Source organism: Chiloscyllium plagiosum, unplaced genomic scaffold, assembly GCF_037043375.1.
Source record: "Chiloscyllium plagiosum isolate Xiang-an unplaced genomic scaffold, Cpla_swu_hap1 HiC_scaffold_26, whole genome shotgun sequence".
In the NCBI taxonomy this organism is placed as follows: Eukaryota; Metazoa; Chordata; class Chondrichthyes; order Orectolobiformes; family Hemiscylliidae; genus Chiloscyllium; species Chiloscyllium plagiosum.
The window spans coordinates 51,902,933-51,967,677 of NW_028270164.1; the positions used below are offsets into that span (position 1 = coordinate 51,902,933).

At 43.8% G+C, this 64,745-nt stretch overlaps 1 protein-coding gene across 3 annotated transcripts; it reads left to right on the forward strand.

Annotated features, from left to right (window-relative positions):
* The first annotated feature begins 10,107 nt into the window (after positions 1-10,107).
* LOC122562949 (methyltransferase-like protein 27) lies at positions 10,108-54,963 on the forward strand. 3 transcript variants are annotated; one of them, XM_087973724.1, is made up of 6 exons: positions 10,108-10,258; positions 35,494-35,614; positions 41,820-41,948; positions 47,914-48,052; positions 50,959-51,051; positions 54,653-54,963. In XM_087973724.1, the coding sequence occupies exons 2-6, from the start codon at positions 35,495-35,497 to the stop codon at positions 54,859-54,861; spliced, it is 690 nt and encodes a 229-aa protein (XP_087829850.1). In that variant the 5' UTR covers positions 10,108-10,258; position 35,494; the 3' UTR covers positions 54,862-54,963. The 3 variants fall into 3 exon arrangements, with proteins under 3 accessions (XP_087829850.1, XP_087829848.1, XP_087829849.1); XM_087973722.1 differs by lacking the exon at positions 10,108-10,258 and adding an exon at positions 35,098-35,212; XM_087973723.1 differs by lacking the exon at positions 10,108-10,258 and adding an exon at positions 35,128-35,236.
* The last annotated feature ends 9,782 nt before the right edge of the window (positions 54,964-64,745 follow it).

The following is a 64,745-nucleotide window of genomic DNA, read 5'->3' on the forward strand; positions in this document are numbered from 1 at the left end:
TCCCTGGAAAAAAACCTGGTCTTTTGCTTTTAACAAACTTTGACCTTAGCTTTAGCTTGCTCATCTTTCTGTCATCAAATCAACTATATGGAATCCTGTAAAATGATTACCTATCCATCCTTCTTCCTTCTCCTTTGTACAGCTGAGTCATCCATTATGCCATGGGCTTGGGCCTGGCTGCATTCCCTTAATGAAACATTACCTTCACCTGTTTCCAGAAAGTAACACCAATAACCAGTCATCATAGACGTAGACACCTCTTGCCACCTGCCTGGTTTTGTTAGACTGTCTGGTAGTCACCTATTCTCTCTCTGTCTGTGCACTCTTAACTTGTGGTATGACCACCTCCCTATGTGTACTATCCATGTAGTCCTCTGCCTTGTAATTGCATGACAATGGGTCTAGCTGTCTAGATCTGAAGCTTGTGCAGCTGGTGACATGCGCTGCTGATGTGTTTGGTTACAATGTGAGGTATGTCCAAGACTTCACAAATACTCCACTTGGCCCCTCTGACCTGCCATCCCATGACTCTAAAATCTCTTAGAGTAACTATGACCTGACTATGAAAACGTTATCAATTTATTTCTCTCTTGCTCATGTCCTGCTTAAGAGACTTGCAGTAAACCTTAATTAGTTGGCAGAGAGAAGATGGTGGCACTTATGGTGGTGGATTGGAGAAGAATGTCTTCATGCAATGTTTGGATTCCTCCAGACAGCTGTGACTACGCTGCCCAGCAGGCAACCTCAGACCAGCCTAGTCATATGGCCTCCACTGCAAGTCCTGGGGAAAGAAGATGTCCTGCCTGTGCACCACCCCATCCAGCAGAATTTGAGGGCCCTGCCCACAAAGTGGGGCACCACATTTCCTCTTGACGAAACTGGCTCATAACCAAAAGAAATTAAGCTTCAGTCAGAGGTATTGTTTCCAATCTAGTCACTTTACTTCAGAACTAGAGGGAGTGCTATTTCTCAGGCTTGCATTGCTCTTTGTTAGAATACTACAACAGGCCCAGGATGGAAGTTAGCATCAGAGAAAATGGTTATTTAAATGACAAGCAACTGGAAGGTTGGGGTCCTTTCTCTAAACAGAGTGGAGGTGTTTCACACAGTGATCACCCAGTCTGTGTTTGGTCTCACCAATGTAAAGGAGACCATAATGTGAGCACCATGTCTCTCTGGGCTCCTCAGTTCAAAATGACTTGCAAAGTTCCTATGCCACCCAGAAGTCAGACCTCCAGTCATCTGTGGACTGGCTGAGCAGACATCCCAAGGTGGTGACATGGGAATCATGATTTCTCTCCTGAGGGCGCCGTTGTCAAATCCTGCCTCCCACCAGCACTGACCTTGCAATTACCTGTTAGCCATGCTTCCCAAACTGCTGAACTGTGCAGCCTGAAGCAAAGCCATTATAAACCATGGTGTCACAGGAGAAGCGCTGTGCTTTGTGGGAACACCATTGCTCTTCATGGGGAAAGATTTGAAGCGATTGAGTGAAATCTTCTTGGTGGATCTTCTATTCTGGAAGGGAGATGTGAGACAACAGTACTATAATGCTTGATAGCACAGAATACGCCTCCAAAGCAGTTTGGAGTTAAATGACAACGTGACACTCCCAGGTTCTTATTTCCTTTCTTCTTGTGGGGCATGTGGATGTCACTGACAAGACCAATGTTTGTTGTCCATCACTCATTGTCCATGAACTGAATGGCTTGCCAGGCCATTTCAGAGAGTACTTAAGAGCCAAGCATATTACTGTGAGTTATATTTAATTGTGAGTTACATTTAGGCCAGACTAAGAAGCAGATTTCTTTCCTTAAAGGATATTAGTGAACGGGATAAGTTTTTACAACAATCAATGGTGGTTTAATGATCACCATCCCTGAGACTAGCTTTATGTTTCAGACTCATTAATTGAATGGAAGTTCTGTCAGCTGCCATGATGTCATTTGAACCTATGTCCCCACTGCATTATCTGCAGTCTCTGGATTACCAGCCCAGTGACATTAGCACGGCGCTCCCATCTCCTCATCTCTCCAGGTGGGAGCGATCTATCTAGATACTTCAGTGCTTCCAGTGCCCCCCTTTCACTTTTCTCCTGCTTCTCCTCCACTTGTGCCCCTTGGAGTTAAACCTCATTATTCAAGAAGAAAGCAGAAGATAAACCAGGAAATTACAGGCCGATTACTTTAACCTCAGTGGTAGGGCAACTATTCAAAGCAACTCTGAGGGACAGAATTAATCTGCATTTGGAGAGGCAGGGATTCAGTCAGCATGGTTTTGTTAAGGGGAGGTCATGTCTGACCAACTTGATTGAATTTTTTAAAAGAGGTGACCAGGTGTGTAGATCAGGGGTATATTTTTGATCAACAAGGCTTTTGATAAACTCTGCATGACAGTCTAGAATCTATGAGATCCGAGGGAATGTTGCAAATTGGATCCACATTGGGCTGAGTGTCAGGAAGTAGAGGGTGATGGTTGAAGAGTGATTTTCCAACTTGAACAGTGACCAATGGGGTCTCATGTGGTCAGTATTGAGGTCCTTGCAGTTTGTGGTTTGTATAAATAATTGTGACTTGAATGTTTTAAAGTTGATCACTAAATTCACAGATGATACAAAAACTGGTGGTGGGTGGGTGGATAGAGTGGTTGGTGGTAAACAGTGAGGAGGATAGCCTTAGACTTGTCGTTATTAGCTGGGTCATAGAGTTTAAGAGCAGGGAGGCTGTGCTGGAACAATGCAAAACATTGGTTAGGCTACAGTAAGACTATTTTATGCAGTTCTGCAATTCTCATTATAGGAGATATGTGATAGCACTGGAGTGGGTGCAAAGGAGATTTACCAGGATGCTGCCTGGATTGGAAAGTTTCAGTGATGAAGTGAAATTGGACAGAGTGGAAAAGCAGAGGTGATTAAGAAGTGCATTTTTGAGATATACAAAATTATGAGGGGCATGGATAGGGAAGACAAGAAGAAAATTTTCCCCTTGGTGGAAGAAATCAATGACCAGGGTTTAAGGAAAGGGGCAGGAGGTTTAGAGGAGATGTGAGGAAAATCATTTTCACCCAGAGGGCGGTGGGAATCAGGAAATCACTGTCTGTAAGGCTGTAGAGGCAGAAACCCTTTGAACACGGAAGAATAGGATTCTGGGTAATCCAAAATGGAGGACAGGAAAAATTTCTTGCTGTAACAGGCTGCTCCTTTTTTGAGATATTTTAGATGTTTGGGCTGATTTCCTTGAATTTCAGGAGCAGCAATTACTGTTTTATATGCTGTTGCATTGTTTTCAAACTTCATAGAAAAAAAAGTTTAAGCTATGGCACTTTTAAAGGGTGGGGAACAGACAAAGGCAGCACATGGTCTGTGCAGGAGAGAGAGAGAGATAAAGAAACCCACACTGCTAACTGACACAGCAGTGAACCTGCGCAGTTACTGCCTTTGCTGGTGAATTCATGTATTGCTGGGCATTGGAATACGTCTGAGAAAATGAACAAACAGTGAAATTCACAACTGATCTCAGAGGTACTTGTTTGGGAGAGGTCACAGCACAGAAATAGATAAGTGAATAGTATTAAGTGTGGTCTTGCTGTAAGTCTGCAGTAGTGAGTAGAGTGTGTTCTTCCTTGATTATCTGTTTTATTAAAATATGTCGCTTGATTAGACTTAAAATATAAGCCATAACTATTAAGTTAGCTTGGAGCAATGTTTTGTAGAGGAATAAGACCGTGCTATTTTCTGGGTCTGCAGATTAGAAGAAGCAAAAATGCCCTTAGTAGAGTAACATGCTCTTCTTGTTGGATGTGGGAGTTTGGGGAGAGTTTACGAGTAACTGAGGATTATATCTGCAATAAATGTCGTTGGTTGTGAGTCTTGTCAGATTGAATGGATTGGTTGGAGTGACAGTTAGAGGCAATAAGGAATTTACAAGAGCAAGGAGGTGTGATGGATAGCGTTATAGGAAGGGAGAAAAGCCGCAGATACAGTCACATTGATGGGTTAACTCCAGGAAAGGTAGGAGAGACAGGCAGGTAGTGCAGAAGTCTTCTAAGAATATCCCCATTTCAAACAAGTATGCTGTTGTGGAAAATATAGAGAGTGATGGATTCTCAGGGGAATGTAACCCCGAACAGCCAAGTTTCTGGTAATGAGACTGGCTCTAATACAATGAGAGGTATGTCAGGTTCCAAGCAATTGATTGTGTTAGGGGATTCTCTAGTCTGAGGCACAGACAGACATTTCTGTGGCCAACAGCGAAAAGTCAGAATGGTGTGTTGTCTCCCTGATGCCAGGATCAAGGATGTCTCAGAGAGGATACAGAATGTTCTCAAAAGGGAGAGGGCCCAGCAGGAGGTCATTGTACACATTGGAACCAAAAACATAGGAAGGGAAAAGGATGAGATTCTAAAGGGAGATTACAGAGAGTTAGGCAGGAATTTAAAAAGGAGATCCTCGAGAGTAGTAATATCTGGATTACTCCCAGTGCTACAAGCTAGTGAGGGCAGGAATAGGAGGGTAGAGCAGATGAATGCATGGCTGAGGAGCTGGTGAATGGGAGAAAGATTCACATTTTTGGATCATTGGAATCTCTTCTGGAGTAGAAGTGACCTGTACAAGAAGGACGGATTGCACCTAAATTGGAAGGGGACTAATATACTTGCAGGGAGATTTGCTAGAGCTGCTCAGGCAGATTTAAACTAGTAAGGTGGGGGGAGGTGGGACCCAGGGAGATAGTGAGGAAAGAGATCAATTTGAGACTGATACTGTTGATAAGAGAGTCAAATAGTCAGGGCAGGCAGGGACAAAGCAGAGAACAAGGTGGAACTGATAAATTAAACTGTATTTATTTCAGTGCAGGAGGTCTAACAGAGAAGGCAGATGAACTCAGGGCATGGTTAGGAACATGGGACTGGGATATCAGAGCAATTACAGAATGGTGGCTCGGGAATGGATAGAACTGGCAACTTAATCTTCCAGGATACAAATGCTACAGGAAGGACAGAAAGGAGAGGCAAGAGAGGAGGGGGAGTAGTGTTTTTGACTAGGGACAGCATTACAGCTGTACAGAGGGAGGATATTCCCAGAAATACATTCAGGGAAGTTATTTGGGTGGAACTGATGAATAAGAAAGGGATGTGGTGCTGGAAAAAACACAGCAGGCCAGGCAGCATCCGAGGAGCAGGAGAATCGACATTTCGGGCATAAACCCTTCTTCAGGAATTTTTCAACTCTGGTCTCCAGCATCTGCAGTCCTCACTTTCTCCCAATAAGAAAGGGATGATCACCTTATTGGGATTGTATTATAGACCCCCTAGTAGTAGGTGGAAAATTGGGAAACAAATTTGTAAGGAGATTTCAGTTGTCTGTAAGCATAAAAGGGTGGTTATGGTATGGGATTTTAACTTTCTAAACATAAACTGGGACTGCCATAGTGTTTAGACAGAGAGGAATGTGTCAAGTATGTACAAGAAAATTTTCTGATTCAGTATGTGGATGTACCTACTACAGAAGGTGCAAAACTTGACCTACTCTTGGGAAGTAAGGCAAGGCAGGTGACTGAGGTGTCAGTGGGGGAGCACTTTGGCAACCAATAATTCTATTATTTTTTAAATAGTGATGGAAAAGGATAGACCAGATCTAAAAGTTGAAGTTCTAAATTGGAGGAAGGCCAATTTTGACGGTATTAGGCAAGAACTTTCAAAAGCTGAGTGAGGGCAGATGTTCGCAGGCAAAGGGACGACTAGAAAATGGGAAGCCTTCAGAAATGAGATAATGAGAATCCAGAGAAAGTATATTCCAGTTAGGGTGAAAGGGAAGGCTGGTAGGTGCAGGGAATGCTGGATGACTAAAGAAATCGAGGGTTTGGTTAAGAAAAAGAAAGAAGCACATGTTAGGTATAGACAGGAGAGATTGAGTGAATCCATAGAAGAGTATAAAGGCAGTAGGAGTATACTTAAGAGGGAAATCAGGAGGGCAAAAAGGGAACATGAGATAGCTTTGGCAAATAGAGTTAAGGAGAATCCAAAGGGTTTTTATAAATACATTAAGGACAAAAGGGTAACTAGGGAGAGAATAGGGCCCCTCAAAGATCACCAAAGTGGCCTTTGTGTGGCGCTGCATGAGATGGGGGAGATACTAAACGAGTATTTTGCATCCATGTTTACTGTGGAAAAGGATATGGAAGATATAGAATGTAGGGAAATAGATGGTGACATCTTGAAAAATGTCTGTATTACAGAGAAGGAAGTGCTGGATGTCTTGAAACGCATAAAAGTGGATAAATCTCCAGGACCTAATCAGATGTTCCCTAGAACTCTGTGGGAAGCTAGGGAAGTGATTGCTGAGATATGTGTAGCATCGATAGTCACATGTGAGGTGCCGGAAGACTGGAGGTTGGCTAACGTGCTGCCACTGTTTAAGAAAGATGGTAAGGACAAGCCAGGGAACTATAGACCAGTGAGCCTGACCTCGGTGGTGGACAAGTTGTTGGAGGGAATCCTGAGGGACAGGATGTACATGTACTTGGAAAGGCAAGGACTAATTAGGGATGGTCAACAGGGTTTTGTGTGTGGGAAATCATGTCTCACAAACTTGATTGAGTTTTTTGAAGAAGTAACAAAGAGAATTGATGAGGACAGAGCGGTGGGCATGATCTAAATGGACTTCAGGGAGAACTAGCCATTTGGATACGGAACTAGCTCGAAGGTAGAAGACACCAAGTGGTGGTAGAGGGTTGCTTTTCAGATTGGAGGCCTGTGACCAGTGGTGTGCCACAAGGATCAGTGCTGGGTCCACTGCTTTTCATAACTTATATAAATGATTTGGATGTGAGCATAAGTGGTATTGTTACTAAGTTTGCAGATGACACCAAAATTGGAGGTGTAGTGGACAGCAAAGAAGGTTACCTCAGATTTGTGGGCGGCACGGTGGCACAGCAGTTAGCACTGCTGCCTCACAGCGCCAGAGAGCCGGGTTCAATTCCCGCCTCAGGCGACTGACTGTGTGGAGTTTGCACGTTCTCCCTGTGTCTGCGTGGGTTTCCTCCGGGTGCTCCGGTTTCCTCCCACAGTCTAAAAATATGCAGGTTAGGTGAATTGGTCATGCTAAATTGCCGGTAGTGTTAGGGGAAGGGGTAAATGTAGGGGAATGGGGCTGGATGAGTTGCGCTTCTGCGGGTCAGTGTGGACTTGTTGGGCAGAAGGGCCTGTTTCCACACTGTAAGTAATCTAATCTAATCTAAAATTACAAGAGGATCTTTACCAGATGGGCCAATGGGCCGAGGAGTCACAGATGGAGTTTAATTTAGATAAATGTGAGGCGCTGCATTTTGGGAAAGCAAATCTTAGCAAATGGTAAGGTCTTGGGGAGTGTTGCTGAACAAAGAGACCTTGGAGTGCAGGTTCATGGTTTCTTGAAAGTAGATTTGCAGGTAGATAGGATAGTGGAGAAGGCATTTGGTATGCTTTCCTTTATTGGTCAGAGTATTGAGTACAGGAATTGGGAGGTCATGTTGCGGCTGTAAGGGACATTGGTTAGGCCACTTTTTGAATATCGCATGCAATTCTGGTCTCCCTCCTATCGGAAGGATGTTGTGAAACTTGAAAGGGTTCAGAAAAGATTTACAAGGATGTTGCCAGGGCTGGATGATTTGAGCTACAGGGAGAGGCTGAACAGGCTGGGACTGTTTTCCCTGGAGCGTTGGAAGCTGAGGGGTGACCTTATAGAAGTTTATAAAATCATGAGGGGCATGCATAGACAAGGTCTTTTCCCTGGAGTGGGAGAGTCCAGAACTAGAGGGCATAGGTTTAGGGTGAGAGGGAAAAGATATAAAAAAGACCTAAGGGGCAACTTTTTCACTCAGAGGATGGTGCATGTGTGGAAGTGGTGGAGGCTAGTAGAACTGCAACATTTAAAAGGCATCTGGATGGGTATATGAATAGGAAGGGTTTGGAGGGATATGGGCCGGGTGCTGGCAGGTGGGACTAGATTGGGTTGGGATATCTGGTTGGCATGTACGAGTTGAATCAAAGGGTCTGTTTCCATGCTGTACATCTCTATGACTCTTTGACTCTAAGTATTTAGATTATGCACTTGTGATGCCAAAGCATACAACCTGGACTACACCTCCTCCCACCCCTCCCTCCTGTAAAAACACTGTCCCTTGTTCGCAATTCCTCTGCCTTCACTGCATCTGCTCCAAGGAGGACCAATTCCACCATAGAACATCCCAGGTGGCCTCCTTCTCTAAAGACCGCAATTTCCTCTCCCATGTGGTCGACAATGCCCTCCAGCACATCTCCCCCACTTCCCGCACCTCTGTCCTCGAACCCCACTCCTCCCAATGCAACAAGGACAGAAACCCCTTCACCTGCCAACCCACCAACCTCCGCATACATCGCATCATCCTCCATCATTTCCGCCACCTACAAACAGACCCCACCACCAGAGATGTATTTCCCTCCCCACCTCTATCTGCATTTCGGAGAAACCATTCCCTCTGCGGCTCCCTTGTCAGGTCCACACCCCCCGCCAATCCACCATCCCCTCCTGGCACCTTCCCCTGCCACTGCAAAACCTGCGCCCACACCTCCCCTCTCACCTCCGTCCAAGGCTTCAAAGGGCCTTTCACATCTAACATAAGATTACCTGTACTTCCACACACGTCATTCACTGTAACCATTGCACCTGATGTGGCCTCCTCTACATTGGGAAGACAGATCGTTTCAGAGAACATCTCTGGGACACCCGCACTAACCAATTCCACCACCCTGTGGCTGAACACTTTAACGTCCCCTCCCTCTCTGCCAAGGACATGCAGATCCTGGGCCTTCTCCATCGCCAAACCTTTACCACACGATACCTGGAGGAAGAATGCCTTATCTTCCGCTTTGGGATCATCCAACCACATGGGATCAATGTGGATTTCACCGGTTTCCCCATTTACCCTCCCCCCATCTTATCCCTGTCCCAAACTTCCAACTTGGTACTGCCCTCTTGAATGGTCCTACCTGTCCATCTTCCTGCCCATCTATCCACCCCACCCTCCTCTCCAACCTGTCACCTTCTCCCCCACCTTCATCTACCTATCACATTCCCAGCTACCTTCCTCCCAGCCCCACTCCCCTCCCATTTATCTCTCAGCCCCCTTGGCCCATAAGCCTCATTCCTGATGAAGGGCTTATGCCCGAAATGTCGACTCTCCTGCTCCTCAGATGTTGCCTGACCAGCTGTGTTTTTTCCAGCACCACACTCTTCAACTCTCATCTCCAGCATCTGCAGTCCTCACCTTCTCCAAGCATACAAGGTATTGGGTCAAATGGGATAACTCCTCCTCAGCTAGTCACGTGTTAGGAGGCATTCATACTTGTTGACTAACCCAATAAGATGTTGTGCACCCTCTTTGATATGTGTCGAACAAATTGATTTTGTGTTCAGAGTTTTATATTTCCTCAGTAAGGGCATACTTAACTCTTGCTTAAACTTCTTCATCACTTTGGCCCTATGCTTAAGGTGCTGCAGTCCAGAATCCTATGTTGTCCAGCTTGGAGTGTTTTGCACCTAAACCAGCCATATTTCCGTGCGGAAGTCTGCTCCTGACATACCTCCCCAGGAAAGCCCTCATTCCAGGCAGTATGCCATGGTTCACAGGCTGGACATTAATTCACAGGTACCATTTGAGGAACACTCACTTCCTGTCACCACCTCCAGCTCTTCCATTGTCTTGTTTCACTAGTTCGCTAATCAGTCACATTGATCAATGTCTACTGTGCAATCCATCGAACCAGGTTACTTTCCTGGAGTGCTGACAGTAATTATCTTCCACTGAGATCTCTGTGAACTTTGTGTTGCAATTTAACCTATCAAAATGTGCACGTATTTGATTTTTATTTTTGCTAAGATTTATTGCCTTAAGTTCAATGTTGGCCACTTTCATTTGTCTCTGAGCTTAAAACATAAAACCCATTTCTTAAATTTTTGTGAAATATACACTTCAAGCATACCAGTTTAAACAAGTTGACCATTCTTTGCTTGAGCTAATTAGTTTGCAGTAACTGACGTCTGTGCTCCAGTTTCTTCACTGGACTCACAAAAGAAAAGCTCAGGCTAGTGGAATCTTGCCATCATTCCAAACATGTGTCATCAATACTAACACTAAAGTCCGCTTTCAGACACCAGCCCTAACCCCTTCAGAACTAAAATCTACAGCTTGTGGTGTATGGACAACTGAACAGCTTGTCTGACTGCATCAAGCAGCATAGCAAGGTAGGCCAATAAACCCCGCTAGGACAGCAGGTTTCCCTCTCTGGATGAATGGAATATATTGATCTTTGTGGCAACTTAGTAAATTAAAAAATTGAGAGAGGTCATCAGTAAATTATAATATTGGAGATGACAGTTCAACAATATGTTGTAATGAATTTAATCCGTGTTCCTCTTTGGGTTAATTAATGACTATCTTCCATTTGGGGCTCTCTGTTCTGGCTTGGCCACAAATGAAAATATTCTCAACAATGTCCTGAGAAATATTTTCATCATCTCAAGATCTGTAATCGGCCTCTGTGGTAACATGTTCCACATTTGTTCACCAACGACCTTAAACTGCTGTCTTTTTTGCTATTGGGATCAATTTCTCTCTTTCTACTCTGTTCAAAGCCCTCCTGATTCAGACATCTCTCTCAAATCTCCTCTCAATCTTCTCCCCATGAAGGAGAATAGTTGCAGCTGTTTCTCATTCCCAGAAACATTCCTGGACATTTTTGTATCCTTCAGCGATGTGGTGGCCCCAGATGAATACTCCAGTCATGGTAAAAGCCAAATTTAATAGCAATTTATCTTAACTTCCTGTCTTTTAGATTCTTTGCCTCTATTATAAAGGCCAGGACGCCACACGCTGATAGTATTCAGATTATATTTACTTTTGTGCAGAACAGGCAGTAATTTTGAATTCAAATGTCCCTCTACTGAAATGTCAGATGGGAGGGAAGTCAGGTGATGCATGTAATAATGAGTATGTCTGTAAACAAAGGCTGATGGAAGTGTGCAATTAGAATCCACCTTAGTGATATCGATTTTGTGTAGTTGGTAAATTATACTGTATACAAGTTTACCGTGTTGAAAATCTTAAACAGCAAGCTTCCTTTTTGTTTGTTGTAACATGACTTTAAAAGGAAAAGTAAAGTCATGGTTAGGTAGAAGCCAGGTGTTCCAGAACTTTCTTTCTTAGATGCAAACCACCAAAGCATTCAGAATGGAACAAAATGATTGGCTTTGGGGAACTGGTCCAATTATCAAATTGTTGTAGAAAACTAGTGCCACCTTTCCTAATAATCAGAAATGGTAAATATTCCATTAAACTCTGTTCCCAGTATTCAGTCCTGTCACCTTCACAGGGGTCCAGCAATCTGGAATTATTGACCGATATACTTTGAAAGGGCAGGGCTCTAACCTTCCAAAAAATCTGAATTCAGGATTTAAAAAATGCAAGAGATATACTCTGGAGTAAAAGTAGAATAGAACAGAGTCGCTACAGCATGGAAATAGGACTTTTGGCCCAACAAGTCCACACCAACCTTCCAAAGAGCATCTCACCCAGACCAACCAATTCTCACCTTTTACGTGGCCCTGACTGTAACTGTTCTGACATTGGTAGCCAGGTCTTCGATGTGCAGTGCTCGTGGTTTGTTAATTGTTTAATTTGTCAAAAGGGTGATCTGGTGGTGGGTAGCAAAATAAAAGAGCTAGGTCCGTCCAACACTATTTGATTTGACCCTTGCCTGGTTATCCCACCTTTTTGATGTGTGTTATTGTTACACTGTGTTTGTAATTTAATTATTTGGGTGACTTGGTGGCAGGTGGTTACATGAAGCCCATGGTGTCTGGGGGCACTATTGAGGATCTTCAGGACCATTCGGCAGCATAGGGATTGACGTACATCCATTTCCCCTCCAATGATATTTTGACTGAATAAGATTTTCTTAGTTTTAAAATGAGCATGTTTCAGTGTCCCCCACCAAAAGTGCTGTATTGCTTCATTTGATTATTTTGTTATGATTTAGTTATTTGGTTTTACTTAAAATGTTTAAAAAAAAGAGCTGGGACCTTCCACAGTTGGGTGTGTGTTTCTGGACAGAGAAAGGACCCAAAAGGGAGAGGTGGAAACTGGCATTTGTGCTCAACTATAGATATACAAGAAATCCCTTATAAATCTCTGCAAGTTTTTTTTGCAACATATTATTCATAGATCATTGAATCCCTACAGTGTGGAAACAGGCCATTTGGCCTGACAAGTCCACATCGACCCTCCAAAGAGTAACCCACCATAACCCATTTCCCCACCCTATTGCTTTATATAATGCACCTAGCCTACATATCCCTGAACACTATGGGCAATTTAGCATGGTCAAGTCACCTAATCTGCACATCTTTGGATTGTGGGAGGAAACGGAGCACCCAGAGGAAACCAAGCAGACACGGGGAGAATGTGCAAACTCCACACAGACAGTCGCCTAAGGCTGGAATCAAACTCGAGTCCCTGGCTCTGTGGAGCAGCAGTGCTAACCATGCATGTCCACCTGTTAAATAGATGGGGTGTCAATGAGGTGGATAGCTTTGTAAAGTTTCTTATGTATTACTAGAACTGCACTTATCCAGACAATTAGGGAATATTACATCACACTCCCAACCTGTGTGGACAGGTTTTGGGGAGTCAGGAGATGAGTTAATTTGTTGCAGAACTCCCAGACTGACTTGCTCTTGAAGCCACAGCATTAATGTTGCTGATCCTATTTTTCTTTTGAAAGCTGCGTAATTCAGTGGTAGTACTGTGATTGAATGTCAAAAGGAGATTATTAGATTCTTTCTTATTAGAATTGGTCATTGGCTGGCACTTGTATGGCAAAATGCTATTGGTCACTCGTCAGCACAAGTCTGCATGTGTTTTGCACTCAGGTACAGATTGCTTCATGATCTGAGGAACTTTGAATGTGTTGAATATCGCACAGTCATTGGTGATCTTCCTCAGCTGTATCCTTATGATGGAGACAAGTTATTGATAAGGCAGCTGAAGATGGTTGGGCTGAGGACACTACGCTCAGGAACACCATTGTCCTGGGTTGAAGTGCCCCAACCACAGCCATCTTCCAACCAGTCAAAGGGTTTTCTACCTTTTATAATGATTCTACTAACTATACTCTTCTGGCAAGTTATTCAGTCAAACTTACTGTTAGTTTTAATCCTTGACTAGGAGTGATCTTAAATCATTGTTATAGCTTAATCAATATTGCTGGTAGAATCTCGAATTAGGAATAGAAGTAGCCTTTATTGTTACATATACTCAATGAGTAGGGTAAAATGTTTATATCACAAGTTAAACACCATCGTAGGAACAAATGTACCCAGGTACAGCTTCTTTAGTTACAATATTTGAGACAATAGAGAAATAAAATGCCCAGTATTGCAGAAATAAAAGTTCAAAACAACAGACCACTCCGGCAACTTGCATCGGGCACTGGCTGAAGACCCTGCCAGGCTTCACCTTGAGGTTATGAGGTCGGGAGATCGCTTCAGGCCGTCATGCCAGGCTGAGGATGGTACACCAGGAGGCCACTACAATAGCTGTGCCCTACAATAGCTGGGTCCTACAATAGCTGGGTCCTACAGTGGGCGGGTCCTACAATAGGCGGGTCCTACAATGGCGGGTCCTACAATAGCTGTGCCCTACAATAACTGTGCCCTACAATAACTGTGCCCTACAATAGCTGTGCCCTACAATAGCTGTGCCCTACAATAGCTGGGTCCTACAATAGCTGGGTCCTACAGTAGGCGGGTCCTACAGTAGGCGGGTCCTACAATAGCTGTGCCCTACAATAGCTGTGCCCTACAATAGCTGTGCCCTACAATAGCTGTGCCCTACAATAGGCAGGTCCTACAATAGCTGGGTCCTACAATAGCTGGGTCCTACATAGCTGTGCCCTACAATAGCTGTGCCCTACAATAGCTGTGCCCTACAGTAGGCGGGTCCTACAGTAGGCGGGTCCTACAGTAGGCGGGTCCTACAGTAGGCAGGTCCTACAATAGCTGTGCCCTACAATAGATGGGTCCTACAGTAGATGGGTCCTACAATAGCTGTGCCCTACAATAGATGGGTCCTACAGTAGATGGGTCCTACAATAGCTGTGCCCTACAATAGATGGGTCCTACAATAGATGGGTCCTACAATAGGCGGGCCCTACAATAGGCGGGCCCTACAATAGGCGGGCCCTACAATAGGCGGGCCCTACAATAGGCGGGCCCTACAATAGATGGTTCCTACAATAGCTGGATCCTACAATAGGCGGGTCCTACAATAGGCGGGTCCTACAATAGGCGGGTCCTACAATAGGCGGGTCCTACAATAGGCGGGTCCTACAATATCTGGGTCCTACAATATCTGGGTCCTACAATATCTGGGTCCTACAATAGCTGGGTCCTACAATAGCTGGGTCCTACAATAGCTGGGTCCTACAATAGCTGGGTCCTCCAATGGGTGGTCTTACAATAGCTGGGTCCTCCAATAGCTGGGTCCTCCAATAGCTGGGTCCTCCAATAGGCGGGTCCTACATTATCTGGGTCCTACAATAGCTGTGTCCTACATAAGGCAGGCCCTCCAATAGCTGGGCCCTCCAATAGCTGGGCCCTCCAATAGCTGGGCCCTCCAATAGCTGGGCCCTCCAATAGCTGGGCCCTCCAATAGCTGGGTCCTCCAATAGCTGGGTCCTCCAATAGCTGAGTCCTACAATAGCTGGATCCTCCAATAATTGGGCCCTACAAAATCTGGGCCCTCCAGTAGCTGGATACTACGTAAGGCAGGCCCTCCAATAGCTGGGCCCTCCAATAGCTAGGTCCTACGTAAGGCAGGCCCTCCAATAGCTGGGTCCTACGTAAGGCAGGCCCTCCAATAGCTGGGTCCTACATAAGGTGGGCCCTCCAATAGCTGGGTCCTCCAGTAGCTGGGTCCTATGTAAGGCAGGCCCTCCAATAGCTGGGTCCTCCAATAGGCGGGTCCTACATTATCTGGGTCCTACAATAGCTGTGTCCTACATAAGGCAGGCCCTCCAATAGCTGGGCCCTCCAATAGCTGGGCCCTCCAATAGCTGGGCCCTCCAATAGCTGGGTCCTCCAATAGCTGGGTCCTCCAATAATTGGGCCCTACAAAATCTGGGCCCTCCAGTAGCTCGGTACTACGTAAGGCAGGCCCTCCAATAGCTGGGCCCTCCAATAGCTAGGTCCTACGTAAGGCAGGCCCTCCAAAAGCTGGGTCCTACGTAAGGCAGGCCCTCCAATAGCTGGGTCCTACATAAGGCGGGCCCTCCAATAGCTGGGTCCTCCAGTAGCTGGGTCCTATGTAAGGCGGGCCCTCCAATAGCTGGGTCCTCCAATAGGCGGGTCCTACATTATCTGGGTCCTACAATAGCTGTGTCCTACATAAGGCAGGCCCTCCAATAGCTGGGCCCTCCAATAGCTGGGCCCTCCAATAGCTGGGCCCTCCAATAGCTGGGCCCTCCAATAGCTGAGTCCTACAATAGCTGGATCCTCCAATAATTGGGCCCTACAAAATCTGGGCCCTCCAGTAGCTGGGTACTACGTAAGGCAGGCCCTCCAATAGCTGGGCCCTCCAATAGCTAGGTCCTACGTAAGGCAGGCCCTCCAATAGCTGGGCCCTCCAATAGCTAGGTCCTACGTAAGGCAGGCCCTCCAATAGCTGGGTCCTACGTAAGGCAGGCCCTCCAATAGCTGGGTCCTACATAAGGTGGGCCCTCCAATAGCTGGGTCCTCCAGTACCGGGGTCCTATGTAAGGCGGGCCCTCCAATAGCTGGGCCCTCCAAAAGGCGGGCCCTCCAATAGCTGGACCTTCCAGTAGCTCGGTCCTATGTAAGACAGGCCCTCCAATAGCTGGGCCCTCCAATAGCTGAGTCCTATGTAAGGCAGGCCCTCCAATAGCTGGGCCCTCCAGTAGCTGGGTCCTACAATTGGCGGGTCCTTCAATAGCTGGGCCCTAAAGTAAATTGTCTTCCCTCCCGGAATTATTCAAGCCAAGCAAAGATAACTCAAACTAAAAGAACCTTGTTAGGTATTAGCAGAATAAACTCTGAGTTTGCCCTATACAGTACATAGGACTCCCTGCTTAAGAGTTCTAGTGAAAATAGGGTTCTGTGTACCAGTGACTCAATTTTCTCTCCTGTACACAATTATGAAGAGACATCATGAGGGTCAACAGGATTTATTCCTGGCCTTCCTTGATCTGGAAAAGGAAGCAGAGTTCACAGTCAGCACCCTCTGCCACCACCCTGACCATTGGATGTGCCTAGCACTGTTCTACAGCCCAAGAAAGTAGTTTTGATGTGGCAGAGAAACAAACTTTGAGGTGGGTTTGCTATGTCTACAGGAGTGTCCAGACCAGTCAATGACAGCATCTAAGAGAACATTAGACTGGGTAAAGTGTCCAAAAAGGCCCAGAAGATGAATGTGGGATAGGGTATGGGCAAGTCATACAAAGTCCAGAAACCTCATTGTATGAGGTTTTTTTTAAACTTAAAAGCTTCCTTAAGTAGATCAACCCCAGACATTTCAGAGCCTGTGTCTTTATGGCCTCATGAAAAAAAGACAACCTAATTTTGTTAAAGGAGTAGCATAATCATAATAGCTAGTAACGATTTGAGACTGTTAATTTAAGAATCCTGTGAAAAGTAGGATTTGATAGAGTTTAATTAAAATCAAATAGTACAGTCTGGTAAATAGTCCCTTTCCTTGATAAGATGTGCAGTACAGTTGTGTTGGATCTTCCCCAGACTCTTGGTCCTTTATCCATCTTTGTTGAAACTTTATTGCTGGAACAGCACAGCAGGTCAGGCAGCATCCAGGGAACAGGAGATTCGACGTTTCGGGCACAGGCCCTTCTTCAGATTCCTGAAGAAGGGCCTGTGCCCGAAACGTCGAATCTCCTGTTCCCTGGATGCTGCCTGACCTGCTGTGCTGTTCCAGCAATAAAGTTTCAACTTTGATCTCCAGCATCTGCAGACCTCACTTTCTCCTCCTTTATCCATCTCACTACATAATGTGCCTGAGTGAAAAAGGGTCACTGCTGACTTGTCAAGGTTAGTCAGGGTGCACGTACCAACCTTTCACTTTACAGCATGGGCACTTCTGGTCTGGGACTGTCTGGTTAGGTTGATGGAGGGGGTGGACCTCAGACTGTCCATCAGATCTTTCCAAAACTAAGGTGGGGGGGAAGGAAATTCAGGAACCTATTGAAGGGCTGCAGGCTTGGGGGAAGTGGGGAATGGGGGAATTGGAAGAAGGTAAAGCATGCAAAGTCCAGGATTTTCAGCTCATAAAGGCTGATGAGCTTAATGTCAGTAAGCTTTTTGCAACTTGTCTCTTTCCACCTGCTATGGCTTGTTATTGGAGAGAGTGAATGAGGTGAAAGTGTGTGGCATTTGGTGTTCGTGCATTTGAGTGGAAGGTGGTGAAGTCTCCTGGCAGCTAACAGTTACATTTGACTAATCACTGTGAGACTGAAATAACCAATGATTATTGCTATACCTTTCTTGTAAGTCTATTCTTAATTAGAGTAATAGAGATGTACAGCATGGAAACAGACCCTTCGGTCCAATCCGTCCATGCCGACTAGATATCCCAGTCCAATCTAGTCCCTCCTGCCAGCACCCGGCCCATATCCCTCCAAACCCTTCCTATTCATCTACCCCTCCAGATGCCTCTTAAATGTTGCAATTGTACCAGCCTCCACCACTTCCTCTGGCAGCTCATTCCATACATGTACCACTCTCTGTGTGAAAAAGTTGCCCCTTAGGTCTCTTTTATATCTTTCCCCTCTCACCCTAAACCTATGCCCTCTAGTTCTGGACTCCCCGACCCCGAGGAAAAGATTTTGTCCATTTACCCTATCCATGCCCCTCATAATTTTGTAAACCTCTATAAGGTCACCCCTCAGCCTCTGACGCTCCAGGGAAAACAGCCCCAGCCTGTTCAGCCTCTCCCTGTAGCTCAAATCCTCCAACCCTTGCAACATCCTTGTAAATCTTTTCTGAACCCTTTCAAGTTTCACAACATCTTTCCAATGGAAAGGAGACCAGAATTGCACACAATATTCCAACAGTGGCCTAACCAATGTCGCAACATGACCTCCCAACTCCTATACTCAATACTTTGACCAATAATGGAAAGCATACCAAACGCCTTCTTCGCTGCAAGGTTTGTGAAGGTTTGTAGCTCAGGTTGAGGTTTAGGGTGTAGGTTTGCTCGCTGAGCTGTAGGTTTGATATCCAGACGTTTCATTACCTGGCTCGGTAACATCATCAGTGGCGACTTCCAAGTGAAGCGAAGCTGTTGTCTCCTGCTTTCTATTTATATGTTTGTCCTGGATGGGGTTCCTGGGGTTTGTGGTGATGTCATTTCCTGTTCGTTGTCTGAGGGGTTGATAGATGGTATCTAGATCTATGTGTTTGTTCCCAACACACACAAACGAAGCTGCATCAAAACACTATTCCAAGGAGCCACCACACACTGCAGCACAGACCAACTTTGGAAAACAGAGGAGAACCACCTATACAATGTATTCAAGAAGAACGGATACTCAAAAAATACAGTCCGCAGATTCCTCAAGAACAAACCACGACAAGCAGACCAAACACAGCCAGAAACCCTAACCACCTTACCATACATCAAAGAAGTTTCAGAAATGACAGCCAGACTACTAAGACCCCTCGGAATCCTAGTGGCACACAAACCCACCAACACACTCAAACAAAAGCTAACAAACTTAAAAGACTCAGTACAACCCATGGACAAAACCAACGTCATCTACAAAATTCCATGCAAGGACTGCCACAAACACTACGTAGGACAAACAGGAAGAAAGTTAGCCACCAGGATACACGAACACCAGCTAGCCACAAAAAGACACGACCCTCTCTCCCTCATAGCCCTACACATGGAAGAAAAAAACCACCATTTCGACTGGGACAACACATCTATCCTGGGACTGGCTAAGCAAAGACATGCCAGAGAATTCCTAGGGGCCTGGCACTCCAACCACAACGCCATAAAAAAACACATAGATCTAGATACCATCTATCAATCCCTCAGAAAACAAACAGGAAATGACATCACCACAAACCCCAGGAACCCCATCCAAGCAAACATATAAATAGAAAGCAAGAGACAACAGCTTCGCTTCACTTGGAGGTCGCCACTGATGATGTTACCGAGCCAGGTAATGTAACGTCTGGATATCAAACCTACAGCTCAGCAAGCAAACCTACACCCTAAGCCTTCTTCACTATCCTATCTACCTGCGACTCCACTTTCAAGGAGCTATGAACCTGCACTCCAAGGTCAGCAACACTCCCTAGGACCTTACCATTAAGTGTATAAGTCCTGCTAAGATTTGCTTTCCCAAAATGCAGCACCTCGCATTTATCTGAATTAAACTCCATCTGCCACTTCTCAGCCCATTGGCCCATCTGGTCAAGATCCTGTTGTAATCTGAGGTAATCCTCTTCGCTGTCCACTACACCACCAATTTTTGTGTCAGCTACAAACTTACTAACTGCACCTGTTATGCTAGCATCCAAATTATTTATGTAAATGACAAAAAGTAGAGGACCCAGCACCGATCCTTGTGGCACTCCACTGGTCACAGGCCTCCAGTCTGAAAAACAACCCTCCACCACCATCTTCTACCTTTGAGCCAGTTCTGTATCCAAATGGCTAGTTCTCCCTGTATTCCATGAGATCTAACCTTGCTAATCAGTCTCCCATGGGGAACCTTGTTGAACGCCTTACTGAAGTCCATATAGATCACGTCCACCACTCTGCCCTCATCAGTCCTCTTTGTTACTTTGTTACTTCTTCAAAAAACTCAATCAAGTTTGTGAGACATGATTTCCCACGGACAAAGCCATGTTGACTGTCCCTAATCAGTCCTTGCCTTTCCAAATACATCCTGTCCCCCAGGATTCCCTCCAACAACTTGCCCACCACCAACATCAGGCTCACCAGTCTATAGCTCCCTGGCTTGTCCTTACCACCCTTCTTAAACAGTGGCACCACGTTTGCCAACCTCCAGTCTTTCGGCACCTCACCTGTGACTATCAATGATACAGATACCTCAGCAAGTGGTCCAGCAATCACTTCTCTAGCTTCCCACAGAGTTCTCGGGTACTCCTGATCAGGTATACTTGACTTATACTCTTCTCCTATGGTTACTCTAAACAGCTCACCACAATCACTTCTTTCCTTATCTCCTTCCCTTATTTCTTATCTCTGCCCACGCTGCTTGTATGAGCCGGATCTTATTTATTTTCAGTGACTGTGCTGCCAAGTTTCATGGAGAGTTTCTCTGAATGTAGCCTGGCAAGATCTCTTACCTCACCTTACCAAACTCTCCTCATTAAATACTATCCCTCTCACCCAGTTCAAGCCCTATCCTATTACCTGTTGTTCCTGGAAGAATTCGCTACTCAGTGGATATTCCCCAAAACACCAGCATCCCTGCTGCCCAGGCCAGCTTTAAGGCTGCTGTGCTATTACAAGGATGTGAAGACACATCTAGCTAAAGTGGTTGGATAAATCAGTTAAAAAGGAAGATACCATAGAGACTGCAGCAGAAACTCATGGACATATTTCAATAAAATGTATTATGAACAAATTTATGAGCAGAAGTTGGCCATTCAACCCATCGAGCCTGCTCTACCATTCAAACAGATCATGGTTGATCTAGTTGTGGCCTTCATTGTTTTATTGTCTATTTTCCTTGACTCCCTTGTTAGTCTAATTCAAACTTCCACAGTACTCAATGATCCTATCTCCACTGCTCTTTCGCGAAGAGAATTTCAAAGACCAACAACCCTCAGAAACACAAAGATATTTTTCATTTCTATCTTAAATGGGTGGTGTTGTCTTTATAAACTCTATTCCTTAGTTCTATTCTCTCCGATGGGGAAACGCCTCTTCATTATGTGCCAACTGCTTTCAGGGTATTAACTAGTTCAATAAGAAAACCTCTCATTTCTCTCAACTTCAAATAGTGCAGGTGCAAACTTATCCAATCGTCCTTCTGAAGATAACCCCTTTATTCCAGGAAATAGTTGAAGAAATCTTCTGTGGACAGTTTCTGACACAATTATGCCCTTTCTTAAATAAAGAGACCAAAACTGAACAAAGTCAGGTGTGGGTTCAGCTGCGTTTGTTGACACCACTTACAATTCACACACACTTACTTAAACAGGCTCGGGTTCAGATTTTTAACCAGATGTGGGATGTGAATGGGGATTGATATGGGGTGATGTGGCCAGGTGGAGGGAGAGAGTGTGCTCGGGTGAGGAGTTGGAACAGATGTGGGGAACTAGTTAGTAGGGGAAGAGGGAGAGAAAGGAATCAGCCTTCCCCACCTCCGTTATCCCCACCTCTCCCCCACCTCTCCCACGTACACCACAGCCATCACTCTATTCCCCATCCCTCATTTCCCCCTCTCCCTGACTCCCACATCCCAACCCTCACTCCCTGGCTCTCATCTCCATCCCCACACTCTGGCCCTCTCACGCCCACTTCCCAGTCCCTACTCCCTGGCTCTTACACTCTCCCTACCATTGCATTGCTGAACCCCATCTTCATATTGTTCTTCTTCTCTGTGCAATGCAGCCCTTGAGTAGGATGTCATCGAAATTGTACATCATGATGTGAAATTCAGAATTTGAGCACACATGCAGTTGTGGCTGTCAACAGAAACTGCCTTCAATAAAATGCTGGTCTTTTATTCTTCCTGGCAAAGTTCATATTTTCCCACTTCAGTCAAAATTTTCCCCATTCACTTAACCGTCTATATCTCTTTGCAGACTTCTCATCTCCCCTTCGCAACTTACCTTCCAATATATCTTTGTGATCAGTAAATATAGCTACCATACATTTAGGAGCTTCAGCAAAGTCATTGAGATAGATTAGAAAAGGTTGAGGTCCCAGCACCAATCTCTGTGCCACTCCACTCATCACATCTTGCCAAACTGGAAACAACACATGCAGACTGTCTGTTTTCTGTAAGCTAACCAATCCTCTGTCCATGTTAATATGTTACCCACTACACCACTGTTACTCCCTGGAGACTTTAATGTAGCACCCTGTCATCAACATATCTGATGTTGGAAATATCAACACTGACTCCAAGATACGCTGAATATACAGGGCTGGTTTTGCTCATGACCTTTTCTCCAATGTCATTGAAAGAAAATAGTAATAGTGGACATTCTTGTCTACAACATTACCACTCAGCTGCAGAGCCACTGTGAGGGCTGGAGACTGGGGCTTGTAGAATGAGGGAGTGAGGGTTGGGGAGTGGGGATCAGGGGGTGTTGAGGAGTGGGGGTTGGGAACTGAGGTTTGGAGAGTAGAGGAATGAGGGTCAGGGAACGAGGGTTGGGACGTGAAGATCAGGGAGTGGGGGAGTGAAGATCAGAGAATGAGGATTCAGGAGCAGGGGAGTAAGGGCTGAGAAGGTAATGAATGGGTGTGGTAGAGTGAGGGTCGGAGATTGGGGGTTGGGGAGTGGGGCAGTGAGGGTTGGAGAACAGAGCGAGGGCTGTGGGTGTGGAGAAAGTGGGAAAGGGTGACCTCCACCTCCATCCCTCTCCACAAACCTGGCCCCCCACATCTCTTCCTATTGCACACCTGAGGCCACTCTGCCCCCTCTCACCCTGGCCATGTCACCCCATATCCATCCCTGTTCACATCCGCATATGGTTAAAAGCCTGAACTTGAACTAGTTTAAATTCACACACTGGTGTGTGGAATTCAAATAGTGCTTAGCACATTTGTGCTGGTGTCAGAAACTGGCTACAAAAGTTTTCTTCATCAGTTTCCTTGAATGAAGGGGTTATCTTCAGAAGGAAGATTGGACAGTTCTACGGCTGCATGCTCTGAACTTTAGTGACATTAGAGGTGATCTTATTGAAATACTTAAAACCCTGGGAGCATTTGGCACTGTGGTATCTTCCTTTTTAACTGATTAACTGATAGCATAGCATTCTCGAAACTGGCCCAGACAGCAGGATGCTGGTGTTTTGGGGAATATCCATTGAGTTGCGAGTCCTTCCAGGAACAACACATAATAGGATGTGGCCTGAACTAGGTGGGAAAGATAGGTATTTAATGAGTTGACTTTGGTAAGGTGAGATAAGAGATCTTGCTAGGCCACATGGAGAAAACCTCTCCATGAAACTTGACAGCACAGGCATTCAGCCAAAAAACATAAAATCCAGCCCATTCAAACAGTGTGGGCAGAGACAAGAAATAAGATAAGGAAAGAAGTGATTGTGGTGCATTGTTTATAGTAACTACACCATTGAAGAGCATACATCAAGTAAGAATAGACTTCCAAGAAAAGTACAGCAATAATCAGTGGTGATTTCAACCTTCACAGTGATTACGCAAATCTAATTGTTAGCTGCCCATTCACTTGGCTGGAGACTTCACCACCTTTCACCCACATGCACCAGCACTAACAGCTGTGCCACACACTTTCATCTCACTCACTCTCTCTGATAACAGGCCATAGCAGGTGGAAAGAACCAGGATGCATCCAGTCTTCCTGACATTAAGCTCCTCAGCCTCTATGTGCCGAGAGTCCTGGAGTTTGCATGCTTTATCTTCTTCCAATTCTCCCATTCCCCACTTCCCCCAAGCCTGCAGCCCTTTAATAAGTTCCTGAGTGTCCTTCCCATGGAAGCATCCATCCCCCACCTTGCAACCCCCTTCAGTACCACCCCCCCCCCAACCCCCCCTCAGTTTTGGAAAGACCTGATGGACAGTCTGTGGTCCACCCCCTCCAACAACCTAACCAGACAGTCCCAGTCAGAAGTGCCCAAAATGGAAAGTGAAAGGTGGGTATGTGTATCCTGACTAACCTTGACTAGTTAGTAGTGACCCTTTTTCACTCAGGCACATTATGTAGTGAGATGGATAAAGGACCGAGAGTCCAGGGAAGATCCAACACAACTGTACTACACACCTTATCAAGGAAAGGGACTATTTCAGCAATCAGGATGTTGGTTTGAAATGTGTACACATCTGAATAAGGATGCACAATAAGGATGTTGTCGCCATTTCAGAGACATGGCTAGAGGAGGGACAGGAATGGTTGTTGCGGATTCTGGGATTTAAGTGTTTCAGTAAGAACAGAGAAGATGGTAAAACTGGGGGAGGTGGCATTGTTAATCAAGAGTAATGCTACAGCAGCTGAGATGATGTTTGAGGACTCAACCACACAGGTAGTTTGGGCTGAGGTTAGAAACAGGAAAGGCGAGGTCATCCTGTTGGGAGTTTTCTATAGGCCTCCAAATTGTTCCAGGGACGTAGAGAAAAGGATAGCAAAGATGTTTCTCAATAGGAGCGACAGTAACAGGGTAGTTGTTATGGGGGACTTTAACTTCCCCAATATTGACTGGTTCAAGTAGTTTAGATTAGATTAGATTTTGATTAGATTAGATAGATAGGCCAGTTTTTTGTTCTATGTGTGCAGGAGGGTTTCCTGACACAGTATGTAGACAGACCAACATATTGCATATTGGATTTGTTACTGGGGAATGAATCCAGCCAGTTGTTAGATTTGGAGGTAGGTGAGCAACTTGGCGATGGTGACCATAATTCGGTTATGTTTCCAATAGCAATGGGCAGGGATAGGTATATACTGCAGGGAAAGAGGTATAACAGGGAGAAAGGCAATTATAATGTGATTAGGCAAGTTTTAGGATGCATAGGATGTGGAAGGAAACTGCAGGGGATAGACACACTTGAAATGTGAAGCTTATTCAAGGAATAGCTACTGAGAGACATTGATAAGTACATACCGATCAGGCAGGGAGGTAGTTGTCGAGAGAGGGATCCATGGTTTACTAAAGAAGTTGAAGCTCTTGTCAAGAGAAAGAAGAAGGCTTATGTGAGGATGAGACATGAAGGTTCAGTTAGAGGGCTTGAGAGTTATAAGTTAGCCAGAAAAGATCTAAAGAGAGGGCTAAGAAGAGCCAGGAGGGGACATGAAAAGTTGTTGGCAGATAGGATCAAGAAAAATCCTAAGGCCTTCTATTGGTATATCAGGAATAAAAGAATGACTACTAGAGTAAGATTAGGGCCAATCAAAGATAGTAGTGGAAAGTTGTGTGTGGAATCTGGGGACATAGGGGAAGCACTTAATGAATACTTTTCATCAGTATTCACATTGGAAAAGGGAAATGTTAGTGAGAATACAGAGATACAGGCTTCTAGATTAGATGGGATTGCGATTGACAAAGAGGAGGTTTTAGCAATTTTGGAAGATCTGAAAATAGGTAAGACCCCTGGGCCAGGTGGGATTTATCCTCAGATTCTCTGGGAAGCCAGGGAGGAAACGGCAGAGACTTTGGCTTTGATATTTATGTTATTATTGTTGACAGGAGTTATGGATACGGTGTTGGAAAAGGTTATAAGAGATAGGATTTATAATAATCTGGAAAGGAATAATTTGATTAGGGATAGTCAACATGATTTTGTGAAGGGTAGGTCGTGCCTAACTAACCTTATTGAGTTCTTCGAGAAGGTGACAAAACAGGTGGATTAAGGTAAAGTGATTGATGTGGTGTGTATGGACTTCAGTAAGGCATTTGGCAAGGTTTCACACAGTAGGCTATTGACAAAATATGGAGTTTCGAGATTGAAGGTGATTTAGCGGTTTGGATCAGAACTTGGATAGCTGAAAGAAGACAGGGGTGGTTGTTGATGGGAAATATTCATCCTGGAGCTCAGTTACTAGTGATGTGTTGCAAGGATCTGTTTTGGAGCCATTGCTGTTTGTTTTTTATAAATGATCTGGATGTGGGCGTAGAAGGATGTGTTAGTAAATTTGCGGATGACTCTAAGGTAAGCAGAATTGTGAATAGTGCCGAAGGATGTTGTGGGTTACAGAGGGACATTGATAAGATGCAGAGCTGGGCTGAGAAGACGCAAATGGAGTTTAATGCAGAAAAGTGTGAGATAGTTCACTTTGGAAGAAGTAACAGGAATGCAGAGTACCAGGCTAATGGTAAACTTCTTGATAATGTAGATGAACAGAGAGATCTCGGTGTCCAGGTGCATTAACCCCAAAAGTTGCCACCCAGTTTGATAAGGTTGTTAAGAAGGCATATAGTGTGTTGTCAATTATTGGTAAGGGGATTGAGTTTTGGAGCCATGAGGTCATGCTGCAGCTGTACAAGGCACTGGTAAGGCTGCAGTGGAGTGTTGCATATAGTTCTGGTCACCGCATTATAGGAACGATGTGGAAGCTTTGAAAAGGGTTCAGAGGAGATTTAGGGTGGATAGTGAGACCCTTTTTCCTCGAATGGTGAAAGCTATCACGAGGGAACATAGCTTTAAATTGAGGGGTGATAGATTTAGGACAGATATCGGGGCAGTTTCTTTACTCAGAGAGTAGTAGGGGCATGGAACGGCCTGCCTGCTAATATAGTAGACTTGCCGGCGTTAAGGGCATTAAATGGGTATTGGACATATATATATGGATTATAATGGAACGGTGAAGGTTAGATGGGCATCAGATTAATTTCACAGGTCGGTGCAACATAGAGGGCTGAAGGGCCTGTTCTAATCTGTAACGTTCTATGTTCTATTTATCAGACTTAACAGAGTTTAATTAAAGTACAATAGTAGAGTCTGATAAATATTATTTTTCCTTGATAAAATCTTTCAAGCTCTATCAGTCTTTTCATAGAATTCTTCAATAAACAGTCTCAAATCTTTACTTCTGACATGCACATCCAAGGAATCGCTCCACTCTATTCCACAGGTCTCTACTGCTGTATTTGAGCTGTTATTCTAAAAGGACTGGTAGTAGCCTTTCAGTAAGGCTGGGCAGGGTTCCTTGATCTTTGAGGATTGGCTGATGTTTCAAGATTTGCAGTCATCAGTCATTTGAGGGCGTGTTAAGCTCAGTACCAAGATTGCCTGCACCCATCCGTGCACTGAGGGAGGCTCGGAGGCTCTCTGCCTCAGTGAGAGAGCTCTGGCTACTGGGGCCTTGTTCCTCTACAACATCTCAGCTGGAGTGCTGCAGTGAATGCCTCAGGAAAGGGACTGTCATTTTCTTGGCCTGTGGGTTGGAGCATCACACTGTGCCCTTCAGAGCGATTACTTTTCTCCACCTCTTTCAGGGCAGTTACGCACTGAGGCCTTACTCTCCTGGCCAGGTTGCGGGTGGGATCCAGCCGTGAGCTGGGTCCCGAGTTTAAACCCCTACTAGCACTGGACTTTTCAGAGGTCACAGTTCTTAGCCACAAGAAAACTGTAGAAGCCCTACACAACAGCAGCTGTCAAAACAGTGAAATGAAAGAAGCAGAGGAAGGCGTATTTGGATGGGAAGGTGAATGTGGTAGAATATGAAGTCGGGTCGTGCAGCAGGTTTGTCAGCCAAAACATTCCTGTCGCCCAGGTATTCAGCTGTCCATTATGGTGTGGGTAAGGCAAGCCTGTCAGTATATAAAGTTATATTGCATTCTGGGAAGACCTGATGATATCACATGAACGAATGAAAGGCAAATGGAGCCCAGAGCATTAGCCACCAGTTCCATCTGCTTTTCGAGGGAATGGAGGAAGCAGACACCAACCCAATACTGTGGCCCCTGCTGATCCAGTGTCAGCCCTGTCACTGTTCCTGTTTCAATCCTGATCCAGTGTCTGCACCAGTCACTGTTCCCGATCCCGATGCTGACCCCAGGCAAGCCCTGACACTGTTCCCGATCCTAAATCAATGCCATCCCTGGTTACTGATCCCGTTTCTGATCTTGGGTATGCCCCAGCCGCTGCTCCTGGGGCCCTGACACGGTGCCAGTTCCAGTCACAGATTTGATTTGATTTGATTTATTATTGTCACATGTCATGAGATACAGTAAAAGGTATTGTTTTGCATCTTATTCAGGCATATTATACCTTGGAGAAATACATCAGGGTAATAGAACAGAACGCAAAGCATAGTGTTACAGCTATAGAGAAGAAGCAGAAAGAAAAACTTTAATATTAGAGAGTTTTATTCAGAAGTCTGATAACAGCAGGGAAGAAGCTGTTCTTGAATTTGTTAGTTTTTTTTAAAGTTTTGTATCTTCTGCCCGATAAAAGAGGGTGGAAGACAGTATAACCAGGGTGCAAGGGGTCTTTGATGACGTTGGTTGCTTTCCCGAGACAACAGGAAGTTTAGATGGAGTCAATGGATGGGAGGCTGCTTTGCGTGATGGACTGGGCTGTGTTCACAACTCTCTGTAATTTCTTGCAGTCTTGGGCAGAGCAGCTGCCATACTGGGCTGTGATGCACCTGCATAGGATGCTTTCCAGAGTGCATCTATAAAAATTGGTACGAATCTTTGTGGACATGCCAAATTTCCTCAGCCTTCTGAGGAAGTAGTGGTCTTGATGTGCTTTCTTGACCATAACACATATGGACCAGGACAGATTGTCGGTGATATTTACTCCGAGGAACTTGAAGGTCTTGACCATTTCCACCTCAGCACCATTGATACAGACAGGGGCATGACCTACACTCTGCTTTCTGAAGTCAGTGACCACTCCTCCATTTTGCTGGCATTGAGGGAGAGGTTGTTGTCTTCACACCATGTCACTAAGCTGTCTATCTCCTTCCCGTACTTTGTCTCATTGTTGTTTGGGGTCCTATCCACAATGTGATGGTGTCAGCAGCATGTTTGTAAATTAAGTTAGAGGAGAATTTGCCCACACAGTTGTGAGTGTGTAAGAAGTACAGTAAGGGGCTGAATATGCAGCATTGAGGGGCACCGCTGTTAAGGATTATGGTGGAGGAGGTATTGTTGCCTTTTCTTACTGTTTGTGGTCCAAGGGTCAGGAAGTCAAGGATCCAGTTGCAGACTGGGGGAGCAGAGTCCTAGGTCTTGGAGTTTGTAGATGAGTTTGGTTGGAATTATGGCATTGAAGACGGCATGGTGGCACTGTGGTTAGCACTGCTGCCTCACAGCACCAGAGATCTGGGTTCAAATCCTGCCTCAGGCGACTGACTGTATGGAGTTTGCACATTCTCCCCGTGTCTGCGTGGGTTTCCTCCGGGTGCTCCGGTTTTCTCCCACAGTCCAAAGATGTGCTGGTCAGGTGAATTGGCCTTGCTAAATTATCTGTAGTGTTAGGTGAAGGGGTAAGTGTAGGGGTATGGGTGGGTTGCGCTTCGGCGGGTCGGTGTGGACTTGTTGGGCCGAAGGGCCTGTTTCCACACTGTAGGTAATCTAATCTAATCAAAGACAGTTTTGTGGTCAATTAGTAGGAGTCTGTACCCGATCCAAATCCAGTGCCCGGCCCTGTCACTGATCCAGGTCCTGGCCGTGACCAGTTCCTTTTGATGCATCGACCTCAGTACAAAGCAGCTTCATTGGAGATGTAAACACTGCTCATTCTGAAACAATGTGGCTGTTAGCTCATGGCCAGGCAGTCCCAGGCCTGTCTCGTTTTGATGGGAAGTTGGTTGTCCACAGCCCAGCTGTATGAATACTCAGTTGGAGACAAAAACAACTACAGGTGCTGGAATCCCAGGTAGACAAGTAAGAGGCTGGAAGAACACAGCAAGCCAGGCAGCATCAGGAGGTGGAGAGATCAATGTTTCAGGTGTAACCCTTCAGGACTGGGGGTGGGTGTGGGGGGAGCTGCAGATAAAGGGGTGGGGGGGCGGGGCAGGGTGGTGAGGTGTATGAATACTGTTTGCTGCAGCTCTGAGGTTTGCAAATTGCAGAATCCAGCTAGATTTAAATTTGGTTTCTACACTGGCGTTTTCTTTTGTATCCATGCCCCATGAAAAATATATCAATATTTCTGTAACAATCCTGGAGGTTATGGGTCAGCTGACCACAGCCAGACCTTTGCTAATGGCAGTACGTATCTCCAACTGGGTCAGCACCAACCCCTCTTACCTCCTGCACCAGTCAAGCCACTATGGCACCACACAGTCCACAGCCCAGACTGCAGAGGTACAAAACCCCTGACTAAGAATGCCCCAACCAGATGCCTGACTGTGACGAATCCCCTGTAACTGGGGAGACAAGGCATACATGCTGTGAGCATACAGGTAGGTGCTTAATGAACAAGCAAGTGAGCAGCCTCCGAGGGTGCAGCCATGAGTTTATGGAATAGTGGATGGAGGGGCTGAATGGCGTACTTCCGCCCCTGATCCATATGGTCACATGTCAAAAGCTAATGGCCAAAGACAGGCATGAGCTATTCAGGATGAGCTGAGAGCTGACAAAGTCACAACTGAAGTTTGGGTTGAGCATTACCAACAGCAGGACAGACTCAAGGACAATTCATAGTGAGGGCAATAGGATGATTCAGGCCACAACCATCGCAAACATAGATCCATTTCAATTTCTGCGGATGAAAATGTGCTGTATGGATATTCAAGCTTGTCCTTCCATGAGGATGATGAGAAGAAGATTACAGTTTTTCAAATGGAAGTCAAGTTAAAGTGGCTTAGAATCAGCTGGCCGGAGCAAACAGCCAGTACCTGTGTGTGTAGGAAAATCAGAATCTGAGCATCTGAAGTGAGAATCTGTGTTGACGTTAATAGAAGGTGAAACTTTGAGAAGGACTCAATGGGTAGATATTATGAGAAGGCAAAAGTGAGTACTGCAGATGCTGGAGATTAGAATCAAGAGTGTGGTGCTGGAAAAGCACAGGTCAGGCAGCATCCGAAGAGCAAGAAAATCAATGTTTCGGGCAAAACCCTATCATCAGGAATGAGGCTGGGAACCTAGGGGGTGGAGAGATAAATGGGAGAGGGGTGGGGCTGGGGGGAAAGGTAGCTGAGAGTGCACTAGGTGGATGGAGGTGAGGGGAAAGGTGATAGGTCGGAGAGGAGGGTGGAGCGGATAGATGGGAAGGAAGATGGAAAGGTGGGACAGGTCATGAGGATGGTGCTGAGCTGGAAGGTTGGAACTGGGGTAAGGTGGGGGAAGGGAAATGAGGAAACTGGTGAAATCCACATTGATGCCATAGGGCTGAAGGGTCCCACGGCAGAAGATGAGGCGTTCTTCCTGCAGGTGTCGGGTAGTAAGGGTTTGGTGATGGAGAAGGCCCAGGGCCTGCATCTCCTTTGCAGAGTGGGAGGGGGAGTTGACGTGTTCGTCCACGAGGAGGTGGGGTTGGTTGGTGCATGTGTCCAGGAGACGTTCTCTAAAGCACCCTGTGAGTAGGTGTCCTGTCTCCCCAATGTGAGGAGACCACATCAGGAGCAACAGATACAGTAACTAACATGTGTGGAAGTGCAGGTGAAACTTTGATGGATGTGGAAAGCTGCTTTGGGGCCTTGGATGGAAGTGAGGGGGGAGGTGTGGGCGCAGGTTTTGTAATTCCTGCGGTGACAGGGGAATGTGCCATCAGAAGGTTCATACAAGGAGGAATAACAGGGCCACACAGAATTGAAGGGAACAGAGAGAGTTGCCCATCAGCACCTGTGGGCAATGGTAATTATAGATGGACTGAAACCCTGCCACAAAAGATAGCCGGGAGAGTCGATGGAGACTTGTAGCTTGACAGGAGTAAGGTACTCACCATGGCACCTATGGGAGAAAACAAATACTCCTCAAAAAGGTCAGAACACATGCCTCCATGCTGTTTCTCCACTAGCGCATGTTGATCTGCAAATTTGTCAGTTTAATATTTGAGTTATTCGCATTACCTACTGCTTTATTGGGTTTTTTATTCATTGTATTTGCTCTATGATGTGGGTCTGGACGTGCAAGGGCAAGCCAGACATTCAGCTATTATTCCATGGAGAAGATAAACTGTCTAAACTTTTCTATTTGTGTTTTGCTGTCTTGAGAACAGTACCTCTATTAGCAAACCTTTGGTATGCTTTTATTTCAGACACAGAGCCTTAATCGTGAGAAATTCACAAGAACTAACAAGTACCTTTGAGGCAAGACTATCTTAATAATGGGGTTAAAAGTAAGAAAGAAAGAAACATATAGAAAGTTTTTAGAAATTGTTAGTGAGGAATATTTTGTCTACCTCAGGTTGCTGCATGTTCAGAAGTATACCCAGGCTAGCCTGTACCTCAGTGCAGAGCAGATTTGCTACACTAGTACGGTTAAGGGACATTAGTTACATGGAGGTGTTCAAGAATTAGTCTCTTTAGACCCTGGGTAGGTTAAGGGAGATGTTCAAAATTTCAAAGAATTTTGGAAGTGTCAATAAGGAGATACAAGTTTACATTAATTATAAAAAAAAGTGGTGTCAAAAATACAGCACTTAATCGCTGTTGTGGCATTTAATGCATGATATGAGAGTGGTGGCTACATACTTAACTGTAACTTTCAGAACTGAATTGAATGAATATTTGAAAAAAGAAATATTGCAGGACTATGGGCAAACAGCATGGAATGAGGTGAATTGAGCTTTCAATGAGCTAATACAGGCAGGATGAACTGTAGAGCCTCCATTTGTATCTTTGATGAAATGCAGTCTGAAGAAATGTTGAAATGCGAATGTTCCAAATTCTGATCCCACATAGTCATTGCCTTTGGCTGAAACTGAGGACCTGCTGAGTTCCATATCCATGTTCAACATCTCCAGCCACTAATCTAGTGTTCCCACCTTTTCCCACAAATTGAGATTAGAAACTTGTCATAAGTCTTTAGTGTGAGCTGTGAGAATGGAGCGGGTGAGAGCAGGGACCTGTTACAATTTGAGTACAGCTGTTCTAATGCTGCCAGATCTCCATGGCAACCATTGCTGCCTCTGAGCTCCGCAATCCAAAATGTCAGCTCCCCAAATTTGGGAAGCTAATTATTCTGTCTCTTCCACCTTGTGAGTCAGAGGAACAGCATTGACAATAGTTTATCAAGGTCAACATGATGAGAATCTTCCCCAGATCCACATTGTCAAATGAATCATGAAGATAAATACTTCCGATTCATCGCACATGTCACTAATGCATAAAAAGGAATAATGGAAGCAATCTCGGTAAGAACCGTTGTGTTGTTTTTATTATACTTTCTCAGTCTTTATGTAGTGTAATAAAATCAAACCTCACACTTTATTATCTTTCCTTATTATCTATAACTATTCAAACACAAGATATCTGTAGGTGTCTGTCTTATTGTTATTCCTGTATTATACTTGTCTGTCCAATATTTATAGACATTATAATCTGAAAAGTTGTAATTGGAACAGTGGAAATATGGAGACGACAGCAGATGAGATTAAAGATATAGACCATTATTCAGAGCAGTTGGACTTGTGTCAGGAGGTCTCATGATGATCAGTTCTGCAGACACTACTTTTCCATGTAAATTTAAACAGTTTGAATAAAGGCTAAGAGAGAATGATATTAAAATTTTCATGATACCAAAATAGAAACTCAGCGAATTTACAAAAATACAGAAATGTGTAAACATTGAAATGTAGAAACCTTCAAGCCTGCTCCACTATTCAATACAATCGTGGCTGATCATGCAATCTCAGTATCCCACTCCTGCCCTCCCCCTGTACCACCTGATCCCTTTACCCCCAAGGGCCATGTCCAGCTCCCTCTTGAATCTATCGAATGAACTGACTCCAACAGCTTCCTGAGGGAGAGAATTCCACAGGTTCACAACTCTCTGAGCGAAGAAATTCTTCCTCGTCTCAGTCCTGAATAGCTTGCCCCCTATTCTTAGACTGTGACCCCTAGTTCTGGATTTCCCAACATCGGAAACATTCTAGCCTGTCCAGTCCCATTAGGATTTTATATGTTACTATGAGACTCCCCCTCAGTCTTCTAAATTCTAGTGAATACAAGTCCAGTCAATTCAGTGTTTCCTCATATTTAGTCCTGTCATCCCAGGAATCAGTCTGGTGAATCTTCACTCAACTTCCTCAATAGCAAGAAGGTCCTTCTTCAGACTAGGAGTCCAAAACTTCACACAGTACTCAAGGTGTGGCCTCACCAAGGCCCTGTATATCTGCAGCAAGACATACGTACGTCAATATGCAAATCCTCTCGCCATGAAAGCCAGCATGTCCATGTTCAGTAATTGTTCCACCATGACACCCAGGTCTCGTTGCACCTCACCTTTTCCTAAATTGACACTATTAGGGACATTAACAAGATGGGAAGCAGTCGAATGAAAGACAGATCGAAATCAATGTCGTTAAATGTAAGAATATAGAGTTTCACAGGAGGGTCCACAAGAGGATGTTTCATGGGAGAAGCAAATAGTAACAACTCCACTCCTCTCAGAGAATTGTGGGGCTTTGGAACTCTGTCTCAGAAGGCAATGAAAAAATGGCCACCGAATATTGGTCAGACAGAAATAGAGAATCAGATAAGGGAACCAAAGACAATTGAGAATGTGGAATTTGAAACAAACAGATTCATCATGATCTTATTGAATAATTGACAGGCTCCAAGGGGCCAAATGACCTACTTATACTGTGAATGCGAGTGTTTATATGCCTGTTCATAAGTAGCTCAGGTCCCGCCACTCAGTGGGATTGTCTGGCTTCACAAAGATAAGGTGTTATTGATAATAACTCTCATACCTTAAACACATGATTGTCATCTCATCCACAAACATCCACTCCCTCCACCACTGACACTCTGTGGCTGCAGTGTGTACTATCTACAGGATGCACTGCAGTAATTCACCGAGGATCCTCAGTCAGCACCTTCCAAACCCATGACCACTTCCATCCACAAGGACAAGTGCAGTGGATACATGGGGACACCACTATCTTCAAGTTCCCCTCGAACTTGGAAATATATCTCTGTTCCTTTACAGGATCAAAAACCTGGAATACTCCCTAACCGCATTGTGGATCAACCTACAACACACAGACTGCAGTGGTTCAAGAAGGCAGCTCACCACCACCTTGTCAAGGGTGACTGAGGGTGGGCAACAAATGCTTGGATAGCTAGTGATGCCCATGTCCCACAAATGAATTAAAAAAAGATTACACTTCAAAATTCCTGTTAGATAAAACATTTGAATTCTGCACTCATGAAATAAAACTAAAGAATGTAAGTATGTTGCTTCTTTAGAAATGTTGAATCTTCAATCAATAGTGGATAGAAGTCCTGCCTATTCATCAAAAGCTGTGACAGCCAACTTCAGAACTGCACTACTGAAACGTTTCAGTGAAAACGTCAGTACCAGGTGAAACATGGTATCGTACAACAGGTTTGTGGACAGGAGGTGTGGCTCTCCATCAGAATAAATGAAACATAGCCCCTAACCAATCATATATTATCTATAATGAATACAGCATTGGGCTGCACAGAGTAAAGGTTTGGATACTTCTGCACTTTAATAAGTATTGGAGACAATTCCTGAGACATTTGAATGCGGAGAGTGATATTACAAATACAAGTTGTTGTGAACCTCAATTCTTTTCAGCTTTGACCAGCTGTTCCTAACTGGAGACCATTTCTCTTCAGAATGGCAGAGCCTGGGAGAGATAAAGACAGATCCATCCAGAACATCCGCACTGTGTACAGTATCAAGAACCCTGAGGAGAAAGTAAAGTTTTATAACACATGGGCAACAAGATATGAAAAGGTGATCATGTCCTTTCAATCTCTCTCTTTGCTTTAATTCTCTGCTCCTGGCATCATTTTCAGTTTGAATTTCCTCCGTTTGAGATATTCATTTCATTTCCTGACAAGTCATAGAATACAAGCTATCATCAGCAGATCACCTATGACAATTGCAAAACTCAGATACATCAGATTGCATTCACAAGTATTTCTAAACAACCTGTTCAGAGACATTATTATTCTGCCTCTGTAGCAGGTGGGACTTGAACCCAGGCCTCCTGGCTCAGAGACATGGGCACTATCACCATGCCTCGTGGTCCCTGGATTGATGCTGCTTGTTTGTATGGGAAGTGAAGGTTGTAAGCATTAACTTGAAGGTTAACTCCCCTTGTAGGGAGAGAAGAAAAGGGAGATAGACAAGTTATGATATATCGATAGGAAAGAAAGCCATAAAGCTAATGCTCATGTTATTACTCACTAAAAGCATAATAATTAATGGCTGTATGTTGGCCTTTAGTGCGAGAAGTAGAGAAGTCTTGTTGCAATTGTACAGAACAGTGAGACCACACCCGGAATACTATGTGAAATTGTGGTCCCAATATTTAAGGAAGGATGCTCTGACATTGGAGATGGTACTATAATGGTCAAGTGTTTGGTCCCCAGGATGTGAGGCTTGTCATGCGATAAGAAGCTGAATAAATTCGACCAATATTTTCTGGAGTTCAGAAGCATTAGAGTTGATGATACAAGAATCATGGCCTTATCAGAATAGACACTGAGAGGTTGTTTCATCCAGCTGGGAACATGGACCCAAATTCCCAGGATGAAAGGACCATCATTTAGGATTAGGATAAGGAGAACTTTCTTTGCTCAAAAAATTCTGAGCCCACTGAGTTGTGGATGCTTCATCATTGAGCTATCTAAGGCTGAAATAAACAGTTGAGCTGAAAATGTGTTGCTGGAAAAGCGCAGCAGGTCAGGCAGCATCCAAGGAACAGGCGAATTGACGTTTCGGGCATAAGCCCTTCTTCAGGAATGAAATAAACAGTTGTTTGGTTTGTTGAGGAAATTAAGGGATATGGGAAGTGGGTGAGAAACTCAGATTGAAGTCTAAGATTAGTTACTGTGGTATTGTTTATTGGAGCAGACTCAATGGGCCAAATGCTTTCTCTGTAATGCAGCTCTGGAGCCACATTAGGACAATTTCTCTAACACTGTAATATTGTAAGTTAGGAAATAGAACTGAAAAATGCAAGCTATTAAAGTTTTACTGAGATTCATGGAAACACTGACTAAGTGTTGTTCTGTATGTTCTTACAAACCTGTCAGTGAGTATTGAGTCAGTGCAATGATGCTGCCTGACAATCTGATTTGGGTTTAACAGATTTTGTCACAAAAAATGCAATGTAATACAATAGCCATACAGTCATAGAGTTGTACAGCACAGAAACAGATACTTCTGTTCAACTCGTCCATACTGACCAGATAGCCTAAATTAATCCAGTCCCATTTGCCAGTGCTTGGCCTATATCCTTCTAATCCTTTCCTATTCATATACCCATCCAGATGCCTTTTAAATGTTGTAATTGTACCACCCTCCACCACTTTCTCTGGCAGCTTATTCCATACACTCACCACTCTCAGCATGAAAATGTCACCCCTTAGGTCCCTTTTAGATCTTTCCCCTTTCAGCTTAAATCTATGCCCCCTCGTTTTGGACCCTGGGGAAAAGACCTTGCCATTTTATCCTATCCATGCCCCTCCTGATTAGATAAACCTCTATCAGGGATGCCTCAACCTCCGACGCTCCAAGCAAAACATCCCCAGCCTATTCAGCCTCTCCTTAGAGCTCACACCCTCCAATATCCTTGTAAATCCTTTCTGAACCCTTTCAAGTTCAACATCTTTCCTATTGCAGGGAGAGCGGAAATGAACGCAGTATTCCAAAAGTGGCCTCACCAATGTTCTGTATAGCCACAAGATCTTCCAACTCCTGTACTCCATGTAGTGGCCAGTAAAGGAAATCATACCAAAGGCCTTCTTCACTATCCTATCTACCTGCGACTCCACTTTCAAGGAAATATGAACCTGCACATCAAAGTGTTTTTGCTCAGCAATGCTCCCCAGAACACTACCATTAAGTGTATAAGTCCTGCCCTGATTTGCTTTCCCAAAATGCAGCACCTCGCATTTATCTAAACTAAACTCCATCTGCCACTTCTCAGCTCATTGGCCCATCTGCCATACAGTCATAGAGTTGTACAGCACAGAAACAGATACTTCTGTTCAACTCGTCCATACCGACCAGATGGCCTAAATTAATACAGTCCTATTTGTCAGCACTTGGCCGGTATCCCTCTAATCCCTTCCTATTCATATACCCATCCAGATGCCTTTTAAATATTGTAATTGTACCAGCCTCCACCACTTCCTCTGGCAGTTCGTTCCATACACTCACCACTCTCAGCATGAAAAAGTTACCCGTTAGATTCCTTTTAGATCTTTCCCCTTTCACCTTAAATCTGTGCTCCCCTAGTTTTGGACCCTGGGAAAAATGACCTTGTCTATTTATCTTATCCAAGCCCCTCATGATTTGATCAACCAATATAAGGTCATCCCTCAGCCTCCGAAGCTCCTAGTAAAACATCCCCAGCCTATTCAGCCTCTCCTTATAGCTCAAACCCTCTAACCCCGGAAACATCCTTGTAAATCTTTTCTGAACCCTTTCAAGTTCAACAACATCTTTCCAATAGCAGGGAGACCTGAATTGAATGCAGTATTCCTTCTTCACTGTCCTGTCTACCTGCGGCTCCATTTTCAAGGAAACATGAACCTGCACATCAAAGTATCTTTGCTCAGTCCTGCCCTGATTTGCTTTCCCAAAATGCAACACCTCACATTTAGGTAAGTTAACCTTCATCTGCTACTCTTTGGCCCTTCAGCCCATCTGATGAAAGTCCTGCTTTCCTCTGAAGCTACCCTCCAGTCTTTGAGCCTCTCACCCCAGGTTGTCAATGATACAAATATCTTAGCAAGGATGCAGCAATCAATTCCCTAGCTTCCCACAGAGTTATCTGGGATAGAGCTGATAAGATCCCTGGGATTTATTCCACCTTTATGTTTTAAGACATCCAGCATCTCCTCCTCTGTAATATGGACACTGCTTCACTACTTGTTTCTGCAAGTTCTCTAACTTCCATGTCCTTCCACTGACACAAAATACTCGTTTAGTACCTCACTCATCTCCTGTGGTTCCACACATAGATGGCCATGTGATCTTTGGGCCCTATTCTCTACCTAGTTACTCTTTTGTCCTTAACATATTCTTGTAATCTCGTTGGATTCCCCTTAAGCCTATTTGCAAAGCTGTCACATGTCCCCTTTGTGCCATCCTGATTTCCCCCTTGGGGATACTCCTGCTGCCTTTATTCTCTTTTGGGATTCACTTGATCCCAGCTGTCTATACCTGACATACATCTGCCTCTTTTTCTCGATCAGAGCCTCAATTTCTCTTGTCATCCAGCATTCCCTACACCTACCAGCCTTACTCTTTGCACTAACAGGAACAGACTGGCTCTGAACACTCCTTGTCTCATTCATGAAGGCCTCCCACTTTCCAACCATCCCTTTACCTGTGAACAACCTTTCCAAATCAACTTTTGAAAGTTCTTGCCTAATACCGTTAGAACAAAGAATGCATTTGAATCATGTTGAAATGTTTGAGGATTTGGAAATTGAGAAATAGTTGCTGCGAAAGACCAGTCCTCTCAATGAACTTCAAATATGTTGGAAAGATGCCAGATGACACTGAGAGACTGCATTTATAAAAGGAAGATCAACAATTTTTAAGATCGTTTTCAACAGATTATTGCTAATTTTGTCATGATCAGGGGTCTTACTGGTCTTGAGTGATTTGATGATTTTCAGCAGGAGTTAAAAACAGTGGGCAGAATCTTGCCTGACTCTGACCGATGCAGACAAGAAAAGTGTGTAAATCAGTGAGACTTCAAGCGGGGCCCTTCTTGATGTCAAGACCAAAAAATTGCACTTTCCAACCGAGACCTGCTCATGAGCAGTGAGAGGCTTGTTAACATAAAGTGTCACTTATTATCACCGTCACTATTAACTGATCTTTCCTTATTAATATACACTCCCATTCACATCAGTCATTCATCATAGAACCCTCACAGTGTGGAAGCAGGCCATTCAGCCCATTGGGTCCATACCAACCCTCCAAGGATTATCCCTCTCAGACCCACCCTATTCATATAGCCCTACGTTTCCCATGGCTAACCCAGCTAACCTGCACATTACGAGCAATTTAGCATGGCCAATCCACCTAACTCACATGTCTTTGGACTGAGAGAGGAAACCGGAGCATCCGGAGGAAACGCACACAGACATGGGGCAAATGTGCAAACTTCAGACAGACAGTCACCCGAAGGTAGAATCGATCCTGGGTGCCTGGGTCTGTGAGGCAGCAGTGCTAATCACTGAGCCACCATGCTACACCCTAAGTCCTATTCTCCCACTCCTTGCAGGGGTAGTCCTCACCTGCTTTTGGGGTGCCATGGAACTTTGACATTGGATCTTGATCTGAGGGACATGCAGCAGCAGCACAGGAAGCCAATAGGAGATGGTAAGTGCTGTATGAGGACTGAATCCTCAGCATGACCCCTGAAAGGAATCATTACATATAGCAGGCTGGTGAATTCTAACATTTCAAATGGGAAAGAAATCCGTTCCATGCTCCTATACACTGTTAACAAGACCTTCTATCTCTGATGGGGATAGGTAATTGACTGAGTTTTGCCAGAATATTGTTAGCGTCCATTGCTTTTGCAGTGTTCAGTGCCCCCAGCCATGTCTTAACGTCATGTGGAGTGAATCGGATTGGCTGAAGACTGGTATCTGTGATGCTTGGGAGTATTAGAGGAGGCTGAAATGGATCACCCACTTGGCACTTCTGGCTGAAGATTGTTTGCGAAAGCTTCAGCCTTACTTTTTGTACAGGTGTGCTGGCGTCTTCCATCATTGAGAATGGGCATAATTGTGGAGTCTCCTCCTGCAGTGAGTTGTTTAATTGTCCACCACTATTCACCACTGGATGTGACAGGACTGCGGAGTGTACATCTGATCCATGGGCTGTGGGGTCACTTAGCTCTATCTATCACTTGCTACTTATGGTATTTGGCATGCAAGTAGTCCTGATGGTATCTTCACCAGGCTGACACCTAATTTTCAGGTATGCCTGAGTAATCTCCTGACTTCCCCTCTTACTCTCTCCATTGATCTGCTGGCTTGGTGGTAATGATTGAGGGGGGAATGCTGGGCAATGAGGTACAATTCTGCTGCTGTTGACGATGATGGGTCCCCAGTCTTGAGTTGCTAGGTCGGTTCAAAGTCTGTCTGATTTAGCATGATGATAATACCATACAACATGATACCATACAACATGATGGAGGGTGTTCTCAGTGTGAATACAGGACTTCGTCACCACAAGGACTGTGCTGTGGGCAGTACTACCGATATAGTTGTAGACAGATGCAAATGCAGCCGGCAGATTAGTGAGGATGTGGTCACATATGTTTTTCCCTCTTGTTGGTTCCCTCACCACCTGCCACAGATTCAGCCTAGCAGCTATATCCTTCAGGACCTGACCAGCTCGATGAGTAGCGGTGCTGCTGAGGTATTCCTGATGGTGGACATTGAAGTCCCCCACCCAGAGTACAATCTGCACCCTTGTAGTCAGCTGTCAGTGTGACAGGACATAGCCAGAGATGATAATAGTTTCTGGGACAAGGTTTGTAAAAGTATGATTCCGTGAGAGAGACTATGATCTGGACTCACGTGAACACACATTTCCTAAAGGACATTAGTAAACTAGATGGCTATTTATGAAGTTTAAATTGTTTTCATAGTCATCACTAAACCAGTTTTTTTTTACTTTAAAGCTGAAGGCTTTCATTAACTGAATTCAAATTGCACCGTTTGTCACAGTGGGATTTGAACCCAAGCCCCAGATCATTAGCTGGTGCCTCAGTATCGTTCAGTGACAATAATACTACACCACTGTCTCTCCTCATCTATACCCCAGCACACTTGTGCAACATGACTTGATTCACTCCCGAGTGCACAAGGAAAACAATTGTGTCCTTCACTATTGAACATTTCTCTGATGGGAATTATCAAATGAAATTAATAAAGATAACGTTTCCTTTTTTAAGGATCTTGCATTGATAAATTATCAGGCTCACACCTTTGCTGCTGAGACACTGGATCCTGTATTTCCCAAAAAGCGAGAAGATGCTCTCGTCCTTGACATTGCCTGTGGAACAGGAGGGGTTGCTGAACAGGTATCAGACCAAGCATCAATCAAATCAATGCATGTTTATTTCAGGTTCTGTTGTTATATATAGAATTAGAGTTAAATAGTAATCTTCCTCCTGACCTGCTCAGTAAGCTTGATCTGTCTGCTATGAGTGACAGTCCCAGTTAATGTTTGAAGCTATCAGTGATTTCAGATGTTGTCAGCCACATGGAACTGGGGGAGGACAGTTACGATGGAGACCTGCTGAACCGTGTGTTATAGTCCCAGCTGACATTATTACTGGACAGGTCAGATCCCAGACTAGAACCTGGCTACATCGATCATACTTTGGTTTGTTTTGGTATTAACAAAGTGGTAAGTGCTCAATGCTACAAAATAGTTTCTTATTAAAACAAATGAAGACAAAATAGAATAAACAAAATTATCTACTGATAATACAAATTTAAAGATTTCTAATTGTGCAGTAAAAGTATCCTTTCACTACTTCTGAAAACACTCCTTTATAAATTAAAAAGACACAAATAGCTTTTCAATAGTACCAAAAACACATCCTGGGACAGCACACAAAACACCATTCATGTAGAGTCCTGTTATGAAACATCTCTCTAGGTTTAAGTCTCTTGTGATTTCAGCTTTTAAATGCAGATAACTTCTTCCTGGGGCTATTAGACACCTGCTTAAAATTACTAAGCTTTAAGTAACTCTTCAGTGTTTTATCCCAACATTTCTAGTCTGGGATTAACACCCACTGTTCACTCTAAAGTAACTGAGTTCACAATATATCCATCCTTTTTCAGGAGTAGCAGTCTACATAGCCATTCCATTCGAAAGGCTTCACAGGAATGTTCTGAACTCAAAGTTAAACTAAAAAAAAAACTTCTCTCCACGAGCCGTGGCTGTTTTCTTTAAACTTTAAAAAAGCAAATTCCAGGTGACTTCAAAAACACAGAAAAATCTGGACACCCCATTATTTAGTTTGCTTAGTCACAAAATAGTCTAAAATAAATAAAACATTAGAAGTGCAAACAAAACCCATTGATTCTAAACCAGAACTCAACAACCATATTGAAAGAAATAGCTGCAGAAATACTTACAAGTTAATTAATTCCAGACACACAGAAAACCCATCAGTTACTGACGCAAAAACCAGAAACCCAAACGTACAGTAAATTATTTATATGTAAATATATAGATCACTCAATTTGTATCACACATGCTTCTGTAAATAGTTCAATTAGCTACTATTGTTCATTGCTATGTATCTATGTTCACCAGTGTTATTTCCAGTTCCAGAGGAGCAGAAAGATTTGAGAGATCAAGTATAGTGGGCAAATACAAAAGATAATTAAAAGGTCTAATGCAATGTTGGCCTTTTTTTTTGAAATACAAGAAGATAGGAAAGGTTTGTCATAGTCTTCTAAAGCATGGTTCGAATCCACCAAACTCACCCCATTCAGCTGTGGGTACCACCACTGAGGAAGGATGCACTGTTCTTGGAGCTTCACAGAAAGATTGTAAACTCCTGGCAACCATGTGAGACTAAAGCAGATTGTTTATAACCATAGTATCATAAAGATGAGAACCCAGCGAGATAAAGCTGTCATCGTTAAGGTTACCTTTACTGGAACTGTTTGCCCTGTACCCTTGCTCCTTGACCCTACTCTGACATTGTTTTATCTGCAATTGGCTGTTCTTTGTCCACATTGGTCAAATCATATTTTAGTAAAGTTTTAGTGAAACCCATTGGAATAGTCAAGAGTAGAAATAACATCAGTGTAGTTAAACGTATCAGTAAGAAATGAGCTGAAGTAGTGACATAGATTTTCCATGTATCACATTCAAAAGGCAAGAAAAATGATTCCAAGATTTTTTTAGAAAACGACATTCTCGTGTTTAAATTTAAAACAGACGGGTACTGGACTTCAGATTGATTTTATCAACTGCATGATGTGCTTCCCACAAACCTCTGATGGACAAAAGCTAATTCATCATTGTCCTGGATTTTCTTGCATTGCGTAGACATTCCAGTCAAACCAGCGTAAATGAACAATAGATGAGATGTCTACTTCACCCAGTTCAAAACAAAGGGAGGGCTATTATAACTCATTTCACATGAGGTGGTGCTAACGGCCTCAAGTTATCTCCAGAAACACATATGGTTTACACCAGATACATCGAAACCATCTCAGTACCTGAACTGAATTATCCTGGAAAGCTGGTCCTGTCATTGACTGCTGGTTTTTGGATGACCTTAATTATATAGCTCTGACCTCTTGGCTTGGATTTTTTAACATCTGAACAGACGAAAGCAGCTCAGGACCCAGTAAAAGCTAGCCTTGATTTCTTTCAAACCCTGATTGCCAGGAAGAATCATGTATTTCACCTGAAAAGTGAACTAATTCCCAGCCTGTAAGAGTCATATTGCTCAACATTTAATGGCATCCACCTGCATCTGAGCTCTGCCAAAACAGGTCACTTCAAGAATCACCAGTGGAGTCTAAGTCACAGAAATTGAGAACTACGCCTTCTTCATTTTTAAATATCAATCAGACTAAAGGAAAGTTGTTGTAGGTTATTTAGAAATTGGACTTCATGGACAAAGGCTGAGGGAGGGATGAGGGTTGGGAGAGGGAATTCATAATGGTGCATTGCAAAAGGGAAAGAAATGAGACAAGAAAATGACATTCAAATCCACCTCTGTTATGGACAGAAGAGGTAGAACTGTCAAAAGAAATTTGATTCACTCTCCCTCTCACCTGCGACACAGGTTATAGAGGTGCAAAGTTTTCAGTTTCCTCAACTACTTCCAGCTGCACAGTGAAGATTCCATCATTAATTTCTTTGATTTTGTAATTCTGCTCTCTGCCTTAATGGGGCCTAGCTTCCAGACATTATTTTTGCCGTTTCCTGTTTAAAAGAGTCTGTTTTTAACAGGGTGAAAAAGGCCCTAGAGACCATCATGTCTGCATCAGTCATCAAGTATTTATCTTTCTACTCGAATCCCATTTTCCAACACTTGCCCCATAATCTTGTATGTCTTGACATTTCAAGTATTCATCTAAATATTTCTTAAGAGTCTTGAAGACTCCCGCTTCTACTACCTTCACTGAAACCAATTAATTTGGTATTCTCTCTTCCTTACGATCATTTAAATTTTCCACTCCACTTCAGTCTGCTTCATGCAATTTTTTTCAATATCTTGTAAAAAAGATCAAAGAGATATTTTCCCACACTAGATGGAACACGATACACATTATCAAGACCACCTCAAAATTGAAATGTACCTAATGAGGCTTCTGATGTATCTAACAAAAGCTGTTTCATCTTCACAAATGACCCTGTACGTCATGCACCATCCTAGTGTTCCAAACAATATTGTGCATGTTCTCCCGAGAGCAGAGAAGACTAAAGAAGACTTCATTGCTCAAAATGATAAAGGATTTTGATATGGTAAATAAGGATGAACTTTCTTCAATGGCAAAAAGTCAACTTAGAGGATGCAGATTTGAAAAGTAATGGCATAAGAATCATAGGGGAGGTGAGAACTTTAATTTGTCATGATTTTATAATCTAGGCTACAAAGTCTGAAATAATGCTCGATACATAGTCAATAGGGAATTAGACATAACACACACAAATTGAACTTGCAAGAATAAAGGTGAAACAGCAGCAAATGTGAACTAGTTGGACAGTGCTTAAGAGCTAGTACAGATACAGTCAGCCAAATGAGCTCTGCAAAGATCTGGATGGTTGAAGGTTTGATCTCTAGCTTGTGCTGATTAAGGGGATCTCAACTCGCATGACAGTCAAGTGAAATATCTAATTTCCCAATCTCAGCATACAAAGGTGAACAAGGACAAACAAACATCATTGATTTTCTACACTGAACAGGAACAAAAACTTCAAAGAGACCCAAGTGGAATTAATCGACGAGGAGAAAGTGAGGACTGCAGATGCTGGAGATCAGAGCTGAAAATGTGTTGCTGGAAAAGCGCAGCAGGTCAGGCAGCATCCAAGGAACATCCTGACGGCAGCATCCTGAAGAAGGGCTTATGCCCGAAACGTCGATTCTCCTGTTCCTTGGATGCTGCCTGACCTGCTGCACCTTTCCAGCAACACACCTTCAGCCAAGTGGAATTAAGCAAATTCTGATTTCCCTGACATTTTCCAATAATGTATTCCAGTAGCAAGCTGTCTATTTTCACATAAGGGAAAGCATTACAGCAAGATCTGAGATGACTATCAGGATGTTTCGATCATAATCGGTGTGAATCATCTTTCAGAGAGAAGAAAGAAAGCACTATCTAGCAGCTTCTTATATTTGACATTGAGATAGAAAGGAATCCTGAAATGTCAAGTGAAGAATTATCATTGTAAATTTCCTAGTCAAAAAGGCAGTTAAACTCATCACCCATTTCATGGAAAAAATACACAAGACAGTTAATGAGGAGGCCTTAATTTGTATTCAACCACAAAAACACAGTTGTCCACAGCTTGAAGCTTCTCTCATCTTCTGCAAAAGTCATTTTACCAATCAATTTGATTTATACCTCAAAATTAAAATGTACCAATAACAGGTCAAATAGCAATGCAAAGAATGATATTGCACAAGTACTAATAGTGGGCGGCACGGTGGCACAGTGGTTAGCACTGCTGCCTCACAGCGCCGGAGACCCGGGTTCAGTTCCCGCCTCAGGCGACTGACTGTGTGGAGTTTGCACGTTCTCCCCGTGTTTGCGTGGGTTTCCTCCGGGTGCTCCGGTTTCCTCCCACAGTCCAAAGATGTGCAGGGTCAGGTGAATTGGCCATGCTAAATTGCCCGTAGTGTTAGGTAAGGCGTAAATGTAGGGGTATGGGTGGGTTGCGTTTCGGCGGGGCGGTGTGGACTTGTTAGGCCGAAGGGCCTGTTTCCACACTGTAAGTAATCTAATCTAATCTAATCTAAAGTTGGCTCTCTTCATGATGTTCCATCACATCAAAGGAGCTCTCTGAATGTAATTAGTGATCGAAACCAGGTCTAAAGAGGTGAGGTTATGAATATAGGTAACATAGGCTCAATCTTAGTCCCTCTGTGTATAGAAGATTAAGAGATTACCTCGTTGAGATGTTTAAGATGATTAAAGGAGTTGAGAAAGTAAATAGAGAGAGAGAGAGAGAGATTGTTTCCTCTGGTGGGAAAACTCAGGATAAGAATTAAAGTCAGAAAGGAGTGATGTCAGGAAGAACTCCTTCAAACATAGGCTCTCTCTCTTACAAAAAGCTACTGAGGCTGGAACAGTTACAAATTTCATAAAGATGTTGCATATTCAGCACAGGTATTAAGAGTTAGAGAAGAAAGGTGAGGAAATGAAGTTAAAATATAGATCAGCCATTGAATATTAGATCAGGGCCAAGTACTGCATAGCAATCTCATGCCCTAAAGAGGACTTGAACTCAAGTTAAACATCAACAACATGGATGGCGGAGCTCCGGAGTCCTGCAGCACTATCAATTCATGAATAGGTTGATATAATAAAAGAGTTTATAATTGATTATCTGATACTGATGTAGCTGATGTGACTCTGACAACAATAAGAGAGATTGAGAGATGTCAGATTACAAGAAACATGTGAAGAGGAGGTCTTCACACCACACTACCGAGCCAAACAGAGTAACCCGCAACATACAGCTGGAAATACAGGTGCTGTATAGTACTTGTGGAGGAGCCTTATCTAGAGATTAAATATGAGTACCCTCTGATACAGTATTTGTAGGTACCCACGTCCCAGGGTTACCAAGGAACAGTACCGAGATGTGGAGGAAGCAGAAATAACATAAAGTCATGGAGGTGCACGGCACAGTAAAAGGCTGTGCCAGCCTGTTCCAGTTAAAAGCAATCATCCAACTATTCTAATCCCATTTTCCAGCACTTGTCCCATCGCCTTGTGTGCACTGTAATATAAAGCGCGCTGTAAAGCATCGAGCCCACTGAACATTTTTGTTTTCTTTAGCTGCAGAAACGGGGATTTAGGAATTTCCATGGAATAGATGGCAGTGAAGGGATGTTGAAAATAGCTGAATCCAAAGGGCTGTATCAGAATCTGAAGAAGTGTCTGATTGTTCCAGGTGAACGACTCCCTGTGTCTTCAGGTAACAAATCTGTCCCAGATTTACAGCCATTCAGCCCAGCTGGTCAATCCTGAGATTTATAATGAGAGTCCCAGAACTGACATATTCCTGGAGACTTGATCCTATGACATTTGACTCGATGTCATTCAATCACATGACATTTCATTCACAAGATTCACTGATTGCAAATATGTTTTTAATTTACCTTGAGAGGTTAAATGTCACCAAGCTATGAACAAAATATCTGTTTTTCTAATGAGATAAATATCATAATTTATAAATTGAAGGGACAACGTAAAAGTGAAGAAATATTTAAGATTAAGTGAAATAGCAACTCCTCTGTGTTTCGACAGTATCAGCTACAATGATAACACTGAGTAAATGTAGCAAAAATGTTATCAATAATAGCCACAATTGATTTCTTTCAATTTTACAACTTCTACAATGCTTAATAAATGATAAAAATCATAAATTAAACCAAAATTGAAAGTAAATTAATCCACTGATTTTCCCACCATCCCCATTCTTCCCCCCACCTCACTCCTCACTCTGTCCCAACCCACAGTCTGCCCCAACCCCACTTTCCCCAAAACCACAGTTCCTCACTCCCAAGCTCCCCAAACCCCACACTTACCCCACCCTACCTCCCACTCTCCCCCACCAGCACTTCCTCAACTCATCCCCTTAAGCGAAAATGCTTAACCTTAATTCAGCAAAGTTGACCAAATATGACATTGCCTTTACAAAATCAACGAAAACTATTTTTGTGATAGTTTCTGATTCATGTAGGTGTGGTGATCGGAAAGAGGTCAGCCAGGTGAACTTCACAGGAAGGTCGACGTTTCGGGCAAAAGCCCTTTCCTGATGAAGGGCTTTTTCCTGAAATATCGATTTTCCCGCTCCTCGGATGCTGCCTGACCTGCTGTGCTTTTCCAGCACCACTCTTATCTAGACCCTGATTTCCAGCATCTGCATTCCTCACATTTGCCTGCACTTCACAGAAGGTGAGTTCCCCAATTGGGGCTGTTAATCTGGTCCAATCAGGGAGCCCTGGCTAACAGAAATAAACAGGCATGTCATGGGTTCTGTTCACTCTAGAATCTGACTCTGAGGGAGCTGACTCCGTGTCATGTACCATGCATGTGTAAATAAAAGGTGACTTCACTAAGTATTACTCTATTTTCCCACTGCCTATTTCTTATTTCTTATATTTCCTACTAGAATAACTGAGCTATGTTTATTAGCTTTCTTTGAGTCCACTTTCAAACCAATTAAACAAGGCCTCTGATGTTATTCCACTTTCTGAAGCACATTTCCCTGTGCAATCACTTCCCTATACAGCTTTATATCAATCTTTACATCATTACATCCGATGATAATAATGACAACAGCAGAATCTTTATCGGCAGGTCTGACAACCCACAAGGGTTCAACCTGAAAGAACAGAATGCAGCAAGTTCAGAGGGAGACGGGTTAGACGGGGTGAGGGGCACAGTCATATTAAAGAGGAGAAAGTGAGGACTGCAGATGCTGGAGATCAGAGTCGTAGAATGTGGCGCTGGAAAAGCACAGCTGGTCAGGCAGCATTTGAGGAAGTCTCTTCCTGCTTCTGCTGTCATCGCCCCAGGCTGCTTGCTCCCACTCTCACCACCACCGGCCTCCCCAGGCTGCCTGCTCCCACTCTCACCACTGGCCTCCCCACGCTGCCTGCTCCCACTCTCACCACCACCAGCCTCCCCACGTTGCCTGCTCCCACTCTCACCATGGCCTCCCCACGCTGCCTGCTCCCACTCTCACCACCGGCCTCCCCACGCTGCCTGCTCCCACTCTCACCACCACCGGCCTCCCCAGGCTGCCTGCTCCCACTCTCACCACCGGCCTCCCCAGGCTGCCTGCTCCCACTTTCACTAACAGCCTCCCCAGGCTGCCTGCTCCCACTCTCACCACCACCAGCCTCCCCAGGCTGCCTGCTCCCACTCTCACCACCACCGGCCTCCCCAGGCTGCCTGCTCCCACTCTCACCACCACCGGCCTCCCCAGGCTGCCTGCTCCCACTCTCACCACCACCGGCCTCCCCAGGCTGCCTGCTCCCACTCTCACCACCACCGGCCTCCCTAGGCTGCCTGCTCTCATCACCTTGCAACCTGTTCCTGTTCCTACTCTTGCTGCCTTGGGCCTCCTGGTCCCACTGATGCTACCTTGTTTCACTTCAGAAAAGATGAAAACAATGAAGATTAAGGAGAAAAGAAGAAAGAAAAGGAGATGGAAGAATGAGGCTGGCCTGGTGCTGGGGAGAAGCCTAATCTGCCACCCTCGCATTTTGTGGATCTTGTCACACTGTGTGCCATATACATTGAGGTGGGGGCATAAAGAGATGAAATTGTGTCCTTTGCTGAGTTATGGGTTGTTCAGCATCAGAATGGGAAAGGTCAGTGTGTACCTCTCCTTTTCCACATCCCTGTACACGTCTATACCCAATCAGGATGGTCTGAAAATGCTCCACTTCTTTCTTGTGCTGTGTTTCTCCACCATTTTCAGTTTTTGGTTTGGATTTCCAGCATCTGCTCTGGTTTGTTTTTACTTCAGGCCTGCACATTAGATCAAGAATTTACTCAAAGGTTGCAGTAGAATTCATTCCAAGTATTAGAAACCACAGTGAGAGTTGCATTCATTTCAGTTCTAAATCAAAGCAGGATGAAGGCTATAGCATGTAGCCTCATGTCATGTCGACTAGTTAACCCTTTTTGGGCCAACAGACCAAAAAACGCCTTCCTCGGTAGCAGACAGCAATAGCGGTCCATAATTGCTGCAATGTCAAGTCCTTCACTGAGAAATGTATTGAATAGTTTGATTTAGAGTTTGATTATTTTACCATGGGGACAATAGTGTGCTGACAGTTTGGAGTTTTACTTTTTAATGTGTTTCAGATGCCTATGATTTAGTGGTAGTTGCTGGTGCTCTGTCCTATGGACTACTGTCTTTGGATGTCCTTCCCGAGTTGCTGAGAGTCACAAAGCCAGGTGAGCAGAAAGCCTTATGTATGTAAGACTAAGCAGCAAATACTGATGCAGTAACATGTAAACTTCAATACAGAAGGAGGTGAAGGAATGCATAGTCACATGGGTTTGAACAGGTTCAGACAAGGCAAAGTCAGAGATAGGTTTGCCTCTTCATGCTGTAACATGGTGGATCACACATCCTGCTGCAATATCTGTCCTTCAAAAAACCTTCTTTGGAGTTGCCCCACTTGTTTCCACTCTCACTTATCCAATTACAATGAGAGAATCCTACATTCAACACCCATTAGCTCTGGAACCATCTAAGGACTAATATCCTCCATATCTACATGCTGGGCCCTGGGTAGCACCTACAAATATGAGGTCAGAATTATGTCAAAGGGATTGGGCTGAGGCTCCTCTCTGTCTCCTTCAAGCTCTTTCTTGTATCTGTAATATCTGATAGCCAGTCTTGGGAAGCAGCTCCAATACAACACTGAAAAGACTACAGGCATCCTTACAAGCTCTGTACTCTTCTCATCATTTTCATATCCACTTAACTATTGTCTCGAACTGAGCAGAAAATAGAATAAAATAACAGGACTATGTTTGATTTGATCTGAAGCTGAATATCTGACTTCACTTCAGTTCCGTTATAAAGCAGACCTACTTCCCATTCCAGACATTGCTTGTGAGATTTCCCAGCTTCCATCATTCGTAAAGTTCCAGTTATTTAAATGTCTGATGTTCATTCTTTAATTTCCAGCAAAATCTGTTCATCTGTTAACTCTCTACTCACCAACCTATGACTGTTCCCAATGCCCCAAAACCTCCTCATTCTCAGGTTCCAAACCCATCGCTGCCTTATTGTCTCCAGCTCTATAATGTCTCTGAACTCTCTGACCTGCTCACTTGGTCATTTTTCATCTTATTGTTACTTTAACTCTCACGTTGGTCAGAAAATTGAGCTGGAACATAATAACAAAAAATTGTTAGTGAAACTCAGCAGGTCTGGCAGCATCTGTGCAGAGAAAATAGAGTTAATGTTTCAAGTCCAGTGACCCTTTTTCTTTCCCTTGCTGTTTTTTTACCTTCTGCCCAAATGGACGTTACATCAGCTGAATCTAGATTGTATCTTACTACTATCCTCAGCTCTTCTCTTAACAGTGTCACTGCACCACCTTTTCCATTCCTCCTGTCTTTCCAAAATTTCAAGTCTCCCTGAACATTAAGCTCCCAGTTTTGATCCTATTTCCATTGCGCATTTACATCGATTTGTGCGGTTGCATTGTCTACTTTATTCTGAATGCTTCATGTATTAAGATACAAAGCCTTTAACTTTGGTCCATTGTCAAATTTCACTACACTTTCATGGTTCCTTCACATAATCTGCCCCTTCCTTTTGTTTTCTGACAACAATCAGCCCCGTCCCTAAATCGCAAAGGCTATCTCCTCATTTACCTTTGATTTTCTAATCTCCCATGCAACTGAAGAAATCTGAAGTATCTGTGGAGTTGTGAATGGTGCTGGACATTGTGCAATCATCAGAGAACATCCCTGTTACTGACCTTATGATGGAAGGAAGGTCATTGATGAGACAGCTGAAGATTATTTAGCTTTATAATAGCTTACAACAGCAACCATTTAAGTGAATAATTATTTCTAAGAACATGCAGTGGAATTCATAATCCCACTTCAAGGAATCTACAACCAGTTGGAGAGAGGTCTTCTGATACTCCAGATGGCTACCCTACCTGTAAGCCAAGAGCTTGAGGTTTAACTCCCATTCCAGGACTTGATAGAATGAAGGTGCATTTTTAATGTAGCCAACAGATTGTATAGCAACTTCTAAGCCCTTCTAATATCCACAGGCAATAAGATGTTCCTGATCAGCCATGTGTTTGGATGAAAATGGTGCCTATACCATCACTGTCCATAGCTCCAGGCCACAAGTTGCACATAAAAGTGTATGTTACCATAGCACCTATGTCTCATGAACAAATAAAAGTCATGGACTGGATGCAGGACATAAGGTGGTGTCACTTTATACTAACCACAGCAGAGATTATTGTGCAGGGCTTGATAATTTGTCTTTGGGCTGAGAATTCAAGAAAAAGAATCATCTGGAGTTGTCAATTCATAGAACATTACAGCTCAGTACAGGCCCTTCGGCCCACGATGTTGTGTTGTCCTCTGGAACCAACCTGAAGTCCAATCTAACCTACACTATTCCATTCTCGTCCATATGCCTATCCAATGACCATTTAAATGCCCTTAAGTTTGACAAGTCTACTACTGTTGTAGGCAGTGTGTTCCATACTCCTGCTACTCTTTGAGTAAAGAAACTACCTCTGACATCTATCCTACATCTATCACCCCTCAAATGAAAGCTATGTCCCCTCGTGCTAGCCATTACCATCCAAGGAAAAAGGCTCTCACTGTCCAACCTGCCAACCCTCTGATTATCTTACATAATTGAGGGTTATTGGGATATCTAAATCCAATTGAGAAATAGCAGGCACCATATTGTAATATTGAGTCATTGAGAAATCGGTCACCAGCTCCCATTATGTAATGAAAACCTTCGGACCTATGTCAACAAACAAGCATTAGCAATGATTTGTTTTAACAATCCAGGCATAATTTTCAAAGATTTAAAGGGCAATGGGTGAAGTATAGAATATAAAAGCAGGCGTGTAAAGCTGGAACCATATAAGACACTGATTCGGCCACAGCTGAGATTATGTGCACAGGTCTTTTCACCACATTACAGAAGGACATAATCACACTAATGACAGTCCAGAAGAAATTCCCAAGAAAATTGCCAGGACTAGATAACTGCAGTTACAAGAAAAGGTTAGGGTTGTTTTCGTTAGAAAAGGGATGGCTGAGGGATGACATAATTGAGCTGCACAAAATAATGAGGAGAGAGGCCATTTGCCAGATGCACAGATGTAAGGTGATGGTAGAGGGAACAGGACGAAAACCTCTTTCATCCAGAGGCTGGTGGGTATTTGGAATTCACGGTCTACTTTGCTGGTGGAGGCAGCAACCATTTAAACACCTGGATTAACACCAAAAACAATATAATCCATAGGCTACACACCAGCTGCTGAAAGACAGGACTGAGATGGGTGGCAAGTTTTCTTTCAATCAGCACAGACATGATAAGTGGGCTCTTCCTGTGCTATAAGCTTTCTATGGTCCTAAGTTAGATATCTCTTTTGGTTCCTTCATATAATGGGTCAAACAGGCAGGCACTCTGTCCAGCATGTGTTCTTTCAGGAATATGATGTTATGTTTATGAATACTATCCAGCATAATGTGAATGTGGATTAGAATATAACTGAGGATCGCACTGAGGTGAAGCTGCTTCCAATGAATTCAAATATTTATTTTTCTTTCTCTCAACCCTTCACCTCTTTGAGCTCCCCATTGATAAGTCCCATTGGCAAGTTCTGTAATTGATGTAATGTCACAATTTGCTGTTTGGATACTAATGTCTTACTAAAGTAGATTATGTGCCCTTTCTCCCACATTGAGAGGAGGGCACATTTATTTGGAAGAGGACTTATTGGAAATTTCTACAAAAAAGATGATTGATCAGTATTTTGCCATTTTCCAGGAGGTTATCTCTGTTTCTCTGCAAAAGATGAAAGGGACAGTGATTACATGCAGCAGCTTCATGCTTCCATGGATGAACTGGAGAGCAAACGTCTGTGGACCAAGGTTGTGAAGCAAAATATTGAGAGTTGGCAGAAGGTTGTGCTGGAAACGGAGCCAAGCTCAGAGTACATCCCAGGACTTGTGGCCATTTATAGAAAAAGTGGTTAACATTGTGTCGGTTCTATTTTTCAATCAGTGCTATTATCACGTATATTAGGCACACTGCTGCCAATGTACACAACAAAATACAACTATACTTCAGTCAAAACACCAATCTTGTGCCAATGGTTTCGTGCGTGATATTCTTACATGGAGATTCCCTCCCAATACTGGCAGATCGCCAGTAAATCTCAATACTCTATGCTGGAAATCCAGTCAGACCTTTCAGTCTCCGGGCATACCCTGACAGATACATTATGGGACTCCTTGCAGGTCCTTAATCACTCATCACCCAATAAGTGCCCAGGAAGAGTAATAACTAATCAGCAATTACCCTGGCACCTACAATCCTCTGAGAAAGAACCCGGTCTCTGAGTTAGAGTCAAAGGCTTCAGAGGGTTCTGACTGATTTACCTGAATAGTCGCACAGAAAGAGTTAGGACTTCACAGCCTTCTCGAAATCTAGATGAACTTGATATGAACACACAGCACACCTTTACCTGACCCAAACCCTTTGTGGTAAAAACAATGACTGCAGATGCTGGACACCAGATTCTGGATTAGTGGTGCTGGAAGAGTACAGCAGTTCAGGAATTCCTGATGAAAGGCTTTTTCCCAAAACGTCGATTTCGCTGCTCCTTGGATGCTGCCTGAACTGCTGTACTCTTCCAGCACCACTAATCCAAACTCTTTGTACCTGACCCACTGACCTTTCACCTGCACCCCTTCACCCACCTACCACCTGACCCCCAGATTCACTGCTACTCTTTACCTTTATCTACTGCTACCTCCCTTCCCCAGCCACCTTCTACCCTCTTACCTTCCCAGCACCCTAACCACTCATCAACCCATCCATATGCCACCCCACTCCCTCACCCAAATAACTTCTCTCCTTGTCAAAGGGACGTTAGACTGTAAATCCTGAGAATACCGCAGTCACTGGGGGTGTGGATTGGCCTCTGGCACTGGGCCTACACAATGCTGAGACGTTCCCAGATCAGGTACACTGCATGTTCCTGAAGAGGCCTGAACCACAAGTTCAGGCCAGAAATATGGAACTCAGGACCTGGGAAAGTAAAGAGCAGGCTGGCAATTTGACTATGATTGTACCTTGTTCAGAAGCTCATGGTCTCCCTGACTGCTGTCAAAATCTTCTCTCAGTTCACAGGCCAGGTTATTGTTACTAAAAGCAAATCATTTCAAACAAATACAGTTCACTGCAATCTTAGTGATAATTGTAGTTTCTTTGAGAATACTTAGAAATGACGGGGATTTGGGAGAGAATTTCACAGCTTTAGCAACTAGAGGCACAACTGCCGATAAAATACAGAGGATGGAAATAACAAAAGCTTTGTAGTTTTGTAAATTTGAGTGTTTTACAGGAATTGGAGTAGGGTCTAATTTGAATGGGATTTAAAAACAAGTTTGAGAATTTTTTACTTGAGGCATTACTTTTCCAAGGAAGCATTGTAGCGCTGATTGTTTATAGTATATGATATGAAATAGGAGGTTACAATGGGAAATGCACAATGATGTTGAACAATCTGTACAAGTTTACTTCCATCTTGTCATCACACTGTACACATTATTACTACTACCTCAATTTAAACAGCATAAGCTGACTTTCTGTGACATATTTATTGGAATTTCCTTTGTTCTGGTAATATTAGGCTAATGACTGTGATTAACTAACGTGTCAATAGGCTTTGCCATTGAGATGGATCAAGAATATTTTGTGTTGTTTAACCATCTGAGCTTTGTGATAATGAACTCCACAGTATTTCCCATTGTCACAAGGACTACAACAGGAGGAGATGGTCCAGGACTGAAAGTAACAGGTTTAGGGTAGACAGCAAGATAAGTGCTTTTACACAGAGGAATCGGAGATTACCGTGCTATAGATTCAACTAAAGTCAAGGTCAATGAGGCTTGTTGATTGAAAGGAACATTGTGAGGATAAGTGAACACACTGGGTAAGAGTGCACATACAGAGGAGAATGATCAACAAGAGCTATGTTGGAGGGATGTTGTAATCTGCCTTCTATGTTACATATTAACGGTGATAGAATTTGATAAGAACTGCTGGGTTATTTATTATAGGAACTGAGCTGCTCTAACTGTGCAGTAAACATAAAAAGACAGTTTTCAGAGTTTATGAGAAACATGACCTGCTATTTGCAATCACAAAAGATGTTAGGCAAGGAATAACTTGTATTATGTAGAGTTACTGCCTATCAAGATAATGGCAAACACTAGAGAACACAATCAAAGTTCAACAGTGCTGAAGCATCAGGAATATAACGTCATTGTGCGGAGACAGTGATGGAAACTTTTCAAAACAACTTTGCTTGAAGTCTTTGCAAAATCCTTTGGTTGAACAATAATTATGTTACAAAAGCAGAAAATGACCATCCACAATCTATTTATGTGATCATTATCCCATTTTAAAGAGATTGCACTTATGAGCTCATTACAATATTTCATTTGTTTTTCAAAATTAACACAATTGTCATGGAGCAGTGTGTGGCCTGACAGGAGCTGGATTCAGACAGCAGGAAGCTAATATAAAAACTGCAGGAATGGAGCCGATCATGATTAACAAACCCGAAAATCTTCGTTTAGCGCTGTCATCTACATTTTACCCTCTTTTGACACCATCAAAAAAACAATTAGATGAGGTAATCATTGAGCTCCTCCCCGTGGAACCTTGCTGTGCACAAAGAATGCTCTAATGGTCTACACACCACCAATCATTGTGGTTCATTGGAAATTACATCCTTTCCCATGACACAATTCAACAAAATCTTGTTTTTTTTTAAAACGTTAGATTGCTGCACTGACACCCCAGATGAACTCTTGTTTCTTCCATACCAATTTACCTAGTATCCATCAATGGGCCAATCTTAAAAACCACACCTGGATAAAATAAATAGATGTCTTCATGTCTATTTGAGGCCTTACTATAGTAAAATAAATCTTATTCATTAAAGCCCATTTAAAACAACAAAATCCCCTCAAATCCCCATAAAACCAAACAATCACATTCATAACAACACATCAAATACAGTGAATTCTTTAATAACCTCTTTTAGCTGTCAATCAAACTATGAACATAGGATCCCCCTGCTGAGATAACGATAGGTTGTGGAAAACAGCCACCTATTAATAATGACATTATAATAGCATTTAAGGCAAAAGCCACAATGTTTTTTCAACTTTCACTGCCAGCGGCAGTCTAATTTTTTTTTAACAACAGCTGATTTAAATAATTTTACAACTTGAGTGTTTTTTAACTTCTCATTAATCTAATTTTTTAACATTATTTTAACAGGCAATGGATATTTTAAAAATGTTAGTCGTAGCTTATTTACCATACACAAATGTTTACTCCAACTTCTAAAGATGTGTCAAAAATGTTGGGACTTCAAGGTCCGAATCCCACATTTTGTAGTTTTAACATTCACAACTCACTGTGGGAATGACCTGGAATTCAAACCTCACCACTCCCAGAGTGATCACAAGCCTGAAAAATTGAGTCAACCTTTCCAAATCCCCAAATTTCCCTGTCTGATGAATGAAAGTTGAAAGGCATAGGAACTTAAATAAACAATTAGGCCTATCTGATGGGAGTGATTCACAAGCTTGCACTGGACAGAGTGGGATGATGTTGGATATTTTCCCCCCTAATGAAGGAGCTGCTGCTTTTTCAGTCCAAAGAACTAAAATCAGGTGAGCTCCAAACCTGCTTGACCAGGATCCACTCAGCACTGTGCAGCTCCAACATCCTCATCATTCACAAAATGGCAGTGATATCCAGGAGGGTAAATGCACCACTCTTGTATTAATGTCCAAATGCATTGTTTCACACAGAACATGGAGAGCAGTGATTGTTACTCTTTGTTCATTCATTGGCTGGGCCAGCATTTATTGCCTGCCACCAGTGGTCCTTGAGAAGGTGGTGGTGAGCTGCATTGTTGAACTGCTGCAGTTCACATCACACAACGCCAGGTTATAACGCAGAGTCTCCGAAAGCCTGTACAGGTACACAATCCATTATCTGAAACCCTTGGGGCCTGGTTTTGGGAATTCATAATTTTTCAGATTTCAGAATAAGTGACAGCTTCACAGTGAAATAAAAAAAAATATTATTGAACAGCAGATGCACCTGTGAGCACCACCAGCACTGAGACAGAATTGAGGCCTGCCTGTGCTGGGCCACGCCCACCCACGTCACATCTGAGTGAAGGGGGTCGAGTGGGTGTGGAGTTGGGTTAACTGTTTATATGCCAAACAACCTTGTTGTGGGGAAAAAAACCTTCACGAGAAAACTTTGCAATTTAGATTCCGGGATTTTGGATACAGGATTGCGTATCTGTACTTCCAAATAAACCTGTTGGACTATGACCTGGCATTGTGTGATTTTCAACTTTGTCCACACCAGTCCAACCTGGCTCCTCCACATAATGTATTTCCAAGTTAGTGTGGTGAGTGGTTTGAAGGTGAACTTGCAGCTAGTGGTGTTCCCATGTATCTGCTGTCCTTTTCCTTCTAGATGGAGGTAGTCGTGGGTTAGGAAGGTGCTGATTCAGGATTGTTGGTGAGTTTCTGCTGTACATCTTGTAGATGGAACACACTGTTGCTACTGAGATTCAGGGATGGTCGGGAATGGATGTTTATGGAAATGGTACCAAACAATTGACTGCTTTGTTCTGGATGGTGTCGAGCTTCTTGCGTGTTGTTGGAGCTGCACCTATCCAGGCAGGTGGGGAATATCCCATGACACTCCTGACTTACAATCATAGAAACATAGAATCCCCACAATCTGGAGGCAGGCCATTCGCCCATCAAGTCCACACTGACCCTTCAACAAGCATCCCACTCAGACCCAAACCCCTATCCCTATAAATTTGCATTTCCCACCCACTTAATTTGTGCTTTGTAGATCATGGGCAGGCGTATGAGGGGTCAGGAGGTGAGTTACTCATTGCAGGATTCCCTGCTCTTGTAGAATTGCAAGTCCAGTTCAGTTAATGGTCAATTGTAACCCCTAGGATGTGATGGTGGGGAATCTGGTGACGAGAACACCAGTGAATGCCAAGGGATGATGGCTGGGTTCTCTCTATTAAGAGATAGTCATAGTCTAGCATTTTGCATAGTGTGAATGCTATTCACTACCTGTCAGCCCAAATCTGTATATTGTTCAGATCTTGTTGCACTTGAACACGGACTGCTTCAGTATCTGAGGAGTTGCAAATGGTGCTGAACGTTGTGCAATCATCAGCAAACATCCTATTTCTGACCTTATGATGGCGGGAAGGTCATTGATGAAGCAGCTGAACCCTAGGGCTTAGACCTTAATGGATACACACACAGAGGGATTGGATATTGCAGCCCAACACATAGTCACCCTCAACTGAAACAGAAAATAATAAATGGCTCTTACTTACTGCTGAAGGGGAAGCAGTTCAAGGTTGAAACACTGGCTCAGGGTTACTGAGAGTTTAGGTTCATCGATAAGCAATTCAAGGCCCTCAGGCAGTTCAACACTCTCAGAGATTGCTGTGTATCTTTTCTGCTTTGACAAGGAAGATTGTCACATTTCATTTCCACTATGCCAAGCAGCGTGCATTTCTATAGAGCCTTTCAATTTAACATTCACAGAAACGTCATCAGACTAAAACGAAAACTGAGCCAAAGAGGAGGGCATTTTAAACAAATGATTAATTGTTTTGTTCAAAGAGTTAACACCTCAAAGAGCATGCTGCTGCATTTTCACTGGTCTGTAATCAATACCTTCTTAGTTTCAGTATCACCAGACACTCCCTCAAGAAAAACATCTTTCACTAAAAGGATTCTACATTTCCTGTCCAATATTCAGCTCAACAACTGTGGGCTGGGGTCACCTAACACAACTTTCATTGGATATGATGGACACAATGAGCTTGTTCACTCAGAAAGAAAGGGACTTGAGGTGGAATTTTCTGCTCCTTTGTGTCTGTGTCATAGTGAGAAATGGGAAATATGGTGAAAATGAAAAAAATCACGCTCTTGATGTCAAGAGAACAATTTCAGATTCTCCTCTTGATGTTTAACCGTGTGTTCAGAATCTCATTATTGAATGACAACTGCATTATCTCCATGTATACTTAGTAAGTTTGCACATGACACCAAAATTGGAGGTGTAGTATACAACGAAGGCACCTCAGAGTACAACAAAGTCTCGATGGGCCAACAGGCCAGGGAGTGGCAGATAAAGTTTAATTTAGTTAAATGTGAGTTGCTGCATTTTGGAAAGGCAAATCAGGGCAGGACTTATACATTTAATGGTAAGGTCCTGGGGAGTGTTGTTGAGCAAAGAGACCTTGGAGTGCAGATTCATAGTTCCTTGAAAGTGCAGTCACAGGATAGTGAAGGAGGCATTTAGTATGTTTTCCTTTACTGGTCAGAGCATTGAGTATCGGAGTTGGGAGGTCATGTTGTGGCTGTACAGGACATTGGTTAGGCCACTTTTGGAATATTGTGTGCAGATCTGTTTTCCCTCCTATAGGAAGGATGTTGTGAAACTTGAAAGACTTCAGAAAGGATTTACAAGGATGTTGACAGAGTTGGATGATTTGAGCTATAGGGAAAGGCTGAATAGGCTGGGGCTGTTTTCCCGGAGCATCGGAGGCTGAGGGGTGACTTTATAGAGGTTTACAAAATTATGAGGGGCATGGATAGGGTAAATAGACAAAGTCTTTTTCCTGGGGTGAGGGAGTCCAGAACTAGATGGCATAGGTTTAGGGTGAGAGGGGAAAGATTTAAAAGAGATCTAAGGGGCAACTTCTTCACGCAGAGGGTGGTGTATGTACAGAATGAGCTACCAGAGGAAGTGGTGGAGGCTGGTACAATTACAGCATTTAAAAGGCATCTGGATTGGGTATATGAATAGGAAGGGTTCAGAGTGCTGGCAAATGGGACTGGATTAATTTAGGATATCTGGTCAGCATGGATGAGTTGGACCAAGGGTTTGTTTCCATGCTGTACATCTCTATGACTCTATGTATTTGCGCCTTATTAATGATTCAACTCAATTAATTTCTGTGCGGCTTCCAATTCACCTATTCTGCCACAAGAAGCCAGATAGCGCCAATCCCCAACATTGAAACTCAGCATGGTTACCTGGCAACAACAGTTTCTCTGGGCCATCAACTCACTCTGTTTTCATCACAATGTCCCTTTAAGATTCAGAAACCCTGTCTTTGTCCAACCTTCATTCCCACATCTCCAAGCCACTAGCCTCAGTAACTCTCACAACATGTCAGTCCTTCAGGATTTCATGTTGAAGCTCAGTGCTAACTTTGTTTTGTTCTGCTTTAGTGGGGTCAAGAGGGAATTGCACTCAGCTAAGGCCTTGTTCAATCCCAGGGTTGGCCACTTTAAGGTACTACCAGAGTCTGTGTCCTTCCAGTGCAGGGACTGGGCCCCAGTCAGTCTGACAATTACAGCTAGATCAGTCAGACTGCTGTGGAGACATCTCCCGCCATAGGACAAAGGGACGAGCTGAGTCTGATAGAAGTGGATGGAGCAGCAGTCAATGGTGACGCAGGAGGGGGAGCTGAGGTGGCCCCAGTGAGTGAGTTGGAAGCACAGACAGTGAGAAAGGTGAGTGACCTGAGAGAATGAGGTGGGTGAGAGCTGGTGAGTGGACAGGATGCAATACTGAGCATTGTCGCCTTTGTGTGCAGTGGCAGAGTCTGACCGAATGGTGGTGCTGTGAGTGTGAGGAAGCAGAGGGAAGATGGTGGCACATACTCTTGTGGAGTGCAGAAAGTTATTGACCTTCTTCCTGCTCTGCTCCACATTGTGTCTCACCCGGGACACTGCACTGACCTTGGGCAGCTATCTCAGTCCAGGCTGACTGGTTCATGTAGCACAGTCTCCTTTGCCAAATAGACAGACCTGTCCTTGTCTCCACCAGCACCTTCAAGTCCCTGTTGGTGAGCCAAACTTTCCTATCTGGTCAGTTTCCTTGGAAATGAAGATGCAGGACCTCTGCATGAAAGTTTACAGCATCTGGGGTGCTGTGGACAGGGGTTTTAAACAGTGAAGTGAATGCCTCAAAGCCCCATCCACATTGGCAATGTCTGACTCTCCTCCTTCATGATTCCACATGATGGACACCACACAGGCTGGTTACACAATTAATGAGAGACAGACAGATTATTGCTTCAGAAAATTCACCATGACAGTGGTGGTCTTGAATCTAATTCAAAAATATACTCCGCCTCAAAATGGAAAAACGGAGCCTTTGAGACTGACCCTTACCTTTCCTTTGGCCAAGAGTGCATTGCTTCAAATTTTACGGAGGGCTTTTTGCCGTGAGGTCCAGTGAGTTTTCGAGTTGTATTTTATCAAACTCATTTCATTGACTACCTGCCCTGCCCCATGGCAACATCGGTCCAACTCCAGATCCATTTTACGATGTGCCATCCCCAGAGAAACTGCCCACTTGGCAAATATCCCAAATCCACTGGGTAGCCCTGGCATTGGTGCCATCTTCAAAATCCTGTTTTGCTCTTGGACAAGCACTGTCAGTGCAGAGCTGTCCTGCCCAGTAATTAGTTCCAGACACAGCAGATGAGGGGAAATCAGTCCCCTGCTTTTTGGGCAAGGATCTGGAGGTTCTTGCTAAAGAGGATGGCACAGAGCTAAGATGTCCATAAGATCATAAGAAATAGGAGTGGAAGTAAGGCCATTTGGCCCATCAACTCCACTCCATCACTTAATCATGGCTGAATCATTTCAATGCCACTTACCTGCACTCTCCCCGTATCCCTTAATTCCTTGTAAGATTAAGAATTTATCAATCTCTGCCTTGAAGACATTTAACGTCCCAGCCCCCATTGCGCTCCATGGCAGTGAATTCCACAGGCCCACCACTCTCTGGCTGAAGAAATGTCTCCTCATTTCCATTCTAAATTGACCCACTCTAATTCTAAGGCTGTGCCCACAAGTCCTAGTATCCCCGCCTAGTGGAAACAAATTCACAGCGTCCACCCTTTCTAAGCCATGCATTATCTTGTAAGTTTCTATTAGATCTCCCCTCAACCCTCTGAACTTTAACAAATACAATCCCAGGATCCTCAGCCGTTCATTTTATGTTAGGCCTCCCATTCCAGGGATCATCTGTGTGAATCTCAGCTGGACACGCTCCAGTGCCAGTATGTCCTTCCTGAGGTGTGGGGCCTAAAACTGGACACCATATTCTAAATGGGGCCTAACCAGAGCTTTATAAAGTCTCAGTAGCACATCACTGCTTTTACATTCCAACTGTCTTGAAATGAATGACAACATTACATTTGCTTTCTTAACCACAGACTCAACCTGCAAGTCAACCTTTAGAGAATCCTGTACTAGCACTTCCAGATCCCTTTGTACTTTGGCTTTATGAATTTTCTAACCATTTATAAAACAGTCCATGCCTGTGTTATTTTTTCCGAAGTGCAAGACCTCACATTTGCTCACATTGAATTTCACCAGCCATTTCTTGACCATTCTCTTAAATTATCTAAATCTTTCTGTAGCCTCCCCACCTCCTCAGAACTGCCTGCCTGTCCACCTAACTTCGTATCATCGGCGAACTTTGCCAGAATGCCCCCAGATCTTCATCCAGATCATTTATATATAATGTGAACAGCTGGGGCCCCAACACTGAACCCGACGGGACACCACTTGCCACCAGCTGCCATTCCAAAAAAGAACGCTATATCCCAACTCTCTGCCTTCTGTCAGACAGCCAATCCTCAATCCATACCAGTAACTCATCTCGAACACCAAGGGTCCTCACCTTACTCAGCAGCCTCCCGTGAGGTACCTTATTCAAAGCCTCTTGGAAGTCTAGATAGATAACA

Excerpts from the sequence above, each read along its gene's own strand:
- LOC122562949 (XM_087973722.1), top strand. The coding sequence starts at position 35,100 with ATGTTGAATCTTCAATCAATAGTGGATAGAAGTCCTGCCTATTCATCA. Across the intron at positions 35,615-41,819 it reads GGGCAACAAGATATGAAAAG|GATCTTGCATTGATAAATTA; the intron begins GTGATCATGTCC and ends TCCTTTTTTAAG. Across the intron at positions 48,053-50,958 it reads ACGACTCCCTGTGTCTTCAG|ATGCCTATGATTTAGTGGTA; the intron begins GTAACAAATCTG and ends AATGTGTTTCAG.